The sequence below is a fragment of the Hakea prostrata genome, chromosome 3 (assembly GCF_041222555.1).
Source record: "Hakea prostrata isolate BN-2017 chromosome 3, UWA_Hpros_2, whole genome shotgun sequence".
Classification (NCBI taxonomy): Eukaryota; Viridiplantae; Streptophyta; class Magnoliopsida; order Proteales; family Proteaceae; genus Hakea; species Hakea prostrata.
Genome location: NC_142602.1, coordinates 61,827,160 through 61,899,248, shown reverse-complemented (window position 1 = coordinate 61,899,248; position 72,089 = coordinate 61,827,160). Strand labels below are relative to the sequence as shown.

The 72,089-nt window shown below is 36.7% G+C and overlaps 1 protein-coding gene and 2 non-coding genes across 3 annotated transcripts; all 3 read left to right on the top strand.

Annotated features, from left to right (window-relative positions):
* The first annotated feature begins 32,973 nt into the window (after window positions 1-32,973).
* TRNAR-UCU (transfer RNA arginine (anticodon UCU)) lies at window positions 32,974-33,046 on the top strand. Its single transcript has one exon. It is a non-coding gene; the product is annotated as a tRNA-Arg (tRNA).
* A 5,542-nt stretch (window positions 33,047-38,588) lies between these two features.
* On the top strand, window positions 38,589-38,661 carry TRNAR-UCU (transfer RNA arginine (anticodon UCU)). Its single transcript has one exon. It is a non-coding gene; the product is annotated as a tRNA-Arg (tRNA).
* Window positions 38,662-64,906: 26,245 nt separating this feature from the next.
* On the top strand, window positions 64,907-70,054 carry LOC149022680 (mitochondrial carrier protein CoAc1-like). The gene is made up of 7 exons (XM_089150667.1): window positions 64,907-65,568; window positions 66,349-66,434; window positions 66,530-66,737; window positions 67,566-67,698; window positions 68,031-68,215; window positions 68,656-68,787; window positions 68,965-70,054. The coding sequence occupies exons 1-7, from the start codon at window positions 65,377-65,379 to the stop codon at window positions 69,061-69,063; spliced, it is 1,035 nt and encodes a 344-aa protein (XP_089006793.1). The 5' UTR covers window positions 64,907-65,376; the 3' UTR covers window positions 69,064-70,054.
* The last annotated feature ends 2,035 nt before the right edge of the window (window positions 70,055-72,089 follow it).

Here is a 72,089-nt window from a genome sequence, read left to right as displayed (position 1 = left end):
CAGATTTGACCTTCTTTTATCCGCATAGGACTTTTGTCGAGACTAAGCAGTTTTGATCCTTTCTCTAATCATATCCACAATAGTACCTATTGTTTCAATTAGATCAGGACCAACACACCTTTCCCCAACTTCATCCCAATGCAGAGGAGTTTTACAGGTCCTTCCATACAAAGCTTTAAACGGGGCCATTCCAATCGTCAATTGATAACTGTTATTATATGCAAACTCCACCAAGGCTAGGTTGTCATCCCAGTTACCACTCATATCAATGACACATGCTTGCAGCATATCTTCCAGAATTTGTATAGTCCTTTTTGATTGTCCATCAGTTTGCGGATGATGAGCAGTACTCAAATTCAACTGCGTTCCCAAGGCTTTCTGCAAACTATTCCAAAAACAAGAGGTGAACCTAGGATCTCTATCTGACACAATGTTAATCAGTACACCATGTAGTCTCACCACATTATCAACATACAGTCTGGCCAACTTATCCAAAGTATAGGTGAACTTCATTGGAATGAAGTGAGCCAATTTAGTCAGTCGGTCCACTACCACCCACACTGAGTCATTCCCTTTACTAGTTCGAGGTAAACCTGTAACAAAATCCATAGCAATGTCGTCCCACTTCCAACTAGGTATGGGAAGAGGTTGCAAAAGACCAGATGAAGGTTGCCTGACAGCTTTCACCCACTGACAAGTTCCACACTTAGCAATGAAGTCTTTCACATCATTCTTCACGCCGGGCCACCAGAAACATCCCTTCATATCTTAATACATCTTTACACTTCCTGGGTGGATGGTGAAGATGGATTGATGGGCATCAGTCAGAATCTCAATCCTGAGGTCTTTCACCACTGGAACACAAATTCTTTCCCTAAAAACAAGAGCACCATCAGGCTAGGGAGAAATCCGCCACATCCTTAGTCTTTGAGGTAATCAAATCAATCTTCTTCTTCAGTTCCGGATCAGTCGACTGCAAAGCAACAATTCTATCCCTCAGACTCGGTCGAACTAATACAGCTGACAAAACAGCATCGGAACCTTCTGGCACAATCTCAAGTCCAAACTGATGATGGAGAACAACAAAGGCTTACTCAAAGATGCCAGATCCACACTTTTTTGATTGCTCTTTCTACTCTAAGCATCAGCAACCACATTAGCTTTCCCTGAATGATATTGAATATCAAAATCATAATCTTGCACCAGTTCTAGCCATCTTCACTGTCTCATATTTAACTCCTTCTAGGTGAAGAAATACTTGAGATTTTGTGGTCAATGACATTGCTATCTTCTCACCATACAAATAGTGATGCCAGATCTTCAAAGCAAAAACCACAGTAGCAAGTTCCAAATCGTGAGTAGGATAGTTATGCTCGTGGTTTTTCAACTGCCTAGAAGCATAAGCTACTACCTTCCCATGCTGCATTAGTACACAACCCAAACCAACTTTAGAGGCATCAGTATACACTGTCAAACCTCCAGAGTCATCAAGTATTGTCAACACAAGAGCGTTAGTCAACCTCTTCTTGAGGTTCTTGAAAACTCTTTTCGCAGGCTTCATTCCACTCAAACTTGATTCCCTTCCTGGTAAGCTTCGTCATAGGGGCTGATAATCTAGAAAAGTTCTCAATAAAGCGCCTATAATAAGTAGCCATACCAAGAAAACTTGGGATCTCGGTGACTGACTTGGGTCTATCCCAATCAGCCACAGCTTTCACCTTCACAGGATCAACTTTAATAACATTAGCATAAACAATGTGACCCAAAAAGATAACTTTGAACAACCAAAAGTCACATTTGCTGAATTTGGCATATAGCTTCTTCTCTCTCAATCGCTGCAAGGCAAAACTCAAATGCTCAACATGCTTTTCCTCGCTCTTTGAATATATTAGAATGTCATCGATGAATACTATAACAAATTTGTCCAAAACATCCTGAAATACTCGAATCATCAAATCTATGAATGTTGTCGGAGCATTAGTAAGACCAAATGGCATAACTCTGAATTCGTAGTGCCTATATCTGACCTAAATGCTGTCCTGTAGACATCACTAGACTTTACTCTCAATTGTTGATATCCAAATCTCAGATCGATCTTCGAGAAAACAGCGGCACCTTTCAATTGATCAAACAAGTCATCAATCCTAGGAAGAGGATACTTATTCTTGGTCGTCAACTTGTTCAATTCACGGTAATCTATGCACTTCCGCATACAACCGTCCTTCTTCTTCACGAACAAACCCGGGGCTCCCCAAGGTGAAACAATGTGTTGAATAAACCCTTTGTCTAACAATTCATTCAACTGGGTTTGGAGTTCTTTCAACTCAGTTGGAGTCATTCGGTACGAAGCTTTTGAAACCGGGTTGCTCCTGGAATTAGATCAATAGAAAACTCTAATTCCCTCTCTAGAGGCAAACCAGACAAATCATCATGGAAAACATCAGGAAAATCCCCAACTACCCAAATATCAGACAATTGCTTCGCACCTTCTGAAACATATGTAGAAGAGGAGAGTAGTCCAACATCTTTAGTCCATTCTTTGACTTTCACGGTCGCAACAACAATCTTCTTACTCCGCTTCCCTCAATTGCCTTGATATTCGAAAGGATAAGCATCTTTAGGATGAGACAGTACTTTCCTTTCAGAACAAAGGATGACTGCTCCATACTTTTCCAACCAATCCATTCCGAGTATCACATCAAAGTCTTTCATATCCAACTTCACTTGCCGAGCTTCCAAAATTCTATTAGCTATAGTTACTGGACAAGACTCAACCACTTCATCTAATCTTACAACAGATCTGGTAGGAGTACTAATAACAAGTCCTCTTTCCAATTTTACAAGTGTGACAGGGATACAACTCACAAATGAAGATGCAATGCATTAATTAGATGCGCCAATATCAAATAATATAAATGCAGAAGTAGATGATACTAGAATAATACCAGTTACCACATCATGATCTGTCTCAGACTCAGAACCAATAACGCTGAAAACTTTTCCCTTGAGAGCATTCTCGAGTCGGGCTTAATCATAGTTGACATCTGAGGATTAGATTTCTGAGTGCAATTACGGGAATAATGACCCGCCTTTCCACATTTAAAGCAAGTAACATCCCTAATGCCAACAGGAGCTGTAGAGGTAGGAACTGCAGGTCTCTGATTACTCATCCCCGGACTAGGATTAGCATACATCGGTCCAGTGCCTTTACTTCCCACAGAAGAACGTACTGGTCCACTGCTAGAACCATAGCTTGAGCCAAAGCTAAAACTAAAACTAGCACCTCTAGGATGAAAAGTAGATGCATGATATGGAGCAGGCCTAGAGAATCATCAGTTACGGTCCACCAAATTGTTCCGATTAGCTACTGATCTTTGGAGCTGATAATGTTCTCTCTCATTATCCTTCACTTTTTGGTCATTCTGCACCATCTGAGCATAACCCTCTATCGACTGAAGAGCAAGATAAGTCTTTAGCGACGGTCTCAATCCCTTGAAGAGTTTCTTCACCTTCTCACGATCACTTCTTGATGCTTCAGGGGCAAAGAAGAACAACTTTTCAAATTTCTGCTGATACTCAAGGACTGTACTAGATCCCTAAAGGATAGCCTAAAGCTCTCTACTTCTCATCTCACAGACTTGCTAAAGTGAAGGGAAGATGCTAATGGTATAATGATCTTTCAATTTTTAACCCTAAATCCCTGTGTGGGAGGGTATAATAGTCTTTTAGTCACTAGTACTAACAATTCTCGCAGAATAGTGGACACACGCTTGTCTCAAACCGTTTTAAAAAAAGATGTGGCATGGTTTTTAAGACGGCTTGTATTGTGGTACTTATACAGTAACGTTGGCGATCACAGACTCCCAAGGACATCACAAAACCTAATTTCTCGATTTTTTTTTTTTCCTTCTTTTTTCTAAGCGATTTGACATTAACTAAAAAAATCCCCGTCAGCTTGGAATCAACCTTTGACAATTGGAGGCAATCATTAAGGAGAACCTCAACAGCTTCCTCAACACGTAACAAGAGAGTCACGGTGATACTCAAGACAGGAAGGCTACAACTAGAAGGGGGAGGGGGATGCAAGAAAGATAAAGAGGTGGGCAAGGTTTTGAGATAATTAGAAATCCCAAGGGCAGGAGAGCTAGGGGCAAGGAAGAAGAATATTGGGCTGTCATAAGTGGGGATGGACTAATTAAGTTGAAGGGGTTGGGTTAAAAGAGGGGAAATGGAGGAGGAGAGGGGGAGAAGAGTAAAAAACTAGATCCATAAGAGAGGTGGAACGTTAGTAAATACGAGTATTAATTTCCGTATTAATACGTATATCCGAATGTATAATTGAAAAAATGACATTTTTCCGTACATTAAGCCTACCCTTAATGCTGTACCCGACTTCTAAACATAGCCTTTGATTTTCTTATTAATTGCGGTTTTAATTGGCATATTAGTGGATTTTTTTAATTTAAAAAAATAAATAATAGAAAATAGAAACCTAAAAAGATTATGAAAATCCATAATTCCTATTATATATATAATTTCATGGAATCTTCATTTAGTCACTCAACTCATTTCCATTGTTTTCTTTTTCTCTTCTTTTATTTTTTCTTCGTTAACAAGTCATAGCACTTAGAATCCACAACTTGCTTATTTTCAATAATTGCCTTTTTTCGATAAATAACTTACTTCCTATTTCATAAACCATTTATATAGTATCTTGGATTTTCATTATATCCCATAAACACCTTCTTCAAAATGTCAAGATAAATTAGAATGGATTCAAACATGAAGATTTTAATCCCTAAATAACATAAAGCAACCATACAATGTCTTGCAAACATGTTTTGACTTGCTGATGTTATTTACCAAAGTAGTAATTCCTATTGGAATGGAAGAGCAAAATCCAACGAACTGAGCAATGTGAGTAAGAAATTGACCCCCCCCCCCCTTCTTAATATGTGGTAGAGAGTGGCAAGTAAGCACAAAACTCTACCCTGATAGGTAGAGGAGCTAGACTCGCATGGAATGCAATCCTAGAGACAAGGTCAAATGGAAATAACTCTTTATTAAAGATAACTTTGTTGTAGCGTACAAGTTATTTCTTTGGATAGTTATAGAGACAAATCTAACATAGCAGTTCATGGCACAGTTCCAGTTCTCTTTCTTCAAAGACTTTGATAACTAGATGGAATTATAGTCAATGTGATGTGAATTTTTTTTGCTAAGAGAAGTGTTGCAGCAAAGGAATTGTTCATAAAACCTGTAAGATGGAGCAGACAGCCTGTATTATCGTCAAGATGAGGAGGAACACTGCAGCAGCAAATGAAACATCTGCCCATGCTGTATTGAAATAGTTCTGCATCAAAATTGCCTTGGATTGATTCCAAGGTTTCTTGTAGTACTCCTCCAAGTGGGTGATAAGAGAAGAGAAATAAGAATTCCCAATGACAACATGTTTGGTAATGTTGTTAAATAAATCCACCAGAGCTTCGGAGCTTCCAAGGCTGTTTTCAATTATTCCGGCATGCACTAGTAACTCGATGTCCTTGACAGTGTCAATCAGGTCATCCATGAATGCTGCATAGGCTGTGAAGTAACGCTCATGACTGCCTAAACCTTGCTCATAGGCAATAAGGTTTCTAAGGACCACTTCAGTTCCATCAAAGATGGTGATAAATGGGATTTTCAGTTCTCCCTTGTCCAAATCAAACTCCACGTCAAACAAAGACGTCTCTGGAGAATCAGACTTCTCCTTCTTCAAAAATTTTACACCAGCGGTCCTCAGTTTTGAGGCGCAAAACGTAAGCCGTTTAACCTTTCCAGTGTGTTTCATCTTCTTCAGAGATGATGGGATGAGTGCATATCGTAAAAGATCAACAAGATGCTTTGCTCCACCCTCGGGGAACTGCAATAACTTTATATGTTCAACAGTAGCAAGGGTTGGGCCATGAAGTCCAGATGCAAACAACGTTATGAGACAGACACAGGTAAGATGATTGAAGGTGTAATCTTGCGACGGTAGATAGACTAGGCCATATAAGATCTGGAGAAGATTGAAGGGAAGCTGATTCTCCAGCTTAATCAAGTCTTGTGAAATTTGACAAAACCATAAATCATTTGATACCAAATGATCCTTCTCCGAGAATACAAGTATCTGTAAGAGCTCGAGTACAAAACAGCCATCAAGCACCATCATCTCTGCAAATTCTTTTTTTCCAAGACCAATGGCTTCTGAATAAGCTCCGCGGGAAATTGTATCCAAGTAACTCACAGCTTTGACAAAAACATCTAATCTTTTCTTATGGCCTGTATTTAGAAGGCGCTTTAAATACCGCAACTTATGTATTTCCATGGTCTGTAAGTCTTCCTTCTTGTAGTGCAGAGGCCCAATTGAGACTGACTGAGGTGTGTAGGCTTCAGGATTTACGTTGTGAAGCTGCGGGGTAATTCGAAATATATCAAAATCGCATTGCAAGGAACTGATCTCTTTTAGTTTTTCATCCATGGAGTCGGCCACTTTCTTGATTTCATTATCACTGAGTTGGCATTCATCATGTCCTCTTTCTTCCTCTCTACATGTAGCAGAGTCACTTAAAGAAATATAGGACAGTGAATGAAGCGAACTGATCATCTCTTCTAGTTTTTTCTCCACGGACTCATCAATTGGTATCTTGATCTCATGACTGTAGCTTTGAGATCCTTTTCTCTTTGAAAATGTAGTCGAATCACTAGAAGAACTACCGACATTGACCATTGAGTAAAGCTCCCAATACCCTTCTTAATTTCACTTCAGAATAATAAATATGCGAAGATCACAGCTACTAACGTCTTATCATAACTTGAAGATAACACATATTGAGATTAGAACGGCTTAAACAAGAAGAATTGGAAAGGAAAACAAAAAGGAACGGATAATATCCATACAGAGCAGCCATACATCTTAAACAAAATCCACAAAAAGTAACAACAACAGAAGCACTAATACACAAGCTTTAACTTAGTTTCCAAATTCCAAAGTGAAGTTGCAGTAAGGAGGACACCGTGAAATCTTTCTATCATGAAATACTTACCTGTGCAAGCTTCAACTGGAATAGACAAGAAAACAGAAGGATAGAAAGGAAAACTTTCCACTCCTGTGCAAGCTTCAACTGGAATAGACAAGAAAACCAAATGATAGAAAGGAAAAACTTTCCCTATAAAGTGGAAACAACAATGTGGAAAACACTGAGATACAGTTCGACTATAGACCTGTCTCTTAATTAGCATTTCTTGATTTCTTAGATCTGTTCTTAGGAAAAAAATTCTTAGATTAAAAATGAAAAACTCATAACAAATAAGGATGTGCAAAACGAAGTCAATCGACTCAATCCTACATGTTTTCTCTTTATCTATAGATCTAAGAAATTTCCCCTTTTTAAATCTCTTACATTAATAATTAAGGGAATCTATTTGGTTGGTGTAATAGTGGAATTTATTTGGTTGGTGTAATAGTGTCTCATCCGTTGAATTTTTGACAACTGGATTAGATGGAAAATATCTCAACAGATCATGTTTATTAAAACAAGTATCTTCTATCAATTAACCCAAATGATTTGTCATTAATCAAAAGAGTCTAAAAGGAGTGACTCTTCAACTCACAAGACAAAAATTTATAGGAAATTTTGGTGGAGTGATCCCCAAGTCTCATAACGCTTCAATCTTAAACATCCTTTGACAAGAAAATCTAAAATACTATTAGATATCACACTAATCAAACTAAAAGAATCAAAATTGAAAAACAAACTAATAATCCAATTGATGCATTGGCTAGTATAGAATGAAAAGCACCAATTTTAATATGTTGGATCTAAAACCAATGGTTTTCCAGTGCAAATAAAAACAAACTCAAAATCGGAAACCTATGAGATCAAAACCGGATCATTTTTCCATGGTATAGCACATTTTGATCCTAAACAGTCTGTTCTGATATTTTGTTTCATTTTGACATCCTTAACCTCGAATCAATGTGATCCTTACAACCAAAGGACTATAGGTGCCACTAGAACTTAAGTGGGGGAGAATTATTTTATTTTTAAGGCCATGATCATGAGAGGTACTTCGAAATCTATAAAATTAATTTCTATTATTCATTTTGAGTCTAGATTCTCTACTCACATGGGTATAAATGAGAATAGAACTCCACTTTTCATGGGGTATATAGATGGCACAACTTTCTCCTTGGTCCTATATCTCATGAAATGTGAAGACCTATTCCCGCTACATGCATGTTGATAGATTATCTCAATTAATTTTTTTATTTTTATTTTCTTGAAAAATAATTGAATCTGGCTCTGATCTAACCTATTGACTCTAAACTCCTTGGTCGACCAGGAATCAAAGTAATATTCGGTTGCTTTGGTTTGATTCAATGATGGGTTCCACAAGGTTGATTGTTTCTACTCAAACCAAAAATCTGAATCAGACTTTAATGTAGCCATCTTTTATCTCACACCTTTGATCATTGTTTATGTGTAACACCATGTGTTGTGAATAAATCACCCAAGACCCGGTTCGTGCTGGACCAACCGGTCTTAACCAATGGTTTGAACCGGATGCAGAATCAATCAAAAACCGTACAAAGGTCTAATCCTAACCATCAATTCTAAAGTGCTCAATCAACAGCTGAAAGAGAATCAAGTCAAAAAGAGGGATCAACAAACTAGGGTTGAAGCATATACAAAAGGTAACACATTCTAATTCACTCAAGTACTACATGCATCTTCCCGCCTTTGAGCATTCAAACATTTCCCAAAGCTCTCAAGACCTTGCTACCCTAATCCTTAGACACTCACTGACTTGACCATCGGAGGACGGAATGTTGATCCAGCTAATTGGTTCTGTTTCTAACTGTCCTTCCTCAATCTTGCAGGTGAGAGTGGATTCAAGTCCAGATCGAGCTAGATCTGGTTAGTTTGGTGTGGTTTGTGGTTCATCACCTCGACAAATTCTGCACCAACATTTGGCGCCGTTTGTGGGAAATTTCAGAACAAAAGCTATGACACAATTGTCTGAGCAGCAAGTGGAGATGCCAATAAATGAAATGGCAAAAACTAGCCAGAGAGTTAAGAGGAAAAAATCCAAAGAGAAAGATGAAGGAAGTAGCATTACCACCGCCAACTCCGACAATGCTCACTTGTAAAAAAAAAAAGACAAGCAAAACCTGATGAGATCATACATCCGACAAATCGGAATTCCAAAGTCAATCGGAATTCGAATTCCAAACCAACGGAACACAGAACTCCTCTTTCCTGAAATGACAAGGTTTTTAACCAAAATCCTCCAAAGCAAGAGTTGAGACAGCATCAAAAAATTTCAGATCTAATTAAGGAAGGTTGTGGAGAAAGTTCAGATATGGATTTTGATCCACTTCCTTTCGAGTTAGAAGATCAATTTTCAACCGGAGAAGGTAGAAAAATTCAGCCAAGCCAAAGCGGAAAAGGCAGAATTTCTGGAAGCAGTAGAGATTGAAAAGAGAAGCAGCATAAGAGATTGAAAAGGTCAATTAGTAGCTATTCTGAAGTTCGTGGATTCAAAGTCAGCAGAAGATTTTGAATTCTTAATGATCAAATCCAACAACTGGTGAACAAGGAAAATGAGGAAAATATGGAAGAATCTATAGATCGAAATCCGCTTTTGAAGGAAATAATGAAGACTTCATTACCTCACAACTTCAAGCTTCCAGTATTCACAATGTATGACGATAGTGCTAACCTGCTAGAGTATTTAGCTTAGTTCAACTCAATCATGATGTTAACTGGAGACTTACAAGCTCTAAAATGCCGATCGTTCCCTTCTTCATTTAAAGGACCAGCAACTACTTGGTTCTTCAATTTAAAGCCAAATTCAATTGGAAACTTCAAAGATTTAACCAAAATCTTTCTATCATGCTTCCAAAGTAGCTCGAAAAGCAATAAAACGACAGACAATTTAGCAGCAATCTGTCAAAGACTAGGAGAATTAGTTCGTAGCTACATGAAGAGATTCAATCACGAATAAATTTAAATAAAAAACCTGAATGAAGCAGTGGCTTACGATGAGATGTTTAGAGGTTTGACTGATGATTATTTATTGGAATTTCTGATCATGAACAAACCGGCAAACATTGTAGAATTAACTTCATGATGCACAGTATGCAAATATGAAAGAAATTTTGCAGGCTAGGAAAGAAACTTATGGTGATGGAAGCAAGAGAAAAGAGAGTGGAATGTTATGATCTAATTAAAAAGATCAAAGGAATAATAGGAGTTATTCAAGGAATGATCACAAGGTCAGGAAAGATGATTCCTGACCGGATTCAGATCAATACACACCTCTGAACTCGAAGAGATCAGAAATTTTGATGCATATTCAAAATCAAAAGTTTCTAAGATGGCCAGCACCAATGATCGCAAGAGCGGAGGAGCGGAATCCAAATAAATCCTGCATATTTCATAGAGGACATGGACATGATACAGATGACTGTAGAGCTTTGAAAAATGAAATCGAACGTCTAATCAATCAAGGATGTCTAGATCGGTATGTACAAAGAAAAAATGGAGGTCATCAAAGAATGGTGAACAACCGAGGAGGTGGAATAATAGAGGATCGGAAAGAGAAAGAAAAGCAAAGAAAGACTATCAATCTGATTTCCCACCCAAAGATCACGAAGGTTCAAACCCTCAATAAAAGTAATTGCCATTCATGACGATACTGAGGAGCATGGACCTGAACTCAATCACAAAGTCGAAGGCTCATGGAAGGTTCGTTCACTCTGTAGAATCTCATACGGTCCCAAAGCAGGTTAGGAAAATGAAGGAGATAATCATTACGGAGGGGGAAATGACTAAGATCTAGGAACCTCATGACAATCCAATTGTGGTGATCATTGAGGTAGCAAACCATGATGTTCATAGAATTCTTATTGACACAGGTTCCTTAGTAGATATTATGTCGTATGAAGCTTTTCTGAGATTGAAATTGGATTTTGTGAAAATAAAGCCATGTGGAACCAGATTATTTGGTTTCTCTTGAGAATCAACTCCTTTTGAAGGAACTGTCAAGTTGACAATTGCACTCAGATCTCATCTGATAACAGTGACAACAGCAACAAAGTTCTTATTGATCAAGAACCTGTCACCATATAATATGATCTTGGGAAGACCAACCTTGGATGCAATAGGTGTTGTCATTTCAACGAGACACCTAAAGATGAAATTTTCAATAGAAACAAGAGTTGGAGAGTGTCGATCTGATCAGAAATTTTCCAGGCAATGTTACACAACATTTCTAAAGGATTCAAAATCCCAAGGTAAGGCTTTGGCCTTAACTATTGAAATTATGGATAACATGGATAAAGAAAAGATCCAGAGGGGATAACTAGTAGAAAAGCTGGAAAAGATCTTTTTCAAACTCAAAGATCCTAAGAGGGGAACCATGATAGGAGTTGAACAGATTGAACAGGACAAAAGACTGCTGATAGAGTTTTACCAAAAGAATGCGGACGTGTTTGCGTGGTCAGCTCAGGATATCAGGACTGAGCAGAGAAGTGGCAGAGCACAACCTCTGGATTGACAACACCATAAATCTTGTAAAAGAAAGGAGGAGGAATTTCTCATTAGAAAAGCATGAGGCCATAAAAGTTGAGGTGGAGAAACTCAAAAGGTTAGAATTTATCATGCAAATTGAATGTTCGAAGTGGTTAGCAAATGTAGTGGTGAAAAGGCACTACAAAAAATGGAGGACGTGCGTGGATTATACTTGTCACACCCCACCCACTGGTATCAGTCCCGGTGGATAACCCATGGGTGCGATCTATCATAGGATCCACGGTTTTATCATCAATAATATTAAATGCAAGTAATAATAATCAAGAGCAAGAGTAAGTTCAATTAATTAAATAAAAAGATTACAGGAGTCCAAATACTCCAAAGGAATGAATCAAAGAAAATGAAATAAAGAAATCAAGTTCCAAATTTATTTGGTTTAGCGGAAGCAAAAATTAATGTAGTTCAACTCTATTCTTTTAGCTCACTCTTGGGCTAAAGTCTTTTCCTCGGTTCTTGCAATGTGGGGAGCTATCCATCTTTGCTCCAAAGACTTCTCAAAATGCCAAACGATTTATCTCCTTCTGCCATCAATGGGTGCTATAAGCGCACTCCATGCATCTGCATGATGTTTCATAATATACTTCTCCATCACCCACTGACACCGCCACATCCTTTTCATAGGAATTGCTCCAGTCATACAGAACTTCTCTTGGTCCAGTAAACCCATGTACTACCCCTAGATTTTACTAAGGGCATTTTGGTCAATTTTCATAAAATAATCATTTATTATATCTTTTAGGTATATATGTTATTTTGTTTTATAGTAATTAAAATTTGTTTAGAAAGTAATAATAATATTGATAAATTAATTATTTAATGAAAATAAGGAAACCAAATCACAATTGAATTAATGGTTTTTTTTTCTTTCTATTATTCAATTTATAATACTTAAATAAACTCAAATTTAAGTTAATAATTATAATATCAGTTAAGTATTTATTATTATTAGTTTAATAAATCTTAACTCTTATAATCAAGTAAAGAAATCAAAATACGTTAAAAGTTAAAATATAAAGTAATAAATTAATATATATATATATATATATATATATATATATATATATATATATATATATATATATATATATATATATATATATATATATATATATATATATTTATAACAATAGTTAATTCTTTAAGAATTTATCAACTTTTAGTTTTTATTAATTTACTTAATTAAAATTGTTTAAATTGTTATATCAATTCTTGCATATAAACAAGGGAGGGATTCACCTTACGGGGGAGAAATTTTTTGCAAAGAAGAGAGAGAGAGAGAGAGAGAGAGAGAAGTTCATTTCTCTCTAAAATCAATAAGAATTTCTAAATTTCTTTTGATTTGTAAACTGAATCCATTCACTGTAATCGTTTGTCCTAGTTTGTGTTTTATTGGACCACACAAAACATTGCAATATTTTGATATTGAATCTATCGTGAAGGCAAGTGAGAATCCTTCATATATATCCATTTGTTTGAATAATTATGTATTTGATTTAAATTGCAAGTGATAATTCTTGCACTATATCCACTTGTTTGAAGAATTGTGTATTTGATATGTATCATAAATGAGAATCATTTATGTATATTTATATGTTTAAATCATTGTGTTATTTGATTTATGTTGCAAGTGATGATCTCACACTATATCTACACGTTTGATACGTAGTCTTTTATTTGATATAAATTGCAAGTATAATTCTTCATATTATCTATAGTTTGAAATATTATATTTTATCTTGATATGTATTGCAAGTGAGAATCCTTCAAGCTATCTACAAGCTTAAACAATTGTGCTTTATTTTTATTTATATTGCAAATTCTGCGTTATATCTATACGTTGATTTATTGTCTTTTATAAATTTCTATGAATATTAAGATTTAGCATTGCATATTGCATTATAAGAAGAAGACATTAATTTTTCCATTTATCATGGTCCGATAGAGAATTGGATGGGTTGATAGGGCTGTGTAACGCGCACAGATCACGTAATGGCGTGGATCAACTTTCATCCATTCCTATTTGGAAAACCCATGATAACACTAGAGGGATCAATACACATATCAGGGTTGTATAATGCGTGCATGCCATGTAACGGCATGGGGTATGATGTGTTGAATCCCAAATGGAGCAATACGCATGTCAAGGCTGTATAATGCATGCAGGCCATGTAACGGCATGGGGCATCGTATTGTTTCCAAATAAGATAAATAATAATTTTGTGCATTAACATTATTGCATTATTTATTTTATTGATTGTATTTCTTGTATTATTTCAATACATTATTTCAAACATGTCGCTATGTTGCTGGATTTGATTTTGCTAAGTTTTTCGAAAGTTACTCAATATTTTTCTCTAAATGGTGAATGCGTAGGGCATGATCTTAAGGAATTAGGTCGTGAGACAGAAGAAGCCCATCTTGCTGATGAACCTCATTCATATATTATTTGTTAAAGTTATAAAATATGTTTTTTATCTATCTTCAAATAATTATGTAATTGGTGATGAAATGTTTTATTTGATAAATGTAATAATCGAACCCTTTATATTTGATATTTTAGAATAATGAAAATATTTCAGTTTAAGAATAGACTTCCGCTATTTAAATATTCTAAATTCTTCGAGTTTAATTTACGGTCATTATCACGGCTGGTTCGCTACCTAAGGGAAACTGATTCTTGGGTTAAGTATTGACCTAATTTCCCATATTGGGAATCAAGGCGTTACAACCCATCTGTACAATATAATTTAAAATACAAAGAAAAGAATGAGTTCTGACGAACTCGGTAAAGAAAACACATCTCACGTACATATTGACAGTGTATCAAGGTAAGCACATGTATAAAGAATGTCATGCAAATGTATAGATGCAGCTAGAATCTAACTATGCAAGTCTCTAATGGTTGACATGCTTTAAGCTATAACACCATCCCTCTTCTAGGTAGGTCTAGTCACTCTAATCCCTCACAAACTGGTTACCTCTATTGGAATCCCAGGCAAAGGGGTTCAATCCTCGTTAATCAACCATGGTTGGGGTTTAGGTCCACACTCTCTCACCACGACCATTGGCACGAGTACTAGCGCATGTCGGGGTTTCTAATTCAATGTGGGGTCATACGGTGACATACTATATGTATTCCATATACTTCCCCTATGGCACAAACCAACTCGGTTCAGTATCCTTCCCTACCTAGGAATGAGAACCCTCATGGACTGGCTACCATTGTTGACTCCATTCCCTAACCCTATGGTCATCCACATATTGTTGGGGCGGATGTTCTCATGACCCCTCACAACTCCTGGCCACTCCTTGGATGTCCATGAGCCCAAACCCTAACATATGCAACCCTACCAATGCATGATCAACAATGGACCACTGAATCTCCGCACGAACTGGTTACCGCTGTAGGATGAAACAAAGTCACGTCACAATTATCACCGGTCATTCAGCTTCAATTCCCCTACTGAAAGGGTAGTAGCATGTATAGGTACCTAGCCATGCAATCTAAACTCCCTAGGTATGTCATCCAATAATCATGATAGTGTTGTGGACACCAATAAGCAATGTCCCATACCACAACCTTCTGATATCCCAAGCAATGGATACCCAAATGGACACCCATTCCATCACAATTACATCACATCACCAACCATTATTACATAACAATTCATTTTATATTACAAAGTAGTAAAGTACATATAAACATCATTTACAACATATATTCAACTAATAATCGTTGAATTATACAACTACAACAAGTGATAAGAGCAATGATATATATATAAGAAATCAAATAGTTCATCATAGAGCATATCATCTTATATATACAAGAGTGTGTCCTTACTTGTAGAAATGTATAAACTATTGAAATTGCACTTAAGCCTCTCAATATGAAAGTACAAAGAACCTCAAAGATTACTTAGAATAGAGTTGCAAAAATACATTGAAGGCATGAGTCAAATCAGAGCAATAACCAACTTCACAGAGCTAACGTGACCCAGCCAGTTGCTTGGGGTGATTGGTTGGTAAAGCGACCGCCCCTATTCCAAACTACTTCTAAGTCTGAAATTTTGACTTTTGATCTCCAAATTTTAATTCAATTTTGGGATGATCTAAATCCGAATTTCATCCTTAAGGAGCCTACAACAAAAGCCCGAAACAAAACCCTAGAATTCTAATGATTCAATATTCAAATCATCTCCTTCGATTAGATCTATCATTTATTCGAATGCAAGGATCCATTTTCGGACATGATTTAACCAAGATCACAGATGGGGAATAGAACCAATACAATTAACTCACCACCAACCTAAAGAGGATGGATCTACATCATTCAAAGAGATAAGGAAAGAATATAGAGAGTGTGAGATCAACCTACCTCCGATTGATGCACTAAACAAACGAAGGATTGGATCTTCTTCACCAATCATGCTTCTCTCACCTTCTAGCACGGGTTCTTTGCCTCCTAACCATCCATAGCAGCAATCTTGAATAGAATAATGAGTAAAAAGGTCGGGATTTTCTATATATATATAAGACTGGGGAAAAATAGGGTTTAAATCCCACAAGCAGACCTAGTGGTTTGCTCAAGGGGTTGATCCCCAACTCAAGCCTAACCCTATACAACATGTCGGGGTGATCTTACCTTGATTCCGAACATCTTCAATCACATTTTGACTCCAACTAGTGATCCACTTTCCCAATCCATCAAGGTTTCTATAGGTTCTTCTTCGGATTCCCAATAAGGCAGGTTCTTCATCAGCAGAATCCAAATCCAAGGACTCAGGGTATGGATCATGGACTTCAATCCATATACTCCACAACTTATTCTAGCTGGACCTTGGAGTTATTGGACCTACAATATGGATCCCGGATTAAAATTATGGGGGTTGTTACAATACTGATCTAAACAAAGCCTGACCAAAAGACTGTTATCCGTTACCATGAATTGATCAGCTAATCGATGCAACCTCAGGTCAACAGATGTTGAGCTTTATGGATGCGTACTCTAGTTACAATCAGATACTTATAAAAAGGGAGGGTTATCCCCATACAACATTTATGACCAACTGAGAATGCTATTGTTACAAAGGTGATGCCCTTTGATCTGAAAAATGCTAGAGCAATATAACAAAGAGCAATGAACAAGTTATGTGCTAATTAGATCAGCCATAATATGGAGGTGCATGTAGATGATCTCCTATTGAAGAGTAAATCAAAGCTGATCACTTGTCTGATCTGGAGGAATGTTTTGATGTTTTTAGAAGAAATGGGATGAGACTCAATCCCGAAAGATGTGCATTCGGGGTCTCATCAGGAAAATTCTTGGGGTACATGGTCACTCAGCGAGGCATTGAACCAAACCCATAAAAGATAAAAGCTATACTAGATATGGAACCTCCAAACAATGTGAAGGAGATTCAAAGCCTAACGGAGAAGATAGTAGCTCTAAGCAAATTTATATCTCGATCTAAAGACAAATCTACACCTTTTGGCTCTAATAATAGCAACCAGGGAAACTTAGAGCCCATTTTCAAGCACATTCTATAATTGTTTTGACTAATTGGCGGTCGAAGAAGATTCTTCATAAACTTGATCTCACTGGGAGATTAGTATCTTGGGCAGTGGAACTAACAAAGCATAATATAGACTACAAACCCAAAACTGTGATCAAAGCACAAATTATGGCAAATTTTCTTGCTAAGAGTGTCTCGCCACCCATGGATTGAAAAAATCCCAATGAAATTTCTAGTAGATCAATTCTCCATGTTGACGGCTCGAGTCACTCTCAAGGATCAAGAGCAGGGTTGATCCTTCAAAGTCCGGCTAGTTTTGTCATTCAAAGGGCACTTCCCTTCGAGTTTCATGCTTCTAATAATGTGGCAGAATATTAAACTTTAATTGCAGGACTCCATCTAGCTAAATCACTATGTGTGCAAAATATCGAAGTCAAAAACGATTATGAGCTTGTGGTCAGCCAAGTCACAGTAGTATATGAAGCAAAAGATGACAAGATGATCAGTTATTTGAAGAAAGTCCTCGAATGCAAAGCATGGTTCACGCAATTTTAGATACTAAGAATACCGAGAAGTTAATAACACAATGGCTAATTCCTTGCAAAGTTGGCTTCGGCAAAATTTGCTTCTCTCCCACAAGCAGTATATATTGAAGAGTTAAACTCCCCAGTGTATTTAGAACCTGAGATAATGGAAGTTGATAGGGAATCATCCTAGATGGATCCTATAATAAATAATCTCTAGGATGATGTTCTACCTGATGATAAGGAGAAGGTCATGACCTTAAGAAGAAGATCAACAAAATTTGTCTTAAAGAATGGGTTGGTTCTTAAAAGAACAATTTCTAGACCATTATTGAAATGCCTAGGATCATCTGTTGCACAATATGCACTAGAAGAACTCCATGAAGGAATCTATGGAAGTCACACAAGAGGAAGAGCCTTGGCTTGTAAAATCTTAAGACATGAATTTTATTGGCCGTGAATGCAATCAAAAGCAATAGATTATGTGAAGAAGTGTCATCAATGTCAAATTCATGCTCCTAATAGCAACCTGCTGATCAACTAACTTTAACCCTCAGTCCCATACCTTTCGCTATGTGGGTATCGATATTATTGGTCCATTTCCTATAGCATCGGGGGAAGAAAATTTGTTGTGGCAGCGATTGATATTTTATTAAATGGGTAGAAGCCGAGGCTTTGGCAACAATTGCCACCAATCAGATGGAAAAGTTTTTCCAAAACAAGGTAATATTCAGATTTGGTTTGCCCAAAGTTCTACTTACAGATCATGGAACGTAGTTTGACAAAGACAAATTCAAAGATTCTGCGCTCATACCATACTGGGTACAAAAATTCTTCTGTTGCCTATCCACATTGTAATGGGCAAATTGAAATAACAATTAGAACTCTTCTTCAAGGAATCAAGAGGTGATTGGATGAGGCAAGTACTCTGTGGGTAGATGAATTGCCATATGTTCTTTGGGTATATAGGAATACTGCTCGAACTCCAACAGGAGAGACACCTTTTAAACTAGTGTATGGATCTGAAGCTCTAGCCTAGTAGAGGTAATAGCAGGATCAGAAAGATTAGAAGAGTTCGATCAAATGACAAATGAGGAAGGTCTAAATGAAAACCTGAAATTCATAGATGAGATCAAAGAAAACGAGTTATATCAAAATAGAGAATATCAGCGAAGAACAGCAGCTTATTATAATGCAAGGATCAGGTCTAGATCTTTCAAAGTTGGAGATCTGGTTTTGAGGAAGAAACCAATCTTATATCCTATAAATTGTGGAAAATTGTCTACAAACTAGGCAGGCCCCTATGTTGTGGTCAAGGTCGTCATCTCAAACACTTACTAGCTCAAGGACTTGCATGTAATCGGTTGAGACAACCTTGGAATGTTGTTCACTTAAAGAGATATCACCAATCATGAATACATAAGTTTTTCTTTTAAGAATGTGTAATGGTCTTCACACTTAGAATTGTTCTCATCGGAAATAAATTTTTTACAAAGGCTTCTAATCAGCTATGAAGACTTTCATTAGCCATGTTTTCTAAAGGATTCTCATTAGCCACAAAAGGCTTCTAATCAGCCATGTTTTCTAAAGGCTTCTCATTAGCCAAAAAGGCTTTTAATCAACCATGAAGGCTTTCATCAGCCACAAAAATTCTTCTAATGTGAAATCCCCCAGATTTCTAACCCTTTAATCGTGGTTTCAGGACCGCAAACTCGGAACTCGAGTTGGTGACAATTGTGGGCCATTCGAGTCTAACCCAATGGTTCGGAGATGGATCCAATGCTACTAGATGACCATGGTGATGACTTGACATCTCTCCTAGAATTTAAGAGGAGAGAGAAGGTCAATACGAAGGGATTAAAAGGAGATTTTGGCACGACCAGAAACCAACGATGGAGAGTCCAAACGACGTGGAAGATATACCCAAATGTAGATATCGAAAGACTTTTCATTCAAGACGAGAATCATTGGAATTGGACCTTGATTGAGGGGTCAACCAAGGGCTGGTCCATCGGACCATTGACCGGTTTGGATCAACTGCCCATCCCCAGTTTCAGGGCAATTTTGGAAAAATCATGTTTAATAAAATCCTATTTTAAACCTCTCTTCACCTTTACTTGCATTTTATAATGTTAGTGCGGGGCTGAGGCTTGGAGAGGAGGAGAATCTTGGATTCCATCCATATGAAAGCACGTCAAGGACTGATCATTGCGGAATCGTTAAGAAAGGTGAGTGTCCTCTCTTCCCTAAACCTAGGTTTGTGATGTTTCTTTCATATTGAATGTTGGATTTTGGTGGATGGAGCATATTTAATGCATTGAATGCTTGCAGTTAGTTGTATTTATGTTCCTCTTTGGTTTTGAGAGTTGTTTATGCAAATCGTTGTGAACGATTTCACATTTAACCTCTCAGAGACTCCTACAAGCAACCGCGAGAGCCAAAATTGGGGCTTTTCATGTGGGGGCTAATTGGGACAAATTGATGGTACTTCTAGGACCCTATTGTTCTTAATTAGAATTGTCACACCCCACCCGCTGGTCTCAGTTTTGCCTGGGAACCCATAGGTGCAATCCTTCATGGGATCCACGGTCTTACCATCAATAATAATAACTGTAAGAAATAGAAATCAAGAGCAAGAGTAAGTTCAAACAATTAATCAAATAGGATTACAAGAGTCCAAAATACTCCAACCATGAATCAAATCAAAGTAGTTATTTTTAAAAAATTATCAAGTTTAGTGGAAACAATTAAATAAACTAAAACAGTTTCTCTCTAGTAATTCGCTCTTGGGTTATAGCCTTAGCTTCAGTCTTAGCAATATGGGGAGCTATCCAACTCTGTTCTATAGACTTCTCAAAATGCCGAGTGATCTGTCTCCTCTTCCATCAATGGATGCTATAAGTGCACTCTAAGTATTCGCAGGAGGCTTTGTGGCATACATCTCATCACCCACTATCAGTGCCACATTCTCTTCACAAGAGTTGCTTCAGTCATACAAAACTTCTATTTCCGAAACACCATCTATACAATATAATAGTAACATACAAAGAAAGGAATGAGTTCTGACAAACTCAGTAAGGATAACACATCTCACATACATATCGACAATATATCCAAGTAAACATAGATGAAATGAATAATATGCAAGTATATGAATGTTGCTAAGATTTAACTATGCAAGTCTTTAGATAGTTGACATGCTTTAAGATATAATACCAGCCCTCCTCTAGGTAGGTCTAGTCACTCTGATCCGTCACAGACTGGTTACCTCTATTGGGATCCCGAGGAACGGGGTTCAGTCATCTTCAATCAACCATGGCTAGGGTTTAAGTCAACACTCTCTTACCACGACCATTAGCATGAGCACTGGTGCATGTCGGGGTTTCTAATCCAATGCAAGGTTATATGGTAACATACTACATGAAGTTCAGATACTTCCCCTATGGCACCAACCAACTTGGTTTCCGTATCCTTCTATACCTAGGAATGAGAACCCTCACGGACTGGCTACCACTGTTGAACTCCATTCCCTAACCCTATGGTCATCCACATATTGTTGGGGGGGATGCTCTAATGACCCCTCATAACTCCTTGGCCACTCCTTGGATGTCCATGAGCCCAAACCCTAACATATGCAACCCTACCATTGCATGATCAACAGTGGATCATTGAATCTCCGAACAGACTGGTTACTGTTGTAGGATGAAACAGAGTCACATCACTATTATCACAGGTCATTCGGCTTCAATTCCCCTACCGAAAGGGTAGTAGCATGTAAAGGCACCTAGCCATGTAATCTAGACTCCCTAGGTATGTCATCTAGTAGTCATGATAGTGCTGGGGCATCAGTAAGCATATTTTCCATACCACAGCTCTCTAATATCTCAAGCAATGGATACCCGAATGGATACCCTTCCATCACAACTACATCACATCATCAGCCATCTAACATAACCAATCAATCTATATCACAAAGTGATAAAGTATATAAAAACATCATTTACAACATACATTCAACTATAATTCAATTACTTATACAACTATAGCAAGTTACATGATCAATGAATAATGTAAGAATTAAATGATTCATCATATAGCATATCATCATATATAAATAAGAAAGTATGTCCTTACCTATAATTATGTAAAAGCTTACTAGAGTGCAATAAAACTTCGCTCACAACAGTTCCAGCAAACTCAGAGAACACCTAAACATAGAGTTGCAAAAATATATAGAAGACATGAGTCAAATCAGAGCAAAGACCAACTTCACAGAGCTACTGTGACCCAGCCAGTCACTTGGGCCGGTCGGTTGGTCAAGCGACCACCCCTGTTACAGACAGTCTGCAAGTCCAAAATTCCAACTTTCGATCTTCCAATTTTAATCCAATTTGGGGATGGTTTTAGTCCGAATTTCATTATCAAGAAGTCAATAACAAAGGTGCGAAACAACAACCTAAAATTCTTAAGATTCATATTCATCTCCTTTGATTAGATCCATCCTTTATTTGAATGCAAGGATCCGTTTTCAGACAGGATCTTCTCAAAATCATTGATAGGGAATAAAACAAATACAATTAAGTTACCACCAACTAAAAGGGGAATAGATCCACACCACATAAAAGATGAGGAAAGAGAATGGAGAGTGTGGGGATCACGTACCTCTTCTAGATTCGCAAAATGGATGAAGGATTGGTTCTACTTCGCAATCCATGCTTCTCTCACCTTCCAGCACCTATTCTCTACCTCCTAACCGTCCACAACAACAATCTTGAGTAGAATAGTGAGTAAAAAGGTCTGGGCTTGCTATATATATGGAACAAATGGCAAATTAGGGTAAAACTCCTGCAAGCATATTTGGCGGTCACTTGGGGCGGTTGATTGGCTAATCAACTGCCTTAAGCAACCAGCCCCTAGTACTTTTTAGTACTTGGGTGCTTTGCTCAATGGGTTGATCCCCAACTCCAACCTTACCCTAGACAACATATGGGGGAGGTCTTACCTTCGACATCTTCAAAAACCTCTTGACTCCTACTGGTAATCTATTTTCCCATTAAGGCAAGTTCTTCATCAAGAGAACCCATATTCATGGACTTAGGAAATGGATCATGGACTTCAATTCCGATATTCCACAACTTATTTTGGCTTGACCTTCGGTTTATCAGACCTAAAATATGGATTCTAGGTTAGAATTACGGGGGTTGTTACAAGAAGTCCTTAAAGCCTCACTTCGATCCGATTTCGAATCGGAGGTAAATTAAGGATTTTCACCGAAACTAGGTTGAGAACAATAGGTTTGAGGCCATTCAGCAAATTGTCCAAGGAGTGTAATGTTGGGCTTCTTTTGAATTCCAATGGATTCTCAAATCAATACTTACTAGTTTCTTATGTAATTAGGACTATCTTGAGCATAATCTCCTACTCTTGGTTGTGATTTTGGAACTTCAGAGAGCGAAACCGAATTGAAAGGTGAGGAATATACTAACCTTGTATGTTTTAATATCGTTATTTCAACTTCATTGATGATACCTTGCTTTATTTTGACATCTATTATTATGTGATTGTGTGTGACTTTGCACGAACAAAAGGTAAGAATATGCAAATGATTATGATTCCTTCTTTTCAAATTTTATCTTGGTGATATGAGAATGACATGAGAATGAATTAGAATGTATGAGAATGAATGATATTGGTAGAGATTGATTTTTTTATTATACTTTACCAACTAGAGTTGTGGGTCCGCCCATTACCCAAATGACCTTATATGGATGCATCTAGATCTAGGAACACAAATGATAAGTATCTAGATGTTTTGGGCTAGATATCCCTATGAGTGCTACTACCCTTCCGATATGGGTATTGAAGCCGGTTAACCCGTGATGTCAGTGGCTGGGTCATATGTGTCAAGCATATTCACTATCATCATAGATTGGTAGGGTTGCATATAATCGATAAGGTCTCCTGGGGGCTCAAGACCGGTAACCAACCCGTGAGAGAACATGGAGAGCATCTTGTCCATTATATGTGGATGACCATTAGGTTAAGGAATGGGATCCAACAGATGCCTCCCATTGAGGATACCATTCATAGGTGGGAAGGTCATTGAACGAAAATGGCACTTGCATGAGGGGAGATAACTGGATTATATGTAGTATGAGACCGTATGACCTTGTATTGGGCCTAGAGTTATCCTTGACACGTGCCAAATCTCATACCAAATGGTGATGTGAGAGAGTAGTGACCTATAACCCAACCATGCTTGACAGACTTTACCCAATAACCACGGAGCACCCAATAGATGTCTCTTGTTAAGGGACAGTAACTGAGACCACCCAAAGGAGATTGGTGTTTTACTTAATGCATGTCTACCGTGGAGACTTCATAATAGAGTTAAGAGCATAACATCATAATCATGCATTTATTATATTGATGTCATTTCTTATATTATCACCTTACGAATCAGATGTAGAAATTATGATTGCATGGATAACATAAATGTTTAGTTGACCTCACTGAGTTCTGTGGAACTCATTCATTTATATATGTATGTTTCTTTGGATTTTTCTACAGGTTATGAGGACCCCAATCAAATGGAGGATCCATTGCCGGTAGATTATCATCAGGGGACAATTGGAGAAGGAGTAAGTGTGCATAATGCTTCATGCTCATGTCAGGATTGCTCTTATGGGATTGGCTTTTAGTAGAGAATTCCTTGGATTACTTCCGCTGCAAACAAACTAATCTTTCCTTTCAAAATATGATGCTTACTTTATTTGATCTTAGATTTGGATGATTGTAAACTTTATATTTCAGGATTTATGATTTGATATTTAAATTTGATTTACTCGTGTCCTTGAATTTATGTTATATCTTGTATTTGTATGGAATTGCCACTGAACCATGGTCCTGTAGTTTATCAATGACCGGATCTGGCTAGGTGGGGTGTGACATCTAATCAAACATGAAGGCTTTCATCAGCCACAAAAGGGCTTCTAATCAGATATGAAGGCTTTCATCAGCCACTTTTTCTAAAGGCTTCTTATCAGCCAAAAACAAGGCTTGTAATCAGCCATAAAGGCTTTCATCAATTATTTTTTTCTAAAGGCTTCTCATCAGCCATAAAAAGGACTTCTAATCAGCCTTTTTTTTTTACAAAAAGGCTTCCCATCAGCTGTCACATCCCCCCAGCCAATACCCTAACTGCGATACCCAAAGGTTTGATTCCACAAGTCCCATGGTAAAGTCTAGGGAAACCATATAACCACATAACACAATAACACAATCATGAGCAATGAATAATCAATGCTTATCTTTATTAATAAATCAAAGGAAATAAACTTAAAATGTCATCAAGTATAATCAGAGAAAACAACTATAGAGTATAGCGGAAAATAACTCTATAGGTCCAAATGCGAAAGAGTAGATCAAACTAAAGTAAATCTAAAGTTTTACAACCGAAATAAACAAAGAACATAAAGAAAATCGTTCTATTCGTACAACTCTTTCATCTCAAATAAAGTATGTTCGTATTCATAGATGCTCAAAATCACAACCGGTCGCACCCATTCCAAGATAAGACTAATCCTGGTACGCTTCATAGTCACACAAGGCACCTTCATTGTTATCTTCGTAACAGCTAACACCTTGCATAGAGTATTGGTAGTCGCCATGGCTTCGATGTCTTGACTCTCGAAGTCATCGGTACTTGCAATGAAATCTAAAAACATATGCCCCAAAGGATGAACTCAAAAGAACTCAGCAGGTAGTTCAATTCACAATAAACAAATACAAGCAGTTCAAAGCAAACAAGATGCAATGATATGAGACAATGAATGCAAGTATGCTACTAACTCTAAGTATGCTGGTCTCTATTGGCAAACACGCATTAAGATACAACACCATACCCTCCTGGTAGGTCTCAAATCACTCTCCCTCACGACTCTAATGCACGTCTTTTGGGTTCTCCGATGGTAATTGGGTCTGCATCCTTCTCGTACATTCCATGGTTGGGGTTTAGGTCAACACTATCGCTCACCACCATTGATCTGAGTACTAGCACGTGTCAGGGATAATACCTAGCCCAATGCAAGTCATCTACTAGGTCACATCTACTCATAGTTGAATATCTCCCTTTTGTACACTAGGCAATCCGTTCCGGTATGATAGCCTTGCTTCCATGCCTATGCAGTCCATTCCGATATCTCCCTCCCTAGAGTCACCATATCCAACGTAGACTCTCAACCCTATTGGTCATCCACATGAAATAAACGGGAAGTTCTCATGTCCTCTCACGAGTTGGTTACCGATCTTGAGCGCCCATGAGCCTAGGTTTTTTATGTGCAACCCTACAAATGAATGGACCCCACAATGTGAATTACGTCCTCTCATGGCTCTGATGCACGTCTTTTGAGAATCCCCATTGATGCCACAGGTCACTCGATCTCAATACCCCTTCCGATAGGGTCAGATATGATAGGGTTTTCCTAGCCAAACTCATCTAGACAAATTCTAGGTATGTCAACCAATAATCAGGGAAAGCACCAAGGGGCATTATAGGAGAATGTCCCATACCATCTCCACTACCAATGACAGAAACGCCAAAAGAGCATTCCCCATTCCCTAATCACAACCTAGGCAATCACATCACTTCATGATTTCATAAGATCATAATATAGTCCAACTCTCAAATCACCTCATTGATAAATCCATAACAGTAGGTAAATCATATCATGAGTAGTCTACTATAATTACAGAAGTAATACAATGTAGAAAAAGTAAACTACAGTAGCTAACACATGCATATAAGTCCTAACATATCAAGGCATGTATATATGCATATTGTGAGTGAACGTACTCAACTTATATTTAACTTTGTAATTTTCAAAAAGGAGATCAGAGAGTAAGTCCAAAATCACCAAAATAACCCTAAACAAACATGTAGAAAGTATAAGGAGCAAACTCTAATGAGAGGAAACGAAATGGGGTCAAACCGGAGAAAAGTTGCTGTCAAGCACACCCTTAGTCGATGGCCTTGGTTGATGGTATTGACCAAGAGGATTGATCAAGGCTACTGTGTATGGACAGTAACTCTCAACTTTGGTTGGAAACTTTTCGAAACATCGGAACACTCCAAAATTAATAAGAAAATTCTAAAACAACATACTATGACTATCTATGATGTTCTAAACATCAAACAAAGCCTTTGGAATAGAAATCCAATAAATCACCTAATAGGCTTAATCTGCGGAATCTTACAGAATGGCTAGAATGAATGGGGATTCATTTTAAGGGGAAGAGAACAGTAGATCATGCATAGAAAACAACTTAGGAACATATCTAACATGGAATAGAATCGAATAACTACAGTAAGAGTAAATCATGGTCTCATGCTAAATCAAAACAATGAACAACACCATATTGCTCAAGGAGAACATAGAGTAATGGGAATTCACTCTAAGACTATGAGGATCTGGGTTTAGATCATTACAGTAGTGTAAGACCTTCCTCATAATCTAAAAAAACAGCAAAAAACAGTAGAAAGAATAAATCAATGAAGTATAGGATTGAATACTAACCTTGTAGAAGAAGAATCAATAGAGGAACCTTGCTTGGATGCTAGGAATCAACCTTGGGCTTGAAGAGGATCGAGGCTCTAGGGTTCTTCTCATGTTCTCCAAAAGTTAAGAGGAAAAGTGTTTAGGTTTAGTCTGAAATTACATATAAATAGAGGCTCAAAACCCAAAACTTCCAAAAATAAACTATTCTGTCCGGAGACTGCCCTGGTCAATGGTCTTGGTCGATGGTATCGACTAAGGGTTTCCCCTCTCACAAGTTGCTGAATTTTGACTACCAAAAGCCAAAATCAACACTTGGGTCATCAACCAACTTAAGAAAGGGTCTTACCCAACTCCATAGGACTTTTCGAAGATGCCAAAATGTACTCAAGGTCCATCTTCCAAGTCCATTACCATTTAGATTACATCTTCTTCCAAAATCTACAAGGGTGCAATCTCACAAAACATGAAGGCAATCTTCAAGTTTGTTCATACAAAAGCTACAATAATCATGTTCCATTAGTTTCATTATCATCTTGTGATGGTTATTCAATAATATATTGTTCACTACCAACCAAATGAAGAAGCAAATAAAATAGAGAACCCTGAAACCCAACCGTCTTCCAAAAATGCTCATCAAGGAAAAAATAGATTGGGTATCCACTCCAGCAAAGAGAAAAGAAATAAAGAACCAGAAGAGCTTCAGAACTTCCAACGCTGTCATCTATTACCTCCGGATGCACTAGCTAGCAACTCTATGTTTTTGACAGTGTCAATCAAGCCATGCATGAAGGCTCCAAAGGCTGTGAAGAAACGCTCACCGTTGTCTAAACCTCACTCCTAGGCAATAAGGTCTCAAAGGACAACTTATGTTCCATAAAGATGGTGATTAATGGGATTTTCAATTTCCCCTTGTCCATGTCGAACTCTAACATCAAATAGAGATGTCTTTAAAGAATTAAACTTCTCCTTCTTCTAAACCTCAACAACAGCCAGTTTCGAGGCACAAAACATAAGTCATTTAACCTTTCCCATGTGTTTTTTCTTCTTCAAAGATGATGGGATTAATGCATATCTTAAAAGATCAACAAAATCCTTTGCTTCACCCTCTAGCAACTGTAGTGACTTTATATATATGTTGAGTGGTGTCAAGGGTTGGGCCATGGATTCAGATACAAACAAGTTAAGTGACAGAAACAAGTAAAATGACTAAAGGTGTACTCTTGCAATGGTTGAAATATTAGGCTTGTTAAGGTATTTGAGTTATACCTAACTTATGTTGTAATATAGGCCATCAAATCGGTTACAAATACAATAATAAATGGGCCTTCTGGAGGAGTCCAATTAATCATAAAGCCTAGTGTTGTCTGTAAATACTAGTTGGATGCAACGCTTTGGGTATTCCAAGCTAGATACTCATAGTGTAATACTTTAAGCAATCTTGTGATTAAACCTTACCCTAATAGTAGATTCCTTAAGGGCCTGTTTGGTTACATGAATTCAAAGATTTCAAATCTCTGGATTCACAAATGGGAGATTTATACCCGTTTGGTTGTGTGAATATTGGATTCATGAAATCTAGGGATTCACCTTTTTACACTGAAAACGTGAATTTGTAGATTTATGGGTATAAGGTGGAATCCAGAGATTTCATCTCTACTCTAAAAACGTTACACATTTGAACCATGACTCCATAAATATTTTTTTAGGATGAATCTATAGATTTTATTCCAAAGATTCAAGCTAACCAAATAGTTAATTTTATGAACAATGACTTCATAGATTTCAAATCTATAAATTTGAAATCTCTAGATTTTTGAAATCTTCAGACTCAACTAACCAAATAGGCCCTAAATAAGTCTCGTGAAATTTGACAAATCCATAAATCATTTGATATCAAATGATCCATCTCCACAAATACAAGGATCCAAAAGAGCCACATGTAATTCCATGTAATTCATTTTTCGTTGGTTCCTCTTAATATTTTGGTTTAGTAATGTTAAGGATATTTCTAGAAATTCAGCTCAAATGCTAGCTGCCACTAGTCCTTAGGCTTAAGCGACTAGGGTTTTCTCTCATAAGCATGCGGCTAGTGAACCCTAGTTGCCACAAACTCTAAAGCACATGAAGGTGACAAAGACTCTACCTTATCCATAACTGCACATGAAGGTGACAGAGACACTACCTAGTCTACCTTATCCAAAGCAGTATTTGAAGTTGATCATAACTCTAGTGAAACCCTGGACAATATTTTGTGTAACCTCATACTCTTATCCAATACTTCAAGTAAATGCAAACTATACAAGACTTATAATGCAAGGACCCTACAAGATCACAACTACCACAATCCTAGATGACTAAAGAACAAAGACTTTGGTCCTACAAATTCTCTATAAATAGCATGTAACACTCCATTTGAACATAGTGGAAATCCCTCAAACTCTCCCATGGACATGGATTATATAATTCAACCGAACCACATAAATCCTACTGTTATCTCTCTCCCTCTCTTCCCTTCTCAAACTGAAACGCATGTTTCTAATAAATACCATTTTCTTTAATCACTAATGTTTCGGGTTCCTTTATGTATTCTATATATTCTCAACTAAATGATAATGAAAAATTACTGAACTCATTAAGTTCAGTCATGCATTCTCAATTCATCATAGTCTCATCTATTTTTAGTTTAGCATGGTCCCAAGTATTCCTAAATTATGAGAATTAAACTATTCTTCTTCGAAGACCAATGAGTTCTGAATAAGCTTTGTCTGTGGAACTACATAGATGGATTCAATCTCGGAGTACCCATGGAGAATGTAGCAAGGAAGGATTATGATCAGATTTCCAGTCTCGCAGCTTTTCTCATGTGGCAGATCTGGGCATCGAGGAATGAGCTCATATTTAATAACAAAGTTATTTCCCCGGTGGAGGCCATTGACAGTGCAGTGTGACAGTTTGGGGATTTCTTTGAAGCTAATAACCTCCAATCAGAGATTTAGTGTTGCATCAGAGGGAGAGAAAGTCAGATTGGAAACCTCCAACTCGCGGCTGGGTAAAACTAAACTTAGATGCTGCAATGAAAGGAAGTAGAGGCAGTTGTGGGTTGGGCTTTATAATCAAAAATGCAGATGGGCAATGTGTAAAGGCTGTTTCAAAACCAGCCCAGGCCCAATTCGTCTTAGAAGCCGAAGCCCTAGCACTGAGAGATGGTATGCTTTATACTCTGGGGGAAGGTTATGATATGGTGATTTTAGAATCAGACTGTGCTGATTTGATCAATGCGGTGAATGACCATGAAACACAAGGTCCAAGTAACAGACTTTCAATTTTAGATGATATCTACTATTTAAAGTCTAAATTTATCAATTGTAAAGCCCAACACATTTATAGGGAAAGCAACTCGTGTACAGACACCCTATCCCGGAAGGCGCTATCTTTGACGAGTGAAATAGTATGGCCTATTTCCACTCCTTGGATCCTCTCAATGATTGAGTTGGACTCCTCGGCTATAACTCGTTGTTCTCTTGATTGAATGAAGTTTATTAGCAAAAAATAAGTTTTGCAAGCACTTGTACGTAGATAGACTATCTCACCTTTTTTTTTTTTTTTTTTAATAATTGAATCTGGGTCTAATCTGAACTGAACTATTGACCCAACGTCATTGGGTCGTTCAATGAATCAAACCAGTCGATTTGTTGCTTAGGTCTGATTCGGCGATGGGTTCCGCAAGGTTGTTGGTTCCATTCGAACAAAAAATCTGAATTGGATTTGGACTTCCATTACCTATTTTCTAACAACTTTAATTTGATAATTTATTCTGGAACAAATTAAGAATATTTTTTTTTAGAAATAATTGGTAAGGTTTATATTAAGGAGTAAATACTATTACATATACTCACAAGGAGTGTTGAATTTATGACCTCTTCACTAAGAGGTACCAATCATTATTGACTGAACAACCCTTCTATGGTAAAATGAAAAATATTTTATTTGAATGACATCAAACTAAAATCCAGACCTTTGATAATTCCATTTTGAAGGTAATTCTCATTAGATCCATAATCTGAGAAAGTTAAATTATTGTTATTAAGTTACCTCATGTGTCCTTCAATCCAAGTAAAAGCACATCATGTAAAAAGAAAATGCACTAAAGGTTGTTGCACAGTGTTGTTAACTACAACCAATCATAAAAAATAAATAAATCAATTTGAATGGATGGGCTTGCAGATCCTCTGGGACATCCAGTGCGTCGGTGCATACAGCTGTTAGATGCGTTGCCTATGATATTAAGGTTGGTTGCTTTGACACCATGGGTGGGGCATCTAGTGGCCTGATGCACGGACACACTAGATGCCCAGGTGCAGCCATAGATGATGAATATAGTCTGTATTATTGTGAAGATGAATGGTAACACTGCAGCAGAAAATGAAATCAATACCCATGGCGTGTTGAAATAATTGTGCTTCAAATTCGCCATCCATTGGTGCCATGTTTTAATGTAATAGTGCTCCAAATCCTTGGTGATACCAGAGAAACAAGGAAACTTCACCTGAACATGTTTGCAGACATCATTGAATAAGGCCACCACATCTTTTGTGTTGCCCAGGTTGCTTATAATGATTCCTTCCCTCTCCAGCAACTCAGCATCACCATTATTTTGGATCAGGTCTTCCATGAAGAACGTGTAAGATGTGAAATAATCATTACAATCTTGACTACGCTCAAAATGCAATTAGGTTTCCGAAGACCAGTTCAGCGTTGTGACAGATCATGATAGTCGGAATCGTTAATATATATTCCATTTTCCATGTCGAACCCTATATCAAGCTAGTAGATATACCTTGGGACTTGGGAGAGTCAGAAGGTCCCTTACTGTGAAACTTAACACCGGCATTCTTAAGATCCAAGACAAAAGAAGAGATCAGTGGAAAGAACTTCTCGCCGCTTCTTATCATCCTCATCAGAGACGAAGAAACTGGAATCAGTCGTAAAAAGATCGAGTAAATGTTTTGCTGATCCGGACTCGGCAGCAGCTGTGGCAATGCTTTCATAGGTTCAGCAGTTGGGTCATGGAGATTGGAGACCATATGCAAAATGCTGTAGAAACTCCACGTAGATCTGATCATAGAAGATGTTGCTGTAACGAATATTGATCAAAGATTAGGCCATACAAATGCTCAAGAACAAGGGAGATATTCTCTAGCTTGATCAGATCATACAAAATTTCCCAGCACCATTAAGTGTTTGATAAGAAGGTATCCTTATCGTCTAATATCATATTTTGTAGGAGCTCAAGTATAAAGCAACCATCCATCACCATCGTCATAACAAACGCATTTTTTTCGAAACCAATGATCTCTAAGTAGCATTTGCGAGCCTTTTCTTCTAATTTGTTCACAGCAGTAACACCAACTTCTAAGGTCTACCTGGAATAAGGTCTTCTATTTAGAAGACGGTTCAAGTAACAAGTTTCCATGGTCTGAAAGTGATTCACATTATAATTCAAAGGGCCAATTGAGACTGACTGAGGTGTATAGGCTTCTGGGTTTAGATTATGAATCTGCTTTGGAACTCGGTATGTGCCATAATCGGATTGCACTGAACTTCACCAGCAACTTGTTTTCGCCAGTGTTCAGTTATGTATTTCTACGTTTTTACCAGAATCACAGGAAGATGAACTTGCAACATTGGTCATTAATGAGTAAAGCACCTACAGCTTTTCTCAATTTGCTTTCAGATGCAATATTGGATAAATGAAGCGCCCGTGGCCTAATGGATAAGGCGTCTGACTTCTAATCAGGCGATTGTGGGTTCGAGTCCCACCGGGCGTGTGAGGAGTTTATTTTTTGTGTCCGATCATTTTCAGTCGGTTCAGTATGAACAGCTAGTCATGTTGTATGTATGCGTGCAAAATCTCCCCAATTTGTGACCTACCATACGATCTGTTATAAAAATAGGCAAATGTTCCTCGCCATTATGAATAGCAAATGTATGTTCCAATCATTGTAGGTATAATGGTAGATGCCCGAGACCAAGTTATTATTATCTCTTTTTCTGCCTTCGTATTGAGTTTCTCAATTTTTACTAATAAATGATTAGCCACAAAAGGATTTTTTTTTTTTAGTGAACGTGTCACAGTTAACTTCTCCCCCTTTTTTTCTTTTCTTTTGTAAAGACGAAGAAAGATATTCCATTTTCTCTACTATTTTATTTAGTACGGCGACGAAGAATCAAAAACTTGCAGAACCTTAAGGAAAATTTAGAATCGGTTAAGAATAGAAAGACTTTGAGTCGGTTTAGTATGAACAGATATATTGTAGAAGTTTGAAGAAACAGCTTTGACGGTCTTTTTGTCTATATAAAGGAAGCCTAGTCATGTTGTATGTATGCGTGTGAAAATTAGAAAAAAGAGAAGAAAGAGAGTTAGTGGGAGGAGAAAAGGAGAGAAAGAGAGTAAGAAAAGAAAGGTGTTGAAACACCTTGTTGTGTTAAAATCATACACCTTAGCAAAATGTGTATGACAGGGAGAGATAAGAGAGAGAAGTGAAAAGAGTAGAGTGGAGAGAAAAGTGTTGTAGCACAGTTTTTGTAAGAATTCCTTTTTTAAATTAGAAAAGTGTTTTTGTAGTGTTTTCTAAACTCCTTCTTGTGAGAGAATCACATACAACTGTTTTTGTGGGTGGTTATACCATCACCTTGCTGCGCCAACACGTGGTATCAAAGCCCTGTTCGATTCTAGTTGATCGGAAGCATCAACTTGATACGGGATGGCGAATATGATCCAGCCTCAGATTCCTAAATTATCAAAATCCAATTATGATAATTGGAGCATTCAGATGAAGGTACTGCTCGGATCTCAAGATCTATGGGAGATTGTCGATGAAGGCTATACAGAACCAGCTGCAGAAGTAGTCTCCGATGCATAGAAAAGTACATTGAAGGATTTAAGAAAGAAAGATAAGAAAGCTCTATTTCTCATTTATCAAGGTGTTGGCGTCGGTGTTCGAGAAGATTTCAAATGCCAACTCAGCAAAGCAGGCATGGGATATTCTGCAGAAATCCTATCAAGGCGTGGATAAAGCAAAAAAGGTACGCCTTCAAGCTCTAAGAGCTGAATTTGAAACTCTTAGAATGAATACATCTGAGTCTATTGCTGATTACTTTAGTCGAGTTCAGACTATTAGTAATCAAATGAAGAGAAATGGAGAAATATTAGATGATGTCCGAATTATGGAAAAGATCCTTAGATCCCTTGTTCTAAAATTTGAAAATATTGTGGTGGCGATTAAGGAATCTAAGGATCCATCTACAATCTCTATTGATGAGCTTATGGGTTCTCTCCAAGCTCACGAGCAAAGGATAAATAGAAATAAAAATCCTGGTGGAATTCTGGATCAAGCTCTACAGAGTAAATTATCCATGAAAGATGAAGGTTCAAGTAGCAGAAGTCAAGGACGAGGACGAGGAAATCGTGGACGAGAAACATTCTGAGGCAGCAACTATAGCAATTATGGTGGACGCGGAGGATGGAGAGAACAAAATAATTATGATCGAGGACGATCCAATATAAGAGGTCAATGTTGGAGATCAAGAGGACGTGGCTCTTATTCTCAAAGAAATGAAAGATCCCAATATCAATGCTATAATTGCAAGAGGTATGGTCATCTCAACTATGAGTGCCAAGAAAAGCTTGAACCAAAGATTGAAGAAAAGACTCACATTGCTAAAGAAGTGGCGAATGATCAATCCACAGTGTTGCTAACCTATAGAGGAGATGGAAAAGAACAGGAGCATACCTAGTTCCTTGACACCGGCGCAAGTAATCACATGTGCGGCATCAAGGAGTATTTTACAGAATTGAACGAGACAGTTCAAGGAGAAGTCATGTTTGGTGATTCATCTAAGATTCCAGTCAAAGGAAAAGGCAAGATAATGATCCAGGCGAAGAATGGAGACCACAAGTTTATCACAGATGTCTATTATGTTCCAAGACTACAAAGCAACATAATAAGTCTTGGACAACTCCTAGAAAAGGGGTATGATATCCATCTCCAGAATTTCACACTCACTATTATGAACAAGGTTGGAGATTTGATTGCAAGAGTAAAGATGTCTAAGAATAGGCTATTTACTTTGGACATCAAAGAAGAAAAGGTAAAGTGCCTAAATTCCATCATCAAGAATGACTCATGGTTATGGCATTTGCAGTTTGGGCATCTTAGCTTCAGCGGATTAAAATTACTATGGAAGTCAAAGATGGTGAATGGTTTATCAAATATTGATTATCCAGATTAAATTTGTGAAGGATGTATTCGTGCAAAGTCACACAGAAAAAGCTTTAAAGTTGGAAAGTCAAGAAGAGCAACAAAGCCATTGCAGCTAATTCACAGTGATGTAGTTGGACCACTTGAGGTTGCATCACTTGGAGGTCACAGGTACTTTATTACTTTTATTGATGATTTTAGCCCTAGTATTTGGGTATATTTCATTAAAGAAAAATCAGATGCTTTAGACAAATTTAAAGAGTTTAAAGCACTGGTTGAAAAACAAAGTGGCTATCATATCAAGACTCTCAGATCAGATAGAGGAGGTGAGTATACTTCAAGATTATTTGAAAATTTTTGCAAAGAGAATGGTATCTTGCACCAGCTCACAGCTGCTTATACTCCACAACAAAATGGAATCGCAGAACGGAAGAATCGCACAATTCTTGATATGGTGAGAAGCATCTTGAAAGGTAAGAATCTACCTAAAGTCTTTTGGGCTGAAGCTGTAGCATGTGCTGTCTATCTACTCAATAGATGCCTAACTAAAAGTGTCAAGTTCAAGACACCTTTTGAAGCATGGACTGGGTACAAACCCAGTGTTAGTCATTTCAAAATTTTTGGAAGCATTGCATATGTACATGTGCCAGAGCAAAAAAGGAGAAAGCTAGATGATAGAGGAGAAAAGCATATTTTCATAGGCTATGATGCAAGAACAAAAGGCTATAGACTCTACAACCCAATTAGCAAGAAAGTTGTAATCTCAAGAGATGTTGATTTCGATGAAGTAGATAATTGGAAGTGGACAGTAGAAGAAAAGAATGTCAAAGGAACATCTTCGGAAGATGAAGAAGCTCTTCAAGAACAAGCACCGACACAAAATGAAGATCCAGGTCAGACTCCTCCGCTAAGTCCAGTTCCAATAACTCCAAGCAGCAACAGCTCCTCAACAGAAGCTCCTACAAGAACATATATCTACAACACTTCTAAACCAATACAAATGGTAGATGATTTTACATTGTTTTGCCTTTTAGCAGAATGTGATCCAATCACATATAAAGAAGCTGCTTGTGAAAAGAAATGGCAAAAAGCCATCAATGAAGAAATAGAAGCAATCAAGAAAAATGATACGTGGGAGCTCACTGATTTGCCAGAAGGACACAAGATAATTGGAGTAAAGTGGGTGTATAAGACGAAGACAAATCAAGAAGGAAATTAAAGTTGAGAAATACAAGGCAAGATTTGTTGCAAAAGGCTACAAGCAACAACAATGTATTGATTATGATGAAGTATTTGCACAAGTTGCAAGGATTGACACCATCAGACTTCTGATTGCTTTGGTAGCTCAGAACAAGTGGAGAATCTATCAGATGGATGTAAAGTCAGCTTTTCTCAATGGATACTTAGAAGAAGAAGTATACATTGAGCAACCCCAAGGATATCTGAAGAAAGGCCAAGAAGATAAAGTATACAAGCTAAAGAAAGCATTGTATGGCTTAAAGCAAGCACCAAGGTCTTGGAACATGAGGATTGATGCATATATCCAACAGAACGGCTTCATAAAGAGTCCATATGAACACACCTTATATACAAAGATAAATGGAGATGGAGATATCATGTTCATTTGTCTCTATGTGGATGACATGATTTTCACAGGCAATTATCTAGGTATGTTCGAAGACTTTAAGAAAGCCATGACATGAGAATTTCAAATGACAGATATTGGACAAATGTCATATTTTCTTGGAATAGAGGTTACCCAAGCAGATGAAGGAATCTTCATTTCACAAAAGAAGTATGTAGAACAAGTACTCAAGAAGTTCAAGATGGATCGTTGCAAGGCAATAGAAACACCAACAGATACAAATGTGAAGCTGAGACATGATTCAGAAGAAGAGCCTGTCAATCCTACTTTTTACAGAAACCTGATTGGAAGTTTAAGGTACTTAACTTTCACAAGACAAGACATCATGTATATAGTAGGTGTCGTGAGCAGATACATGGAAGAACCAAAGCAATGTCACTTCATCGCAGCAAAGAGGATTCTAAGGTACATAAGAGGTACAACTTCTTCTCAAGGTCTGTTCTATACTCAAATCAAATAATCCAATTCTAGTTGGCTACACCGACAGTGATTATTGGGGAGACCTAGATACAAGAAAAAGTACATCAGGGTATGTGTTTCTTATTGGATCTGCAGCAGTTTCATGGTCATCAAAGAAGCAATCAATTGTGGTGCTTTCATCATGTGAAGCAGAATATATTGCAGCAGCATTATGTACATGCCAAGCAATATGGTTGAGGAATCTTATGCAAGAGATGCATCATCCACAAAAGGATCCTACAACCATATACATTGACAATAAGTCAGCGCTCTCTCTCGCGAAGAATCCAGATATTTTTACAAAGCCACTCAAGACTGAAGTGTTCAAGAGATTAAAAGCACAACTTGGCATGACAAGTCGGGTTTGAGGGGGAGTGTTGAAGTCAAACACCGACTTGGGCAAGTCAGCAAATTCAGGAAAGAACCAGATTGTTGAAGAAGAGTGTAGAAGATGCAGAGGCGGTTGAAGAGGCGGCTGAAGATAAAGACGGTTAAGAAACTTGTAGAACCTTAAGGAAAATTCAGAGTCAGTTAAGAATAGAAAGACTTTGAGTTGGTTCAGTATGAACAGATATATTGTAGAAGTTTGAAGAAATAGCTATGACGGTCTTTATGTCTATATAAAGGAAGCCTAGTCATGTTGTATGTATGCGTGTGAAAATTAGAAAAGAGAGAAGAAAGAGAGTTAGTGGGAGGAGAGAAGGAGAGAAAGAGAGTAAGAAAAGAAAGGTGTGGAAACACCTTGTTGTGTTAAAATCATACACCTTAGCGGAACGTGTATGAGAGGGAGAGATAAGAGAGAGAAGTGAAAAGAGTAGAGTGGAGAGAAAGAAAAGTGTTGTAGCACGGTTTTTGTAAGAATTCCTTTTTTAAATTAGAAAAGTGTTTTTGTACTGTTTTCTAAATCTCCTTCTTGTGAGAGAATCATATACAACTATTTTTGTGAGTGGTTATACCATCACCTTGCTGCACCAGTAGCTTTCAGATGCAATATTGATGAATGAAGCGCCCGTGGCCTAATGGATAAGGCGTCTGACTTCTAATCAGGCGATTGTGGGTTCGAGTCCCATCGGGCGTGTGAGGATCTTAATTTTGTGTCCGATCATTTCCTTCTTCCTAAGCCACCTTTTAACTGTTTGATTACCTTAACTTTGTAGAATGAAATTTGTGAATTCATTATTAAAAACTATTTGGTTATTTAGATCCATAAATTTTAAAACATTGTATATTTAAAAAAAAAAATTGACTTTTTTAGTCTCATCCTAATTGTTGCTGCACAATCTGTTCGTCCCTTCAGCCAGTTGAACCTGCAAGAATGAGCTCGACCGTGGAGGTCGAGTTTTCACCTCCGACGATCTAGTTAGGAATCCGATTAAGGAAGACAAGAAAGTAACGAACAATAATAATATGAATAGTGATAGTTCTATTCAGCGTACCTTTCTTTAGTGTTGTCATACCTTTTTATAGTTTTTCTATGTAAGAGTTTAATTGAGATTCGAACATTAGTTAGTCGGCAATATGAATCTTAGTGATTGAATCCTACTCGAATACAAATAGTTAGATTCCAATTTGAACACTGTTTTCTTGGCCACAAGTCTTCTTAGAATACGTCTTACTATTTCGCTGGTCGGTTCATCTTGACTCGGCCTGTTCGGTTTAAGCCTGTTCGGTTTGGCCGAACTGTTTTGGATTTTTACCGAACCGGTTCGGTTGATTCATTTCTCCTTTATCATAAGGCCCCTAGTCTTTGGAATCCGGTCTTCAGGCTGTTCGGATTGTAGAGACTTTAAGCACGACCTCACGTTGTGAAGTTTAGAAATCCGACCAACATAACGTTTACATTTGGAAACTGACTTGAGCCAGGCTTTATTGCTGACGTCATCCTACACTGTACTGCGCCGTAAAATGGGCAACGACGGCGCACTACTTTTCTGCACGTCCTCCTTTAACGACATGTGGCACCATATGATAAAGGAGAAATGAATCAGCCCGAACCAGTTCGGTAAAAAACCGAACAAGCCGAGTCAAGATGAACCGACCAGCGGAATAGTAAGGCGTATTCTACGAAGACTTGTGGCCAAGAAAACAGTGTTCAAATTGGAATCTAACTATTCGTATTTGAGTAGGATTCAATCAATAAGATTCATATTGCCGACTAACTAATGTTCGAGTCCCAATTAAACTCTTACATAGAAAAACTATAAAAAGGTATGACAACACCAGAGAAAGGTATGCTGAATAAAACTATTGCTATTTGTATTATTATTGTTCGTTACTTTCTTGTCTTCCTTAATCGGATTCCTAACTAGATCGTCGGAGGTGAAAACTCGACCTCCACGGTCGAGCTCATTCTTGCAGGTTCAACCGGCTGAAGGGATGAACGGAATTGTGCAGCAACACTAATTTATATGAGTTGTAACCCATAAGAACTTGTTTGGCTTTTGTCATTGATTGTTGTTATTTTTGTCATTTGAATCACAAAAGGTTGAGTTTTCGCAATGTTGAAGGCAATTTTTCACAGTACTATCGTTTGAACTTGGTGTTTTACCATGTGCTCACGCTCACTTGATCAAATAAATCTGCAATGACTTGAGTCTTAAGTTGTGTGCTGAGACCAAACTCCCATCCTTGACCTTTTTCTTCTTTTTACTACAAGAAACTCAATGTAATGTCAAAACATCATGGATAGCCATAGAGTTCTCCACTTATTTTCTTACCAAAGTTTAGAAACAAAAAATGAATTAAAAAATCATACAATTAAGAAACATACAAAGAACAAGAAAACAAGTAGATATTAAGATCATATCATTACTCATATCCAAAGATTCACTTAATCACACTCATACAAAGATCTCAACTCAATCCCAGATTTGCTGCAACTCATGAGATACTTTACAAGAACAGAGATCGAGGTACTCAAATGAGATTATTTAAAAAAAAAAAAAAGAAAGAAGAGAAGATCCAATTCTAGATCCACAATAAGAAATTCACTGGGTTTTAATTTGTACTTTCAAACTCCATCTTTGTGACATGTTTTGTCTTTCTACTACAAAGAAGCTGTGTAATGTCAAGACATGTATCATTTCACAACCATTCTCTAGCCATACTCCAAAAAAAAAATGCTAATTAATGTTGTTGGATGCAAATTAAAAATTATAAATGCATTTTAGCATGAAAAACTATTCTCCCTTTTCTACAAGCACTTTAAATAGATATGAGCTCCAGATCATCACAATGGGATATGCCAATATGGCATCACCAAAATTACCATATTTCTCAGATGTTTGTATGGTTCACTGACATAACCTCATACTTTTTGTTGTTCCATTGGCCTAAAATGAAGGTGTTGTCATTGTTGGCAACTTAAGTGGGCTTTGATATGGAAATTAGATTTGAAAGAAAGAATCCAATTCAAATAAAAAAAAAACTCAAGAATCCCGTTTTTTAGGGTCTCTAGAGAAAGAATCCAATTCAAATAAAGAAAACTCAAGAATCCAGTTTTTGAGGGTCTCTGTCCAGCGTTGATCAACCCTTTCATCGGATGGTCATACAGTGTCCGATTGAGCCAATTTTTGGAGGAGAGCTTCACGACTCCTTGATCTTCAAATCCAACGGTGGGATTGTTCATTGGATATCTCTAAGTTAGTCCGATTTGTACGTCAAAACACTCCTTGTTTAAGTCAGATAGGAACTCTGAGTTTGATTCAAACTCTGAGTCCAGTTTTGATCAACCTCTTCATCGGATGGTCATCCAGTGTCCGATTGAGCCGATTTTTGGAGGAGAGCTTCACGACTTCTTGATCTTCAAATCCAACGGTGGGATTGTTCATTGGAGATCTAGAAGTTAGTCCGATTTGTACATTAAAACACTCCTTGTTTAAGTCATATAGGAACTCTGAGTTTGATTCAAACTCTGAGTTAAATTAATCTATAAAAGGAGAGCAAACTCCAGCAAAAGGAAGGACGTTTTGAGGAGCTTGGGAATAGCGTGGAGGTCGAACCAGAAGACGTTGGTTGGCTATGGAGATCTGAAGCATGGGAATAAGAAGTCTTTTGTTTTGCTGAACAAGAAAGAAAGTCAAAGGGAAGAAAGAAGAAGCAGCAGAAGAAAAGAAGGGAACACGGTTGTATGGCTTTTTTAAAGAGAGAAAACTGAAAAAGATTGAAAAGAGAAAAAAAAAAGGAGTTGGAGAAAAAGAGAAACAAGTATTGTTACCATGCATCTTACACAAGTTGAGGTAACCCGTATTCACAAGTGATTGTCTATTATTTTCTAGGTTATGTTTAGTGATGAAGAATCTAGCTCATGAATGTAATTTGGGGAACTTGAATTATTGGTTTACATTGTGACCTAGCAAGTTGGAGCTTGTCTAGGGGGTTGGGGTTGGTGCCCTTGTCTGAATTGCATTTTAGACTATAACAGGGATTGGTGTTCCTGGACTGTTGTAGCAGTCAAAATATCTAAGAGTGTATTAAGTAATATACGAAACCCTAGGTTGGGTATTATTCCGTGGATGTAGACAATTTGGCCGAACCACGTAAACTCTGGTGCATTGCGTTTTTGTTTATTTTTCTTTGTTGCACATATTGGAGTGCCTTGATTGCAGAGTGGTGGTACACTGTCTGGTAGACCCAACCACATTGTGGTGAATTTTTGAAGACACTGATTCACCCCCCCTCTCAGTGTCAATCTGGGAATAACACTTTTATATACACATAATATATATATATATATATATAGACAGGATTCTTGATTATAAAATAACAATTCATTGTTCAATTAAACAAGTTTCGGGGAAAACTAGATCCATCGCCACTGAGAACACAGACCTCCAACATTATGAGCTTCTTTTCCTCGTTGTAATCCAAGAATTCTTTGGCATCAATCTTGTTGTTCAGTAGATACCTTTCACAGCCATTCTCCGACGGACATCAAGGCCAAGAAGTGTCTCAAGTGCTATTGTGAGCCTTTTCGAGAGGTCTGGGAGATGTTCTTGTCAAATGCATTAACTAGCTGCTTCAAAGGACTTGATACTTTTTCAGCTGGAGTCTTGACCTTCTTCTTCTTCTTCTTACTTCAAGACCCTGGGAGAGCATCTGATGCTGCCCTAGTATGACTTGTGGACCTTTGATCAATTGGGGTTGGTTGAGTAGTTCCATCATCACCGGCCCCTAATGTCATATCCACCAAGTTTACATCCTCCGTGTGTACGTCAACTGGGTGTGCCTCATCCTGACTGATGGCAATTTCATTGCCGAACCATGCCAACATCTCATTTATGGATTGGTTGGACTAGGTTGTCCTTTCAATACTTCTCTTCGGTTTCTGCACAAATGTAATACATGTGGGTTACTAAAAATATATTTTCAAAAACATTAGAATGCAAATGATGAAAAAGTTATCGAAAAAAAAAAAAATACAATGTTCATACCTGAAATCCAGCCCATAGGTGTTCTGGAAACATGAATCTCAGGTATTCACAACCAATACCAAACGCCATATGGCGAGAAGCTAATCATGCTAGTGTACGAAATCTGGTTACGCAAAATAAACTCCTCTCAAGAATGTAACTATATCTAATCTATTGAGGAAGATTGACAATTGAGTAAAAGATATTGACATTCAACATATTAAAGAAGTAAGCCCAATCATAGATTTGTGATTTATGCTTATCCTGTACGGTTGGGTAAGAAATGCTAGCAATTAACTTGGCCTTATCTAATTAAAGCAATCAATTCCTCTGGTAGGCAGGTCATTTGGACAAGCCATTTTTTTTTGGGTAAATGACAAGCCACTGTCACTCAATAAGATATCGATTTTATGTTGGAAGAAAACCCAGATGAAGGGATACAGATCCGAAACCAGTCTTGAAGCTAATGGATATGCAAGAACAGGGTCTAAAGATTTAACAGAACTAAATCATTTGACTCAATATGACTTAAAAGAATACAAGTACTATTTTTAGCATAACCAAGACCAAGGAAAACAGATCCGAAACCAGTGTTGAAGCTAATGTTCATGCAAGAACAAGGTCCAAAGATTTTGACAAAACCAAATCATTTGACTCAAATTTTACACACATTAGTTAACTAAACTTAATTCCAAATCATTAACCCAAAACAACACATGATGATCAACATCAACATACAGCTTGTTTAGATAAAACAAGTTGCTGCACAGACATGAAATTTGTCAATAAGAAATTTTCTTGCTTCTTTTGCAAAGAATGATTTTTGTTTTCCTTTTTAAACAAGATGAGGAGCAAACAATCTCAATGGCCATAAAAACTTCTCTAGCATTATAACCCTCTGCATTAATTACACAGAGCCACCTCTGCATGTTACATCAAACCCTCTACAAATATATTGCGGTTGTAATCAAATTCTTAACAAAAATGAAACAGACCATTTTCCAATCACAGAGCATCTACAAGCTCTAGCTAACCTTTCATCAAACACCTGTAATGCAACAATAACAAGTAACAACCAAGTACGATGCATGAGCTCAAAGAGGGACAGCATTCCTCTTATGAAATAAATGATGATCATGCATGACAAGTTAATCATTTATCTCCCAAGGGACATCATCTGGAGAAGTTCTAAAGAGGAGAACATTTCATGGGTCAGATAGTTTGTAAATTAGGGTATAAGTGTTAATTTCTCTATTTATTTTATATGAACTAATGAATAATGCCTATTTTCTGAACCATAATGAATATAAATAAGTAAATAATAAGATATATATTAGTAGAGAAAGAAGAAAACCATTTTACAAATTTTCTTTTTTTGACTTTTACATTCTTGACTAAGCCATGCATGATTTGGCAGACTAACCCATCAAGTTGTATGGTTTAATGGGGAGGAGAAAAAGAAAATAAGGAAGGATACGATGCGGATGAGACACCTAAAACCATACACCATCTTCAGCCACTACATTCACTCACTACACTTGAAGTTTAACTCAAGAACAAAGCCATGAGCTTCCTTATATATATATATATATATATATATATATATATATATATATATATATATATATATATATATATATACCAACTTATTTCATGTTGACTGGGATTAAACCTATCTTGGTTCTAATCTTACATTTATTTGTTTCTTCGAATAACTATTTAGAAACACAAAAGTAAAAGCGATGGATTAGTTGAGATGATGATTGATAGAGAGATTCTCCATAGATGGACAGTTCAAGAGATAAATGTAAAATGAAAGGAAAACGAAGGTTCTTAAGTTGATCATAAGAGATAAGACTGTTTTGATTTTCTGTTTCACTTGTATTGAATCTTTATTTTAACCTACGCCCACGTCTCTCCCTTTGTCTGTTACAAAAAAATTTCAATTTCCTTGGATAAATGGATTGGTAATTTTGTGCTTTCATGGTGCTGTGACTTGTGATCTTTTGAATGGGCATATTCTTTTGTATTGATATTATAATTTTCAATTTCTTTAGATAAATGAATTGGTATATTCTTTTCAATTTTCAATTGATTCATGCTGATTTATGAAATTCATATGCTTATTCTTTGGCTTTTTGTACAAGATCTCAATAACAAAATCTTATTAAATGTTGTCAAAGGTACAACTACAACCCCTCTTTTCTGTTAGTTGAACTCTTTAGGTTGTGTTCTTTTCTTTTACTATTGTAAAATATATAATTCTCTTGTCAAAAATTTTTGCAGCTTTTAAGCCCTAAAAACTTATAAATAAGACTAAATATACAAAGAAAATGAAAGAGTGGGAATGAAGTTGGTACATGCATTGCAGCCGATGTGAACGATGACAAAAAATTTTGTATCATGCACCAAGTTTCAACTAAGATCGTGGAAGACAACAACACTCACAGTGCTTTTTATTTCATGGGTAGTAAAGATTTTGCCTTCTTCTTGGACAAGATATTTAGATCATTTCTCATGATAGGTGAAAGGGTAGGAATGTCCCACCCTCTACACATGCCCTAGTTCACAATTGATGAGAATGTCCTTCCTATTGGAGCTGCAATCAATGTTTAAAGTATCCCACAATACCATACGATACTAGCCAATAAGTATCTTTATTTGATCCAACTGATACGATACATCTTGATACGTCTCTCCATTAAATTACACTAAAATACATTAACCAGAGCAATACAATACTCGATCCGGGACGATACGTCTCTAAAATCACCCGACCGATACGATACTCGATACCGATACTTTAAACCTTGGTTGCAATACATGTGTCGTCTGCACATTTGTACTGAAATAAAAGTGTAAACAATGTATTTTTCTTAGAGGCATTTATGCAGTATTTGTAGAAATTTTAGTTGTTTATAAACATTTGATGTATACAAAGATTTTTTTATATAAATAAATTTTTAATTAATATGTTTGGAATATTGTAATTAATCTATTTATAATATTTCAGGGATTAAGGAAAAAGAAAAATGTACAAGACAAGGAAAAAAATTAGTATTTTTTAGTGATATTATTCAAATACCCACAAAAATTAAAAATGATCATTAGAAGTAAGAGTGAAAAAGTCTCTATTTATAATATAAATGCCTCAAAAATAATTTTTGCAGTTGAAATTAACAATAACATAAAATCTTTAGAGGCATTTTGCAAATGCAATAAAAGACTTTTGGTAACATTTTACAAATGCAACTAAAAAAGTGTGTCTAAAACATTAAAAATAGAGGCATTTGTTAAACTGCCTCTAAAATGCTAGGTCTTTTGTGACACGACCTATAGCTGCATTTATGCGGCATTTATAGAAAATGCCTCTAAAAGTATTAGAGGCATTTTTGTAAACTACAAAGGCATTTGTCAAAAGCCTCTAAAGCCCTATTTTCTTGTAGTGATATATCTACCGATGAAAACACGTTGGAGCAAGTTAAAAAAATGAATAAACAACGGCTACATATTGGATGTTTCAAAAAGACATATAGCATGAAAAAAATTTCTCAAAGTGGATTTTAATACACATGCCAGCTGCAGCTGGCTGTTAAACACTAAAAATATCCTTGAATTGATGTGAATCCAACAAGGGATCCGAAGAACAGATAAGCCTGTTGGGTAGGGACACTTAAAATATCAATATCCAGCAAAACAAAACACAGCAACGGACTGCTGCATCATAACCTGTAATTGTTCATATTACCCTTGTATTTCTGATATAGATCCTTCAAGTCCTTTGCCTCTGAATCATATCCTCTATAGTTTGCTTCAAATTGTTCAATGTCAGCCCCAGTGACTTGCAAGTGATGAAAATGACTACTTTTTACGTAACGCACCTAGAAAATCCCGAGGGTAATAACTTAACCAGATCCTGTTGCTTCTTATTAACAAATAAATATGTTGCTACCTCATTCTATTTGATTTTTCGGCAAATTGCACTGGTACCCCAAAATGGAGGCCTTAAAGCACTGATACCCACTTTATGTTTAAAAAGCACAGAAACCCCAAAATTGGATTTTCATTAAATATATTTGTCAAATTTATCACTAAAAACAATTAAATCACTGTTTATTTTACAAAAATATCCTATAATAAACAACGTCTGAAAGGTTTTCAGTGACAAATTGGACAAATATATCCAATGAAAATCTAATTTTGGGGTCTTTGTGCTTTTTAAACATAAAGTGGGGAGTCAGTGCTTTAAGGCCTCCATTTTGGGATGCCAATGCAATTTGCTCCTGATTTTTTGCTCAACTGCCTCAATACAAGAAAGAGAAGGAGTTCAACTTATCTTCAAAACATTACAAGGTAGGTAAATCCTTTAGGTATCAAGAACAGGGTTCTGTTAAAAGCCATGAATTAGGGTTAGAGTGACATGTTTTTGGGTGATGGAGAGAGAAAGAGAGACTCAATTTTACATGGTTCAATTGATCTCTGCAATTTACCTCTGATTGTAGTACAGATTACATATTTATAGTTATAAGAGTCCTACTCAACATTAATTTTGGACTCCAAATCTAAAGTTTGAATTACTTAAAATATCTATTTGTGTTTGGTATAAACTATGTCTCTTGTGTGTTTGAGTGCACACAACTCTGATATTAATCCACTTATGGATAAGATGTAATCTATTGGAGTCTCTCAATTAGTTGAGTTTGAGTCTGGTTCTTGAAGTCTTGCATGCATAGAGGTAGTTGAGTTTGAGTGGAGTTCTTAAAGCCTTGCACGCATGGAATAGTGGTTGCCCTACGGCTAGGGTTGCTTGTGATTTTTCTTCTTTTGCCCTCATACTGCAAAAGACCGTTATTATCCTTAACAAGTTCATATGCCAAATCCGGGGCGTTTTTTCCTCTTTTGCATGAATTCACAATCTTGCAAAGGGGAAGGTTTTTTGTTTAAGAGAAAGGCCAAGGATCAATGACATTCATGGTGAATAGAGTTAGAAATCCTTTGGAAAGGGAAGTTGTGATGTTAGGGCTTGTTATCGGGGGTGGATGTGTAAGAAAAAAGGGTGGAGGTCATTTTTCATCTTTTATAATTTCCACCTCAATCTTTTATAATTTCCACCTCACTTATTCCGTGCTTAGCATTGAACCGTCTTCCCTTTTATCTATTGTCTTCTTCATTTTGATCTTGTCTCTTAATGGGATGCTTAGTATATAACCTTAGAAAGGAAGGGAGGGGAAGGGGAAGGGGGGCGGGGAACGGAAAAGAAATAAAAGGGTTTTGTGGTAAAGTTGAAATGTGAGTCTCATAATAAATGAAATAATATCTCTTTCATTCTCCTTCTTTTACCATAAAGTTCCACTTATAAATATAAGACTTTTAAAAAGATGGGGTGAAAATTTTTGTTATGCCACATAAGCAAACAATTCCCTCAAATCATGAAGGATTGTCTTTCTGTTACCCCACAAGTCCGTGCCAGTTCCCCGTCAAAGAGAACAATGTACTCCCTTGACTGTTTTGAACCACATAGTTGGGGGTGCGACCCACATGGGGCCCATTGAAATTTTTACTTTTAATTTTTTTAAATATTTTTTGGTGGGTCCACCCCCTGTTATGTGGTTTAAACTATCAATGGAGCACAATGAGGGGGAGGTGATCTAGACTCTTACACTCCCCCCCCCTCCCCCAATCCAAACAAATAAACCTAAACTATGACATCCAGTGGAAAAGTATACTTTTTCCCACTCCCTTTTTCATATTCCATTTTATTTCATCAAGCAAAAAATTTTATTAAATTTATTCGGGTTTTACGTCAATCAGTTGTGTAGGGAGAGGAAATAGGAAGGTATATTGGGAATAGGAGAGGAAATGCCTGGTTTGATAGCTCTCCAAGTATATATTTATGCTTCGAGAATCACCAACTAGAAGTAGAAATACATTTTTAGGCATTTGATAAAACTTATTTCTAGAAGTATAAAAGTTGAAAATTGTAGTAAAATTGACAAATTTGCCATTATTATGTTTAGAGTGTTAAATTCAATAAATACTCTGAAAACTGTCTCACTTAAGCCAAGCCATACCCCATTTTGCTCCAAAAAATAGCAACATCAAAAGTGTTTCTCAAAGCAAATTTTTTTCATAAATTTCAATTTATGTTGCAAAAATAATGCAAAAAGAAACGATTTATCAAATGGATTCAAAAAACTGTTTTTGGACTATCAAAATGGTCTTAGGGCCTGTTTGGTTACTTGAGTCTATAGATTTCAAAAATTTAGAGATTTCAAATCTCCAGATTCAAATCTCTAGAGTCATGGTTCGAAAATTAACCTGTTTGGTTAGTTTGAATTTTTGGAATGAAATTTATAGATTTATCCTAAAAAAATATTTATTGAATTATGGTTCAAATCTTTAACGCTTTGATAGTATGGGTGAAATCTCGGTTTCCCTCTACCCATAAATCTCGATTCCGTTTTGTGTAAAATGTGAATTCACACAACCAAACGGTAAAAATCTCCCATTTGTGAATCCGGGTTTGAATCTCGGTTCGCGTACCACGGCCCTTAAGGAATTTAATGAGTAAAAGGGGGAGAGAGTAATGAATTCATTTTTTTTTTTTTTTTTTGGTCTGAGGTTCATTCTGGCCCGCACCTCGATTACATCCTCAGATGGGGCTTTGTCATCCGCAAGGATCACCACTGAAAAGCAAGGTTCGATATGTCGACTCGTGTCTCCGTGTCGGACCCTGGCGACAGGCGACACGGGCGACATATTGCCGAAAGTCGACCGACTTTTGGTTGGGGTTTGATGAAAAATCGAACCCCTGTTTCAATGGGTATTTTAGGTCATTTTGACCTGAAATTTGACGTGCAGCCTAATTTGAGGCCAATAAACACATTGAGAGTGTTATTTTGACCTAAAACATCACCTAACCTAAAGTTTATAATTAGCACATGTCCAGGCTATATGGGGCAAAACTGGAAGTTTGGAAAATTCATATAAACTAATGTAAATATGCAAAGAGAACACAAATACACAATTAGTAAAGATATGTGCTAAAGTTTACAATTCATTATACAATTATGTTGAGTATGGCTCATGCTTCACATATTGTTGCCGACGGACACGGGGTCCCGCTCCGTTATATATGGCGAATGTAGCGATATACCGCCGATTTTATATCGCCGACACAGGGCGATATGTCACCGATATTTGGTATATATTGTGTCACTAGGGGGCGACAAGCTGGGGGGAGTCGTGTCGCCCCCAGCGACATGGCGACATATCGCCCTATGTCGCCGACACAGTGAACCATGCTGAAAAGTATAGATCTTACCACTTTACCAATCAAGTTTTTTTTTTTTTTTTCTTTTTTTTAATTCGAATTAAAATTTTATCAATAAGTTTGTATCCATTGACATTCTGTTGACTTACCTTTTCTAATACAAATTTTGGTTTTCAGAATTTATTGATCATGTCTTTTTCAAAATTTTGAGTGTTTTAAATTCTACCACGTTCTCTATATTTATTTATATTTATTGATGACTTCTTCTCGTTAACCAACTTTAGTTATTAAAATAAGGGTAATTTTCATCTGGACCCCTTGAGGTTTGATCCAGGTCACTTTTAGTCCAGTTTAAGTTTTCTTTTGCATATGGCTCCCCTGTGGTTTCAAGAAATGATTAAATAAGGACAAACTTAACAGAAATCGTTATTTTAATACTTTTTGTGACGAAAATACCCTTGTTTTTTTTTTCAATAGGTTACTTTCTTTTATTCAATCTACCAAAACAAAAAAACAATTAAAAAAAGAAAACTCAAACAAATCAATCGAAAATCAACCAAAAATGAGATACCAAGGGTTTGTCTTCAGATTCAGGAACGATGCTCAGATCAAAAACAACTCTAGTCCACATAAGCTTCATCACCAAACCAGTAACTTCAAAAATAAAATCCTGAGAAATTAAAACAATGAAGAAAGCAAGAAAAACCGAGGTAATCTTAACCTTAGCGAAGAAAAATCTCAAAACGATGAGGTAAAGCAAAATCTCAAAACGATGAGGTAAAGCAAAATCCAAAAGAGGGAAAATATTCATCCCAACAGAAAGAAACTTCTTCAAAATCAAAAGCTTTGTTAAGGATAGTGGAGAATCGTGGAGCAGAAGAATGGTGAAGATGGGAGAGAAGAGAGATCAATCGATTTGGTCCCATCGTGAATCAACAGCCTGGTAAACATAATACACTGTTTTCGAACTTGATATCCCAGAATCGGTCCATCTTCCTCTTCTTAAATTTGATAGTTTTGCAGGACTTTGAAACGTAATGCCGCAAAGCCTTTGCAAAGAATCTGATCTTGAAATCTCAAACCCTAAACCTTTGCAACGTAATGCCGCAAAACCTTTGTGAAGAATCTGATCTTGAAATCTCAAACCCTAAACCTTTGCTAAGAACTTGCCGCCATTGCTCCCAAATCTAATTTAAAAACTGAAAAAAGGATTCAGGAGGATATTCAAAACCTGAGGATTGAAAATCAAGACGTCAATACCGAAAAATGAAGAGCCAAATGAAGTAAATTGTTGACGTTTCGCCTTCATTTTGAGATATTGGAGAGGGTGGGGCTTCCCATCTTCAACCTGCGTTTGGAGATGGAGTTATTTGCTAAAGTTTTTTTTTTTTAATTGTTTTTTGTTTTGGTAGATTGAAGAAAAGAAAGAAGTTTATTAAAAGAATAATAATAAAACTGTTATAAAATAAAGAGAAAATATATTAGATACAAAGAAGAAAGACAAGATGAGTTCAATCGGAACTGATTCATTCAGTTGAGTGCATTACATATTTATAGTAGAAGGAGCATCTACTCTGATATGGAAATACAATATATGATTCTTGCACACAATAAGATATTCTTGATATGGAAACATAGATTGTCGCCCAAGATTGAAGGTGCATAGAATGGAAATATTGACTGCCAATATTGTGTAATGAGATGGTTGTGATCTTCACCAATATTGCATCCTGAGGTAATTGAGATCTTCAATTGGAAGTACAATCTCTTTGGGGTAATGGACATCCATAATAAATATTATTTATAACACTCCCCCTTGGATGTCCATCAATAGATAATGTACCTCGTTAAAACCTTACTAAGAAAAACCCTGTGGGAAAAATCTTAGTGAAGGAAAAAGAGTATACATATCTAAATAATACGTATTAGTAGCTGCCTCATTAAAAACCTTACCAGGAAACCCGTGGGACAAAACCTTGGTTAAGGGAAAGAGTGCAGACGTATTTTACTCCTCCGATGATAACATCATTGAGTATCTTTGAATACGTACATTCCATTATCATATACCAACTTCTCAACATTTGAAGTAGGCAACGCCTCAATAAATAAACCTGTCAAGTTATCACTTGAACGAATTCAATGAACATATATTTCACCATTTCATTGAAAATCAAGAGTGAAGAAGAATTTCGGTGAAATATGCTTCGTTCTATCTTCTTTGATGTATCATCCCTTCAATTGAGCTTTGCATGCAGCATAATCTTCATATAATATTGTTGAAATTCCTTCTTCTAGTAGAAGATTGCATGCTTCATGAATGTGTTGTATCATTGATCTTAACCAAATATAAAATAGCTAACATTCACTTGAAAATAAATAGCATGTTTGAGATCTAGTTTTATGTAGATCATATAAATATCCTGCATTTGCAAAATTAGTAAGTTGATATCCACATTCATAAAATTAATATCATGTCAATAATTTCTCGAATATACTGAAATATATGTTTTATAACATTTCAGTGTCTTCGTATTGGAGAATAAATAAATCTTGTTAATACACTTATAGAAAATGCTACATCCGATTGTGTATTATCAGCAAGATACATTAATGCCCCAATAGCACTAAGATATGGTACTTCAGGACCAAGAAATTCTTTACTGTTTTCTTGGGGTCGAAATGAATCTTTCTATATATTGAGCGATCTCACAACCATTGGGGTACTCAATGGATGTATTTTATCTAGATAAAATCTCTTCAAAATATTCTCTATATAAGTTGATTGATGAACAAATATTTCATTCGTCAAATGCTCAATTTACAAATCAAGACAAATCATTGTCTTTCCAAGATTTTCATTTCAACTTTCTTAAAATAATCTATTGCTTTTGAAAACTCTTCAGGAGTTTCGATGATATTTAAATCATCATCATATATACTTACTAAAATTAGATCCATATCCTTTAATAAAGGCACAATAATAAATTGGATCATTTTTATGCTTTTCATTTAGTAAATATACACTAAGGAGATTACCATATATGCCTTGATAATCTTTGAAGCCTTATTGAGCAAACTTCCTAGGAATTTTTATATGCTTCAGTCATTTTGAATCCTTCAAGGATTTTCATATATATATTTTACACTCGAGTGAGCCATATAAATAGGCTTTAATAATATCCATTAGACGCATGTCAAAATTTTCATATACTGCCAGATTAATAAGATATCTGAAGGTGATTGCATCCACCACAAGAGAACATGTTTCCATGTAATCAATGCCAGGCATCTGCGAAAATTCTTGTGCCATAATTCATGATTTATATATCACGATTTCATTCTTTTTCTCATTTCATTTTTTTGAAAAACTCAATTGTACCCCACTGGCTTTATACCTTCAGATGTTGGACTACATGTCCAAAAACTTTATTTTGCAAGCAAATTCAATTCTGCTTGAATTGCGTCTTTACATTTTGGCCAATCATTTCTTAATTTATATTCATCAACAAATTTATGTTCAAGATCCTCGTCTTGATATATTATTTCAACAATAAAAAATGTTGTCGACAACTTTATCTTTTCGGTTCCATCTTTTTCCTGCAATGACATAACTAATCGAGATCTCTTCATTATTTTCGGTGCCTAACCTCTTCCGGGGTTTTATAGAAAGTTATATCTTCAGGATCTTCATAATCAATTGTCTCCATATTATAACCATCTTGATCATTTGATCCTTTCCTTTTCTAGGATTTTATCCTTGTAACCGATTGATCTTCCACATTTTAAACGTGGTTTAATTTCATTTGCACTGATAGATTGTCCTTCTGGGACATCAATTCTAATTGGAGCATTTACAGCTGGAATATGAGATTTAGTAACTCTTAGCAGGTCAGCAAATCTGGCAGTTGATTTATAATATTTATTGCATTATCCTTTGAACTTCAAGTTCACAGTGCTCAGTGCGAGGATCTAATGAGATAATGATAATGCATACAATCAATCTCTTTTTCCAACTGTTTATTCTCTCCCACTCATGTTGGAAAAACTAATTCATTAAATAAATCTCTTATCATTGGCAATATATTGCATTATATAAGGAGATTTATATCCAACATATATTCCCAACTTTATTTGGGAACTCATCTTTGTGCGCTGTAGTGGAGTAATTAGAACATAAGCCGCACATCCAAAAATTTTAAGATGAGAAATATTTGGCTTCTGACCATAAGCCAATTGTAATAGGGAGAATTTATGACAACCTTTTGGCCCGATGCGTACAAATGATGCTTTGTTCTCATAACCAATGGTTTAGCTATTAATTGGAGACATTTAATAAATGATTTTACTAAACCATTTTGGATATAAACATAAACAACAGGCTATTCAACTGTGATCTCAGTTGTTATATAATAATCATAAAGCCTGAGATGTAAATTCACCAGCATTATCAAGACAAACTGTCTTTATCTTATAATTCATAAATTATGCTCTTAATCTCATTATTTGAGCAAACAATCTCGCAAACACCAAATTGCGAGTTCATAATGAACATACATGTGACCACTTTATAGATGCATCTATTAAAATCATATATTATTTGAATGGTCCACATGATGGGTGAATGGGCCCATACATTTCACCCTCTATCGTTTCAAAACGTAGAATGTTCAATCTCAACTTTAGCTGGTGAATATTAATAATAAATATTTCTTGAGAACAAACAATACAAGAAAATTCACTTAATTGAAGAATCTTCTGGTTCTTCAATGGATGACAATTGAATTTTCAATAATTTTTCGCATCATACTTGATCCGGTATGGTCCAACCGGTCATGCCAAATAATAAAATTATTGGAATCAATGTTCATTTGATTTACCCAAGCATGTGTTTCAACCATGCGATATTCGTGTAGTACAAATTGGGAGAAATATCTAATAACTTTGTATAGATATTTACTTATACCATTATTTGTAGTCTCAATCTGATAATAATTTTGGCAAATAGCTTTGAAACTTAATAAGTTTCTTTGAGACTTACTACAAAATAATGAATTATTTATAACCAATTTTATCTCCCGAGATAATAATAGATTAGCTCTTCCGGAGCTTCCAATCAATGTTGTACTACCGATTTTATATGAACATTGGCTTCCGTATCATCAAATAAGAGAAATATGTATATTTTTCTCTCGGGTATAATATGCGTCACAAAGATATAAGAGAATATTCACATTCTTCATCAAAATGAAACAAAATATATTAAAAGATATATAGAAAGTCAATAAAAAAAAAAATTTGTAGAAGAAAAAGATTAAATTTAAGATAAACTAACATATGAGATGAAATTTGAAGAGAAAAGAATTACATAATCAAATCTTCAACTATTATCTTCAAAGAAGTTTGCAGCATCTAGATATGTAGTACATGTGAGGCCATCAAAATCATTCCTTTTGTAGGCAAAAATTGCTCAAGTATCATGATTTTGGAAAATCTAATTTATCTCCACATTATTTTTATTTCTTTAATTAAGGCTTGACAAAGCTTAATTAAATATTGTGGAGTATGATAGATACATGTCTAATAGCTTTCATACCAAATTGGTAAAAATATTATCTTCACTTCTTGAATTGTTATATTGAGAATCCTTATTATTCTCTTATTTACTTCCATAATAATGACGGTAATTATTCCGTCTTTTGCCTCATCCTCTTCCACAGTCATGACCATAATTTTAATTTTGCCTTCTTTCAGGCATATCATGAATTGTTGCATTCACTTCAGGGAATGGAACAGAACCAATAAGACGAGCTTCATGACTTTTCATTAATAGTCCATTATTTTACTCAGCCACAAATAGGCATGATATCATTCAAAGTATTTTCTTAAAACTCCTTTTACAATATTACTATTGTAACAACAAATCTGAAACTTGAAAATTTGCTAGGATATTTTCATGAATAATATTTTCTCTTTATAATTTCAAAAGAGAATTAATTTCAAAAACTACAGAACTGTATTTATTTAGCACTTCAAATCTTGCAATTTCATGTGCATCTGTAGAACTGTATTTATTTACAGTTTCAAATCTTGCAACTTCATGTGCATCTGCAGAACTGTATTCATTTACAGTTTCAAATCTTGCAACTTCATGTGCATCTGCAGAACTGTATTCATTTACAGTTTCAAATCTTGCAACTTCAAGTGCATCTGAGAACTGTATTCATTTACAATTTCAAATCTTGCAACTTCAGGTGCATTGAACAATATTTGTGGTGCAAAGCTAGCAACCACTATATACAATAAATAAAACCACAATCGTTAAAGCAACATAATATCTTATTATTTGATTGATTCTTAGATTCAATAAAACACATACCTTTTTATCATGATGCACTTACATTTCAAGATGGACAAGGTAAACTCCATTGTTTACAAAAACGTGCGAGGAGGTTGATCATTCTTTTCACTTTGGAATAGAAAACATAATGATACATAGTCTGCTGTCTTTCTTCTCAAAACGCAATACTTCGAGCGGATTCGTTCTTCGAGCGGAATCGTCGATAACGTGTTATAAAATAAAGAGAAAATATATTAGATACAAAGAAGAAAGACAAGATGAGTTCAATCGAACCGATTCATTCAGCTTGAGTGCATTACATATTTATAGTAGAAGGAGCATCTACTCTGATATGGAAATACAATATATGATTCTTGCACACAATAAGATATTCTTGATATGGAAACATAGATTGTCGCCCAAGATTGAAGGTGCATAGAATGGAAATATTGACTGCCAATATTGTGTAATGAGATGGTTGTGATCTTCACCAATATTGCATCCTGAGGTAATTGAGATCTTCAATTGGAAGTACAATCTCTTTGGGGTAATGGACATCCATAATAAATATTTTTATTAAAAAAAAAAAAAAAAAAAAAAAAAAAAAAAAGGATTTTTTTTTTTAAAAAAATAAAATAAATAATTTTTTTATTTTTGTTTTTTTTTTTTTTTTTATTAAAAAAACCGAGGGGGGAGAAAAAAAAAAAAAAACCAAAAAACCGAAAAAGGGGGGGGGGGAAAAAAAATATTAAAAATAAATAAAATAATAAAAAAAAAAAAAAAAAAAAAGAAAAGTTAGGAAAAAAAAAAAAAAAATATTATTTTTTTTTTTTAATATAAAAAGGAACCCCCGGGCGGGGGGGAAAATTTATTTTTTTAAATATTTTTTTGCGCCCTTCAATTTGGATATTTATTTGTGGGGGGAAAAAAGGGGAGGGGTGGTGTTCCCCAATGTTGGCCGCTTGCTTCCCCCCCCTCAGTAGGGGGATTGCACATCTTTCAACTAACATGATTGTTTTAATTAAGAAAGAAAATTCGAATTGAGTGGTATTAATTAATAAAAATTAATCATCTGATGTTGTATGTTACTAATAAAATTTTACGTGTATATGCATCATGGGTCATGGCTCTTTATTATTTTCTTTTTCTTTTTTTAAATAATTTGAATTTTTAAGAATTTTCATATTAAGGGAGAATTATATTTATTTCTGAATAATATTATGAGACTTTTTTTTTTCTGTAATACATTGAATGGAATTAGGGTTTTTTTTTTTTTTTTTCCCTTAAGTCATTACGGAAATTTTAATTTAAAATCAGGTTTTTAAATTAACCTGTCCAATTAAAGATCTGCTACAAATCGTATGAATAAATGAATGAATTAAAAAAAATAAATAAATAAACAACTTGTTCCGAGAAAAGTTTGCCACAAACCATTCATTTAACATATAGTAGTAATAGTAATAATAATGTGATTTTTTTATAAGAATAATACTATGATTATTATGATTACTTAAAAGGTACTTTGGCTAATATGTATACGTTTCATATTATATCTATTAACAATAATAATAATAATAAGTATATTATTTGGATCTGATTTTCATTCAGGTTAGTTTATTTTTGTCTCGAATAGATCTTTGGGGTAATTTTTATGCATAATTTCAATATATTACCACAGAAAAGTAAATTCTAACTTCTTTATTAAGAGGCATTTGTTATTACCAAGAGGCCAATTTTTTGCTGGTAATAATAATTATTTTTATTTTTTATTAAAGTTATTATTATAGCAAATTACACTAGCACTCCAAAATGAAAGCCTTAAAACACTAACACTCCATTTTATGTTTAAAAAGCAAAGAGATCCCAAAATTAGATTTTCGTTTGATATATTTGTCAAATTTATTACTAAAAATAGTTAAATCACTATTTATTTTAAAAAATATTCCTATAATAAATATTGTTGGAAAGATTTGCAATAATAAATTGGACAAATATATCCAATAAAAATCCAATTTTGGAGTCTCTATGCTTTTTAAAATATATATCTATTTCTTTATGCCCCCCCCTTTAGATGCCCGATTTCTCTTTTATTATTATTATTATATATTATTATTATTATTATTATTATTATTATTATTATATATTATTATTATTATTATTATTATTATTATTATTATTATTATTATTATTATTATTATTATTATTATTATTATTTATTATTATTATATATAGTTAATTTTTTTTTTTTTTTTTTAAAAAAAAAATTAATTTTATTTTTTTTTTTAAAATGCTTTGTTGTTGGGTAAAGCGATTGAATTTATAAATATTATCCCCACCCCCCCCCCCCCCCCCGCCCCCCCCCCCTTCTAAAGCCACCCCCCCCCCTGTTTTGTCGTCCCCCCCCGGAGGTTTTTTTTTTTTTTTTTTTTTTTTTTTTTTTTTTTTATTTCTTTAAAATAATTTTTAAAACCCTTTTTACGTCTTACATGATTTTCACTCTTATTGTATGGTTAAAAAACATTAGAAGATAAATATGTGAGAGGTGATGTGACTCTTATGATCTGATACCGATACGCATCTCTGAACGTTTTTTTTCCTCTCGCCTGAGAGTGTGCTTCCTCGTCTGAGAGTGTATTTCCACCTGAGTGGGTGTTTCTTCAACTGAGAGACTACACCATTACATTTCTCGTTTGTGCCTATTTCCAATCAATCTGAAACTCCACGCGAGAGCAGTTTTTGTGCAGCAATCATAAACATCGTCTACTAATGGCTTCCACTTCTGAACACCCTCCTGAACAGCCGAATGCGCCCTCAAATACTCTTATTCTGGATGATGAGGAAGACGATAGGCCCTGTTTCTCGCCTACAAACACTCTGGCCGGAAAAATTTTGGATGGTAAAAGACTTCGCACCCAGACGGTTACAGAGGGCCTAATTCGAGCTTGGAACACAGTCGCACAAGTAGAGGTAATCCCCTTCTCTGAATCTGTGTATCTATTTCAGCTCACCTATGAATTGGACCTGAAAAATGTGTTGAATGAAAGCCCCTGGGCGGTCGCTAGTAACTTGGTTCTGCTTGAACGCTGGAACCCTGAGAAACAATGGAACTTTAATAGTATGGATATTTGGATACAACTACACGATATCCCACAGAAGTGGCTAAGCCTTGCTATTGCTATGCAGCTTGCCAAACTGATTGGCTCACCTCAAAAAGCTATGGTGATCTCTGGTTTACAATTTGGTGAACAACTGCGATATTTGCGAGTGCGAACCACTATCAAGATTACTCAATCACTTCAATGTTTCTTGAAAATCCAGAGGAAAAATGGGGAAGAAGCGATAGTACATCTTAAATATGAGCGCCTACCATTATACTGCACCTTTTGTGGCTTGATCGGACATGAAGATAGACGGTGCAGTGCCCTCTTTGATTCACAATCAGAACACCAGCTTGCTCACGGTTGTGATCCAAATGCTTTCTGCGAGGATTTTGAAACAAACAAATATGGCGAGCACATCCGCGGTATTCCTCCCCCACCCCGCTTGATGGAACTCGGTCTAAAAACCCAAATCCTCACCAGCGATGAAGAGGGAAACCGACCACAAGGCAGTAACCCACCTGGGACGCCGACAGCAACCCCTGCCACATTACCCCCTGCACAGTTGAGTACGACAACCCAAACCCTGACACCTGCGGGTAACCGTTATCAACTGGTCCCTACTCCAAGCACCGAAACCCTAACCATCCCTGCTCCTTCCCCATTAAACCCAACCACACCCCAGTACCCTCCGAACCATTACCCCTTTTACTCATCTCCGTACTCTGGACCACTCTACCCTCCGCCATCAACACCTTACCCCAATCCTCTATCATACGGATGAGACATCCAACCTATATCACCAGAGACCTACCACCACCAGTCTTGCACCCAGTGAGATACCCTCTTAGAACTTTCTCCTACCCCCACTCGCTTTTTGGCAGCACCAGCTACTCCACCTACTCCCACACATGTCCGGGGTATCCTTGAACCAAGCCCAACAACCCTTACCCATTCAACAATTGGGCCCCCATGAACCATCATATCATACCCAAAACCTATACCCCCCCACCTAGCCTCTCAACCCAGGCCCATCAAAAGCTATCTCACACAAGCCCACTACCACAACACATTTCCCTTCAAACTGCTCAACCCATTCAACCCACCATCATTCCACCTCGTTCAGCCCAAACAACAGCCTCCACCACCACACTCGCTTCTAACATCACCCCTCTCTCCCGTTTCTCCTCCATCCGCTCCCAAAGCCTCACTTATCATGAGCTCTCCGCCCCTCGACACCAATGGAACATGTGCCCCACCCCATTTTTTGGCTCCTGAGCACCCAACCCACGCTCCAAAACTCTTGTTGGAATGTGCAGGGCTAAACCCCAACAAACAGTTTCAGAATTAATCAAAACCGACTCACCTGACATCATATTTCTAATGGAAACCCGACAACCCCCCTCTTTTGTACAACAAGTGGCTGATACACTCCATTTTCCATCCTCCTTTCACATCCCACCTATCAATACTGCTGGAGGACTATCAATCCTTTGGAAATCCCATTTGCAAGTTACAGTTATTTCAGCAACTGAAAGATTAATAGACACATCTATTTCCATTTTGGAGGAACCACCCTTCTTCATTTCTTTCATATATGGTGATCCACTAAAGTCCAACAGACATCTCACTTGGGAAAGAATAGAATTTCTTGCTAAATATAGATCCCAACCTGGCCGGATTTCTGCTCACTTTGGAGAGCTGGATCTATCATCTGTTGTAGATTTAAACATTTTGAATAGTTGTGGATTTCTTGATCTGGGATTTAAACGCAACAAGTTTACCTAGTCAAATAAGAACTAGCCTCTTTGAATCATAGAGCTTTGGAAACCTTCAATCATGCTTTCCGCTCGTGTTTATCTACTCCTCTTAGTTCGATCATACACCATACTATTGGATCTTAAGGAGGGTAACCAGGAACTCCCTTTCGTTTGAATACCCATGGTTGAGCCACCCCGATAGTAAGACAATGTCCGAAACAATCTGGAACAAATCTCATCAGGGAAATAAAGCTACACAACTTATGAACAAGATGCATGAGACACAAGCTAAGTTTTGTAAGTGGAACAAAACTACTTTTGGCAACATACAAGAGAATATCAACAAGCTCACTACAGACTTGGACAAGGCTCATAATCAACCACCTGGCTCTTTTTCCCAAGAGGAAATTAAGAGGTTTCTTTATTGGTCAGAATTATCCAGAGGAACACTCGCTTCAGTCTCCATATCCTGCTCCAAGAAGGTGATAGCAACACCTCTTTCTTTCATGCTACAACTCTACAAAGGAGACAAGTCATAAATCTTGAATTAAGATATGGTTTGCCTGCTCCCCAGTAAGGATCCTAACTACTCTTTCACAAGCTTTACGTGTCTTATCCATGGTATGCAACTATCATTTCAGCTACTCAGCCTTGTATCACCCCTGAAATGAACATTAAGCTCTTCAACCACCTTCCCCAGAGAGATAAAACTGCTCTATTTTAGTCCCGCTCCCCTCCTATCTTCTTCCAACTATGGACACAAGCCAAACCTTGACTAACTTTGTTGTGTTTTTCCACAGTGTATGGATCCAGACCTCAACATCTCATATTCCTAATTCCAAAGGTTCCTTGGATCAGCTCCCAAGGGGGAGTTTTTAATTGTCTCAAAAATTATTGCTCACTCCTCTTATTACCATATCATCACCCATTCCAATCCTTCATCCCCAAAGACAATTTCAGATACATATTTATGCCACTCCATTTATCAAATTTTTCTCAACCCTGATCTTGTTCAAGTTCTTGAGCTTCTTGGGCTTTAACACATCTTGGATTTCCTTGTTATGTTGCTATCATTCTTACAAACTACTACAAATGAATTTAGTAGTCCTATTATACCTACTTCCTCCTTTCCCTCTTTTTATCCTCCCGGCTCTCCCTCTTCCCGGCTCTCTTCAGGGTATCTCGGTAAAGAATAGAGCTCCTACTATCTCTCACTTGCTGTTTGCGGATGATACGTTGCTGTTCTCGGAGTTAACTCTTCCAGCTGTCCAAAATTTCAAGTCAACACTACAATCTTATTGTAGAGGGAGTGGACAAGAAATTAACACAGACAAATCCAGCATGGTTTTCAGCCCAAATACTCCCCTGCGCTTTAAACGGTGGTTCTCAAGACTACTGAAGATATCTTATACTAAGGAGCCTACCAAGTATCTGGGTCTGCCACCTGAGATCGGAACCTCAAAAATTAATACTTTTAGTTTCTTGCAGGAGAAAGTTAACAGAAAAATTGAGAGCTGGAAATTAAGATTGCTTTCTCAAGCTAGAAAAGAGACTCTGTTAAAGTCGTTGGCTATGGCTTTACCTCAGTTTGCAAGTGCACACTTTAAAATCCCAAAGAGCATCCATACAAATTTGCAACAGAAATCGGCTAACTTTTTCTGGGGAGAAGCTGCAGGGAGAAATAAAATACATTGGATCAGCTGGAAGAGACTTTGCACATCTAAAGACTTGGGAGGACTTGGGCTCAGAGATACCAACCGCCAGAACCAAGCTCTACTTACAAAAGTTGCATATAGATTGTGGCGTCATCCAACAACTCTCTGGGCTCGCTTCACGAAGGCCATCTACTTCCCACATACAAACTTCTTACAGGCAAAATTGGGGCAAAATTCAAGTTGGGCCTGGCGAAGTATCATTGAAGGACAATAGATACTTGTAGAAAATCTAAGCTGGAAAATTGGCACAGGAACTCGGATCAAAGTTTGGGAGGATCGATGGCTACCTGTCCCAAATGGAGGAAAAATTAAGACCCCCAAACCAGTGAATTGTAATATCATATGGGTCTCGGATCTCATTGATGAACAGAGTCGAACATGGAAATCAGATCTCATCAATGCACTTTTTCTCCCCAATGAAGCACAACAGATTCGGAAGATTCAACTTGGTTTATTCCCAACGGAAGATGAGATAGTCTGGGGTGCTGACAAAAAAGGAATCTTCTCTATCAAATCCACCTACCATGCTTTGACAAATAAAGCATTCACAGCGGATCGTCTGCAATCATCATCTCATGTCCCCAAATGGAAATCTATACCTCCAACCGTATGGAACCAGATCTGGGAAGCCCACACGCTACCCACCGACCTCTACCCACTCAGCCTCTTCATCTTGATGAATGGCTCAGCAATTTAAACCAGGTATTACCAAAGGACAAATGGGAAGCTCGGCAAACATTTAGTCTCTATTGCTTCCTCTTATGGGAGATATGGCTCGCCTGAAATGATACCATTTTCCAATTAGGAAAGAGATCCCCCATTGATGTTGCACGGAAAGCCGCTGCTCGTCACGCGGAGTTCTAGAATGCAAATAAGAAGGAAATGCCACCTAGTACAGCACCAACAATAGTCATTTTTGAACTTGTGAGACCAAATACAACTACGGTGGATCCATTGGGCTGCTTTTTAATCAGATGTGATGCCTCTTTGCATCAGACCCAGCAACTTATGGGCTTGGGCTATGCTATTTACAACACTGAAGGTCTCTTGATTAAAGCAGTCTCCAAAAGTGAGTATTTTGACTCTATTCTGGTTGGTGAAGCTCTGGCCGTGCGATCCGCCATGGTGGATACTCTGGGACAAGGCGTCGAAAGAGCAGCTTTCCAATCGGATTGTGCAGAGTTAATTCGGTTGCTCCTTAACCCAATGGCTATAGGCCCACTTAATCTTGACCCTATCATTGTGGATATAAGAAGGTTGCAACCTCATTTCCTAGAATGTAGTTTTACTTTTATTCCTAGGTCTTGCAATATAATTGCTCATGTCCTAGCTGGGAAGGCACTGTCGATTCAAGGCACGACAGTTTGGCCTCTATCCACTCCTTGGCTATTTCACTCAGCCTTGGCCTCTGCTCCTGTTTAATGAAACTTTTTACCAAAAAAAAAAAAAAATACCGATACGCTTACTGATACCAGAACCATGTCAACCGCCACAAAACGCAACCCCACAACCACAAGTCTAACGGCTACCAACCTACCACAATTGAAGCGGAAACAGCACTCCGACGAGGTTTATGACGTGGGAGGTCCAAGATACTACCATGGCTGATAATGACCGTCAGATTGGCATCTATAGAATATTTATTTGGTTTATCCTGCCTTCAACAGTCAACCTGGCAACGTGAAAAGTCCCTTTTTCTTTGGAACTCTCAAATGTCACAGATAAAAAAGGGACAAGTCACGAGAGAGCGTTGGATTCTTCCGGTTGCGAAAAGAGTCATTGGAGACGCCAAGAAGGCAGGAAGAAACCTTCTCCAACTCATCCTAGGGCTTCTGTTCTAGATTTGTTCCGTTGAATTCTCAAATAGGTGTCGATGAAATCAATTTAGAATCTTGTAGATTCTTGTTTCATTGAAGGAATTTTGGAGATTTCTTCTTGTTTCTGTTGATGTATCAGGCTATTTTGAAGGAAAAGGAAAATCGATACTCGGATATACCCGCCTGGGTTTTCGGCGTTTTCATGATATTATCTCTGCTATTCCAACAGAAAGCTTTTTCCTTTTGTCTCCCAAGAGACCGATGGGATAAGGAGTTCGCTTTATTGCAGGCTGGTTAACTCGGATTCGGCTTTTAATATCAGTTTTTCTTTGAGGAAATTTAGTTGAATTCTCTTGTCTGCTTCAGTAGATAGAGGGTTGAGATGGGATCTTCTCAAGGTTCTGCTCTGCCCGGTAATGTAGCGGAGTTGGTTGATGGATCCTCTGTTCGTGGAGAGGTTTTCTACGTAGATTGTTTGCCTGTTTATGTTAAGGAGTTAATTGCTGGTGGCGCTGCTGGTGCTTTTGCAAAGACTGCTGTTGCTCCTTTGGAGCGGATAAAGATATTGTTTCAGGTAATTTCTTACGAATAGCTCAATGGTTCACAGTGTTATTAGTTCTAACCTTACACATACTGATTTTTATTGAATATAACTGCTTTTAATTTATACCGCAAATCTTTTCTAATTGTTTTGACATGTTGAACTAAGGTTGCCTATCTTAGATAGTAAGACTCTTGATTATCGGTCTCTGATATTCAATTGACTTGCATGAACCTGATTTGGATTGATCACCTGCTGCATTCTTGAAATCATACCTACGTACCATATCTTGATTCTTCTTACCACAAAATTTATAGCTTTCAGTATGAATTTAAGGCTTTGATATTTATGTACTTGACTTAATTTTCGAGTTTAATATCAGTGGGTTGTATTGGGAAAATACTAATTCCTTGTGAACTTAGACAGGGTAAATCAGCTTTTAAGTCTGATTGTATTCTACTATTAGTTTAAAGTCCCAAATTCCAATCCCCCCCCCCCCCCCTTTACTGTTCAGAATCTGAAATTTTTTAAACTGTTGTCAGTCTCTTACTGGAGTAATAGAATCTGTACAATTTCATTGTTTGTCTGCTCAATTGGTTAAAGAAGAGGGATTATGCAGGAGCTTTATTGGTTCAATATTATATTGCTTGTTGAAAAACTTACAGTATCCCAAATTCTTCCCTGAATTGTTCTGAACTTCTGATCAAATGGCATGTTTTACTTTATATGTTCCTAATTATTTCATTCTGGGTTTTTCATTCTCTCAGTGTCTACCAATCATGTTCCTAATTATTTCATTCTGGGTTTATACAGACAAGAACGGAAGGGTTTCATTCTCTCAATGTTTACCAATCCTTGAAGAAATTACTGAAGCAAGAAGGTGTTTTAGGATTTTACAAGTGAGTTTCAGTTTCTTGCAATTTTCATTTATGTTTTTGGCTGTATATTGGATATCCCTTGAAATAGGACTTATGCATGCTTGTATCTTTTTCAGAGGAAATGGTGCTAGCATTATTCGAATTGTGCCATATGCAGCTCTACATTTCATGACCTATGAACAATATCGTAGTTGGATATTGAATAACTGTTCGGCCCTTGGAACTGGACCTTTTATAGATCTATTGGCTGGTTCAGCAGCTGGAGGGACAGCAGTATTGTGCACTTATCCCTTAGATTTGGCTCGAACAAAACTTGCTTACCAGGTAAGGTGTTTGCATAAACTTGTTTTTATGGTTTGTACTTGGATACTTACTACATAAAGGTTTAAAACTGAATGAATCCATAATACTGGTTTCAGATCTTTATTGTGGATGAATTTGTTGTTCTATCCCTTTATGTTGGTTGGATGTGTATCCATAAATCTTAATTTATGTATTTTTACCAATTGAGTTGGTAAAATGCACATCTTAATAGTTCTTTTTGGTGATTGAAGGGAAGCACATGTTTAGGATAAAAAGGGTGATATGCAATAGTAAAGATAGTGGGTGCTGAGAGTAGTTTCTTCCACACTGAAGTGCACTTTCATGACACAAAAGAGGGGTGGGCCTGGGCACAACAAAAAGCTTGCTCCAGCGGTCCCAGGTTCAAGTCGGGTAATAGCTCTTCATGAAACAGGATATTATGACCCTCCCCGGACCCTGTAGTGGTGGGAGCTTGCACGGGGTACACCCTTTTTTTGGTTGCATCTTCATGGTTGAAAATATTTAGAGTGCCTACTTTTCCCTGACATGTTAAAAAAAATGTTCCTTGTTAATTCAGCATTTAACACATGGTCTGCCCTGTACATTTTTCAAAAGATTCACAGTGGCAGAAAGTCTTTTTCTTATTTACCCTTTATGCTTCTGCTTCGCTACCATATGCATGGTTACTATATCAAGAACTACCCGATTTTATCTTAATTTGGAAGTAATTGGCTTGGCTGTTACAAAGAGTACAAAAGTCCTTTCTTATTTAAATTTTTATCTGAAACTTCAATGTGTTGTGGTTGAAAATTTTTCTTTTCCTTAACATCTGGGATTTAATGGTTTTAGGTGACAGACGCTAGAGGAAGTTTCAGGAGTGGTGGGAGTAATTACCTTATTCAGCCTGCATATGGTGGTATAATAGATGTTTTCCGAAGTGTTTACAAGGAAGGTGGAGCGCGTGCTTTATATCGTGGTGTGGGTATGTGCTGCTGACCAAAAATAATAATTATTTGGGCAAATAGTTTGGTCATATTGGCTGTCTGTAGTTTCCATTGAACAGAACAATAATTTGGAATCATGTTTATGAATTTAGTTAAGAGGGTGACCCTTGGGGCAATGTTGCTCCGTTTCAATCTACACATCCTAGGTTCTAATCGAGATACCAGTTTCGAGGAAGTGTAACTTGTTAAGAACTGGTGTTCATATTGTTGCTTCATGGGAAAGAATGACCATAGAATTTTCTTTCAAATTTCATACTAATATTGTTATTCCAACATAATCTGTAGTAGTGAATGAGATTTCTTTATGCAGGTCCAACACTCATTGGTATCCTACCTTATGCTGGCCTGAAGTTCTACATATATGAGGTGCTGAAGGAGCAGGTTCCTGATGATAAGCAAAAATCTATTGTAGTCCGCCTCTCCTGTGGAGCTTTAGCTGGACTATTTGGGCAGACTTTCACATACCCACTGGATGTGGTTAGGAGGCAGATGCAGGTACGCTCGCTCTTCTTTTTTGTATGCTCGGATTTGTTGCTTTCTGTAATTATGGACAGAGGTCATTGCCCACATAATCCAACTTTGAGTTGTAATGTTGATGATTATACTTGAACGATGGTGTATCCATGAATTTTATAGCCATACACATGCATGCATGTTGGCTAGTGCGATTCTACCACTGATTAGAACTGAAGTCTGCAATAATGTGTCTCCAAGAAACTGTGAACAGTTTCACACTTTTTCTGAAGGAAGAGAGGGGGGGGGGGGGGGTTAAAGATTTAAATGCTTTTGAATATTTGATGGCTCAGACAGATCTGCTTGTGCACATAAAATTGTTATGCGATTGGTTAACCATTCATCCTGAGCTATTCAGCAGCATGGGTGTTTCCCTTCTAATCGCACATTTTATAATAATCACCACTGGATGATACTTTCAGGTCCAAGGCCTGCAACCATCAACCCCACAAGGAAATCCTGGATACAAGAGCACAATGGAAGGGCTTACTACCATCATCAAGAATCAAGGATGGAGACAATTGTTTGCTGGTCTAAGCATTAACTACGTAAAGGTTATTATAAGAAAATTCCTTGGCCTTCTCTGTGAAACTTGTGTATCTGTTGATTACTATCTTGAATTAATTTAATATACAAGGTTCTACTATTCTTCTCTGAATAACCCCACCTCCATGGCTTCGTTTATGCTTATTTGATATATGTGAAAACTGATAGTATGCCACTTCCTGCAGATTGTCCCTTCTGTTGCCATTGGTTTCACAGCATATGATGCAATGAAGTCTTGGTTACGCGTTCCACCACGTAAGAAATCTCAATCTGTATCAACTTGATGAGCCTTATCCATTGTGGATCCACTAGTCATCAATGCTTGTGACGATCAACAATAGGAACTGAGATTAATTTACCTTTCCATGACTTGGAGGGTGACTTTAGTTCTGGTGCATCGGAGTATTGAATGCTGCTCGTGGAATGTACAAGTGACTTCATTTTCGTGATATAACATCAAATTGTAAAGGAACAGACAGAGATTAATTCCTCTGCTATAGTCAAACTTACAGACTTTGTTTGCTTTCAGGCAAAGGTCCAACTTTAGACACTTACCTGCATATGATAGAAAGTGAAATCCTTTTGTTATGGAAATGGAGCTTTTGATAACTCTCAAATTACCAGTAGGAAATGAACAATTCTGCTTTCTTTTACTAGAATGCTTTGAGGCGCATCAGCTGAAATCTACCATGTAGGAACCACTTACACCCCTGACCTCAGCTTGGATTTTTTTTCCTTTCTGCTGGTTTATTGTAAATTCCAAATCCTAAATTGTTATTTCTGTATCATTGACAGTGATGCTTGTGTGCCTTGAGGGTCCTAATGTATGATTGGGATCAGTCCCCATGTTCCTATGGTAATGAGATAGAAGATCTGGACTCGATGGATTGTATTATCGTACACACGGCCTAGAGGGCCACAGGATCTTGCATGGTTTAAACGACAATCGATATCAGTCCCGGTTAAGTCGTATTAGGTGAATTCAGCTGAAACTAATACGCATCTGTAGGCCTAGACCAAAATGAATCGGCCGACACGCCCGACAGACAATGCTTTCAACCATTATAATATAACTGATTATATCTTGGTTGCTGAGAGTGAAATCTGGTTGCTGAACTCTAGAAAGCACCCAACTCATTATTTGCAGGAAGCTTATCACAGTTAACCAGAATCTTCTCCTTGCTCTTTTGAAGCACATATGATGATGATTGTTAAGACTAGATTTGGATGAATATTGGCATGAATATTATTTAGAATCAATGCATATAAATACATAAATGGGAGATTGACTTTCTTCACAATAACCAACCTAAAATAGAAAATTATAGTAAGAAATCTAGCTAGAATAGAAAATTACAAGAAAATATTACAATGAGTAATCTACCCAAAATACAAGACCTCCAGGCTCCATACAATAATTGACTTCCTAATTGTTTGTAGATATGCAAAATAATAATGGTAAACTTCTTAATATTGAAGATTTGCAGAATAATATCAAATAACAATGCTGATGATGAAGAATTAACAACAAGTCCTGCTGAATAACACTCACTAACACTACTTTTGACAGGAGATGATGACCTTTATTTATCACTTCCCTTTGGTTAGAAGAGACTTTGCTTCACAAAGAAAGTGATTCTTCTTTCTTGTCAACCAGTTCAAATCCTGACGAACAGAGGAAGTTATAGCACATTTTAATCCTACTACTGATATGCAAAATTACATTATTTTCTGGTTAATTTCTTGGACCAACCCTAGGATCTTTTGGTTACTCTAAATCTGGCCATTAAATTTGACACAGATTTTCTGGGATTTCATTGATTTCTTCAGAGTAAGCTCAACCTTTGTTACTGTGAGATTACATTTAACTTTCTTATTGTTTGTCTTGATTCTTTGGGGAGATGATTTCACTCAACAGACAATGCTTTCAACCTTCATAAATTAACTGATTATATCTTTGGTAACTCAAGTCAGTATAATTTCAGACCTTTTATAATTTCATAGTGGGAGTTAGTTGAAAATTTTAAAATAAAATTGAAAACCTTAGCAAGTAATCCATGAGATTTGTTTGCTTGTATCACAACTTTATTTTATAAAAAATAAGGAAACTATGACAGGGAAAAATCATACGTTTTGTATTTGGATGATTAAATTATATCTTCCTTGTCGTGCTAGCGACTTGAAAAAAATTAAAAAAGAGATATAAGTTACCAAAAAAAGGAATAAAGTAGGCCTTCAAAAGAAAAGGTGGAAAAACTCGACATCTTACAAGGCACCTCTCGCACTACAATGAGTGGCAGGATTCAGATCCTCTACCTTGTTATCTCTATGCCCCCAAAATTTCCTCTCACAACTTACCTGACACAGATCATCTTGGCTCACTTATATCAGGTGGGCTGTGAGAGTAAAATTTATGGGGCACAAGAATAGCGGGATAGAGGATCTGGACTCAATCAGGAAAGAACCAAAAATGCAATAAAAATTCTATTTCTAGGAGTGATCAGTCCATTCAAATGGAGTTTTGACTAGGCATGCTAGACATTGAGCAAAATTATAACCCTTAATTTATTGGAAGGATCGGATTGGTGGTTCTAATTTCTCAGATTATTTACCGTTGAATTATGGTAAAAGATTCTTACCCCAAACAAACAAAAAACAAAAAAAAAAATTGTTGTAAAAAATTTGTATGTTAGTAAGGAAGAGGCTAATGAATATTGAGTTTTATCTTATTGCCGGCAATAAGAGTATTGAAGTATTGATGCAAGGATTAGAGCCTACTTGAACTGAAAAAACCCAAGGTTTATAATATCACTTGTAAATATGGACCATATCTGTACAAAAGGGTCATCCTATTGATTTCCTCCTCTGCTTGGATGTTCTTTCTTTTTGCTGGTTTGTTGCAAATACCAAACCCTAAATTGTTGTTTCTGTATATGTTGGTAATACATCAAAAGTAATTCAATTCAATTAATTGATGGGGAAAAAATTCCTTACCTGAATTCGCTTTCCCTTACTTGAAGTATTCACAGCGGAAGTCTAGATCCACGTTCTCGTTCCACCACCAAAGGTTTACTGGCGAGATTCCTCAATCACAGGGAAAGGGAATAATATCCACAACCCAAATGCCGTGGATTAATGGAATGAAGATCGAATACTAGCAAAGAAGAAAATCTAAGCCTACGATTCTTAGAGAGAGGGAGAGAGAGATGGAGCCGCCGTTTCTCAGAGATTCGCTCGTGCGAATGAATCACTCCGTTTCTTACTCACTAATGCGGTGGTTACCAAAATATATAACCCTATTTTGTAACCG

Excerpts from the sequence above, each read along its gene's own strand:
- LOC149022680 (XM_089150667.1), top strand. The coding sequence starts at position 65,377 with ATGGGATCTTCTCAAGGTTCTGCTCTGCCCGGTAATGTAGCGGAGTTG. Across the intron at positions 68,216-68,655 it reads TGGTTAGGAGGCAGATGCAG|GTCCAAGGCCTGCAACCATC; the intron begins GTACGCTCGCTC and ends TGATACTTTCAG. Across the intron at positions 68,788-68,964 it reads TAAGCATTAACTACGTAAAG|ATTGTCCCTTCTGTTGCCAT; the intron begins GTTATTATAAGA and ends CACTTCCTGCAG.